The sequence below is a fragment of the Amphiura filiformis genome, chromosome 16 (genome assembly GCF_039555335.1).
Source record: "Amphiura filiformis chromosome 16, Afil_fr2py, whole genome shotgun sequence".
NCBI lineage: Eukaryota > Metazoa > Echinodermata > Ophiuroidea > Amphilepidida > Amphiuridae > Amphiura > Amphiura filiformis.
The window spans coordinates 59899356-59951903 of record NC_092643.1 but is presented as its reverse complement, the minus strand read 5'-3'; the positions used below and the strand labels follow the sequence as shown (position 1 = coordinate 59951903).

Sequence of the window (52548 nt, the reverse complement as noted above, 5' to 3'; positions counted from 1 at the left end):
TAAAGAAATTCTATCTTTGATCAAATGTTCTAGAATGGGAAGTGTCTGAAGTTATTGTTACCTATTTTAGATGTCTATGCATTAGCAGCACCGGAGGGGCAAAATGGAGAAGAGGAGTGAAATCTTGACGGGAAAATGCCTAAAATTTTTCATCCAAAATAGTGGGATTTTTGGATTTTTTTTTGTGACAGGAGGGGCCAAAGCCTGGTGACCCTAATTTGGTAATTTTATGATCTAACTCAAAGATAGACTTTATACCTAGTTAGACTGTGCTGCAAAATATTCAGCTCTAATTTGGTAAAAACCTGTTAACTTAAGATACATGGTTATTAGCTGGACAATTGGAGGGGAAAAAGGATAAAACTTTTCAACAATTTTAGCACAGGTAAAAAGTTACAGGTAAAAAAGTGGATTTCATTAGATCATTTTACCAAATTAGGGGCTGCTGGTGGGAATCCCCCTTGGTGTTACCACTGTATCTATATTATTTTTACATGTTCATTAATGCGTAATTATTAAGATACGAACATGCATTTATTGATTGCCAAGTGGACTTTGACGCCTTTCATGAAGTATATAGTGCCAAACTTATATCCTCATCAAAGTATATTTTGCTATAATTATTATGAATTTATTGTGGCAAGCTTTGTGAATTTTTGATATAATAAAAATCTATTTATAACAAAACAAGATATTCCTGAAAAAAATTGGTGTCAGTTCCAATTTACAATGTAATTATTATTTGAATGTAATGTTAAAGATGGAATTTGCATGAGAAGTTTTGCACTGCAGCACTGACAGGAACATTAAGTGGTAGTTCATTTATCATTAAAAAATTATACACTTACATACGTGTATTGGCGCAGCGTCAGCCTTCTATTCTAGCTAAAAACGTTTTTAAAAATATGCAAATGAGGTAGCTATTTTGCAAAAATGAATTTGCAAAAAAAAATATGCAAATGAGGTAGCTAATTTGCATATTTTGCGACAAAAATCACATGGGATCTTAAGACTGCCCCCTTACCACCATCCAATCAAGTTAAATCTCTATACGCCTCACCAGTTCCAAAAATTGGCAAAAAGTCTTTTTAAAAATAAACAAATATGCAAATGAGGTGGCTAATTGGAATATTTTGTGCCAAAAATCACGTGGGATCTTAAGACCTTTACCACCACCCTACCAAGTTACATCTATATACCCCCTACCAGTTCCGAAAAATGGCAAAAAGCGTTTTTAAAAATAGAAAAAAAGGAAATGAGGTGGCTGATTTGCATATTTTGTGACAAAAATAGCATCTGATCTTAAGACTGCTCTTAACCATCACCCCACCAAATTACATTTCTATATGCCTCACCAGTTCCGAAAAATGTCCAAAAGCATTTTGACAAATAAAAAAATAGGCAAATGTGGTGACTAATTTGCATATCTTGCGACAAAAATTGCATCGGATCTTACGACTGCCGTTTACCACAACCTCATCAAGTTACATCCCTATACGCAACGCTCTGCAGGGTCTATTGTTCTATTGTTTCCGATTAGAGCGCTGACATATTGGAAAATGTTGCCAATCAATATTCATGAGAGTGTACATTGAACGTCCAGTTTTCGAAATTGGGTGACTTGTGTTTGGTAGGTGTGAAATACATCTGACTGGGCGTTTTAATTACGTAACGAATAAAGGCATTGACATCATCGAATGGCTGCCCAGTGCTGTTATGTGTTTAGTTATTATATAGGCCTAATAATTATTATTAAATGTATTAATCATTCCTTTCTTTTCACTTCTCTGTACTGATTCTTTCCTAGGCCTACACTTTATCACTCCCTCCCTCTCATTGTCCCCTCTCACCCTCCCTCTCTCATTCCCATCATTTTCCTTATATTTCTATTTATCTACTTGTCTTTATTATATCTTTTCATTTCTCCCTTCCTCCAGCCCTCTCTCAATCTCCATATCCCCTCCTCCCTCTTGCTCCCTCCTCCCCTCCCAAGACTTCTCACAGGGGTGAATCTGTCCCCTTCCCAACCCCCTCCCCTCATTGGGTACGCCACTATTTCTATACCAATCTCCTTCTTAAAATTAAATGGAAATTTCTTAAAAACAACCTTTATAGGCCTATACTTATACTAACATGTATACTTATCGATTACCATTATAGTGTAATATAGATATATGGACTGGACATGGTAGCCTTCATACATTCTAATGTGTAATCGATTAGGAAGAGCATTCAATTGATTTAAATGAAACGCCCAACGTCAGGTGGGTGGTAAAGATGATTGCATCGACAGCTAAAGCCTCCTTTATAGAGTTCAGACCCACACAAGCACACATTTGGGATACATCAGTACAATGGTACCACTTTACACATGACTGCCCTTACACATGACTAGTGTGGTCACTTATTGATACTCGCCTGTCATGTAGAGCGTTAATATGATGCCGGATCAGTGACCAATTTAATGGCGGAACCCTTTATTCAAACAATGGTACCACTTTTATGAATAGCCTGTCGCAACTTCTAATCGGCATCAAACGAACAAAAGATTATATAATCTATTGCGACTCTATTTCTATTTAAAAGCTCTTTGCCTATACGCCTCATCAGTTCTTCGAAATGGCAAAAAAAACACCCAAAAACAATTTTTAAGTTAAATATGCAAATTAGCTACCTAATTTGCGCCAAAAATTGCATCAAGTCTTAGAGCAGCCACTTACCACCACCCTACCAAGTTACACCCCAATACACCTAACCAGCTCCGAGAAACTGCTGCTTACCACAACCTCATCAAGTTACATCCCTATACGCCTCACCAGTTCTTGAAATGGCAAAAAAACCCAATTTTTAAGTTAAATATGCAAATTAGCTACCTAATTTGCATATTTTGCGCCAAAATTGCATCAAGTCTTAGGGCAGCCACCTTACCACCACCCTACCAAGTTACACCCCAATACATCTCACCAGCTCTGAGAAACTAACCTGGAAGCCAAAGGCATTTAAAAACAAAGTTCACACAATACAAATGTATAAGGCAATTTATAAGTCATTTTAAATGATTTTAAATGTAACGTATAAAATTTGTCTATAACACAGGGAGATATAAAATGTAGGGATTTGGGTACTTTTTGTTCAATTTTCACAGAAATTGAAGGATTTTGACCCATGTTTTTGTTTGTCTGTTTCGCTGAAACAAAGAATTACCGTACATTAATTAAATCACCTAATTTATAATTAATCAAGGACAAAGAAAGATAAAAGCAAAAGTATGCTTCATTTAGTTAAACAATAGTAACATCCCTGTTGTGTACAAAAATAACTCTATATACGACAATGCAAATCAGGATCAATTCATGGACTATTAGTATTAAAATGCACAGGGAAATGTTGGGTATGTAAATTAAATGGAACAGCCAAAATGCCAATGGGTATGTAATTTAACTAGAACAGATATCGATATTATTATATTAATATTGACGTCACAGGTTCGATTTGTCACGTGATCGTCAAACCTGTACTAGAAGGTGTCAGTTCTGCAGGAACTGACACAAAAACATTGAAGCATGTATTGAGAGTCATTATTTTTGTCTTCTTGTTACTTACTGAGCAGTCGTGTATCTGTTAAGCAAAAGGGATATTTTCCCACATTTTCAGGTGTAGTGGCCTCTATATTTTTAACTTAAAGCCATATTATAACATTTGCTGAGCGTCCTCAATATTTATCAAAATCCTGCTTTTTACATGGTTGTTATGTACTTTAATAAACTAACATACCCTGCAAAAATTTGAATAAACTGTCTTAATAAGAATCCAGTTTTTTTTAGTCTAAATTTCCGCAACTTTATTTAATTTCAGCCTGTTTTTGGTACTGTTTGCCTAATTTCAGGTGCATTTTCATTTTTTTTTTCCAGTTTTTTTAGGAAAGTGCATTCTCATGCCAAATAGAAATGTTATAATATGGCTTTAACATGGTTTTAACTTGTAATAGATAAGCTATTTACACAAAACGCTTTACAGAATATGTTTAGATTTGAAAGTTCCAGTTCCAAAACAAATACACACCACACCCGCACCCATATCCAATAAAGACCGTTCATTTTGACTGTTCGCAGCTCCAAAAGACCCCCTACCTAGCTGTTCGCAGCTCCAAAAGGCCAGCCTTTTTATCAGTACGCCGTCAGCTCCCGAAGACCCACCACCTCTAAATTCTGGGGGAGCATACCCACCATATTATGTTGTACCCCTCCCTTCCCCCTTGGGGTACTGCAGGTCCCTCATTTGGGGGAAATCAAGATCAACTTCGCTTGAAGCTAATTAGGTACCATGCTTATACTGAACATGGAGAAGATAGATAGGTGCAGAACAATAATTGAATGGAAATGGTAGGACCCGGGGGGGATTATTTTTCCACGGGGGTGTGCAGCCCGAGCTCTTGAACCCATACCCATTTCCAAGGGTAATTTTACAGAAAATAGGGACCCATATCTAAAGATTTTCAGAAAATTTGGACCCATATCTAAGGATTTTACGAAAATTGGGACCCATATCTAAAGATTTTCAGAAAATAAGGACCAAAAAGGCATTAAAAAACCCTATTTTTTCGCTCGCTACGCTCCCAAATTTGTAAAAGCAACATGTTTTTCACATATAGCATGGAAAATTTAAAAAGGAGACCCATGTCTAAGGATTTTTTTCTTCAAAACATAGATAGACCATGTCTGATGATTTTTTGTGGAAAACCTACCCATTTGGGCGGCACATCCTTGTATGCCTTTACTATGTGAGTACCCCCCACCCCCCCACCCCGGTAGGACCCGGTTTGGTGGAAGACTTATGGGTGTCAATCAAACATGACATTTGATCTAACCAAAGATCATATGTATAGGACGATTTTGGTCTAATTGTCACAAAAACAAAAGATGCTAGCATTTTCCAAACTTTAGAAGAAAAATGTAAACAGTCGCAAACTCAGTTCAATTCAAAAAGTCTGGCGTAAGCCTATTTATATTAGTGACACTGACTGAACTATATATATTATCACATGCACCTTTAGAAGGGAAATAGCATAAAAGGCTTAAAAGTTCCAAAAGCAATAATGGTGTTAACATGAAATTTTTTTAAATTTTTTCCACCCTGATTTTACTCGAACATCAAAGTTATTTCCTGAGGTAGGCCTATAAAGCAGCCTGTACTGCCCAAACTTTTTCAAGTTGACAAAATTGGGAAATTTATTGGAAAAGAGGCAATTTTTTTCTCTTCTTCTTCCTCTTCTATAAATGACCTTTTTATTTTAGACTTCCTTTGTGCGATCAATGTATGGAAAAGCTTTTAAAAATTCGAAAGTAAAAACTTTTACAAACTTTTATCCAACCCAGCACAATGACCCAGCACTTGCCAAATGTCATATGACCCAAATAGAGTCATGTGATTACATTAGCCAGTGTTTTTAACTTACGCTGTTTTAAAATAAATAAATAATTTTTGATGTAATATTATATATTGTACGTACAAATTTGGAAATAGTATTCCTACAAATATAAAATAAAAGAGAGATTTACAACCACATTGATTGGATTTTAAAACAATTTAATATTTTTGATAAATGAACATGAGTATCTAAATACTAGCAACACTACTACTCTAGACATTGTCACATGACATAATTTTTTCATCGCCGAATCGCCGCATCACAATTTTTTATGATCGTAAGTAATCTGTAAATGGTCAATTTATTCGTGTCTTTACTGCTCCTTTTTTCCCATGAGGTGTTTTTACAATTTTTGTGAATTTAATAAAGCATATCAAAGCCATGCAAAAGCTATAAAAGCAAGTTTAAGTCCTGTTTGACTCACGGTTATTAGGTCCTCTCCTGCGGAACTCAGTCTTCACTTGAAGTTCACATGTTTATTGGTCGATATTATGACTAAAATCGTTTTCTTTAAACTGCCGTGGTCGTGCCTGTGCGTATCGCGTACACGAGTGTAAATGCAAAAGCAATAAACAATCACGCTGATTTGCTGATCAACGCACTTGACAACAAGCCGGCTGACCCATTGGTCTTCGGCGCGGCGCGTAGTAGGCGACCTACGTGATCGCAATTCACCATCGCGTACCCGGACCACGGAAGTTTAAAGAAAACGATTTTATCATTCGAAGACGTGAGTTCTTTTGATACATCTTCCGAGGAGCAGTTCAGACAGTAGCTCGGGATTATTGGGGCAGAGGTTAGTACGAGGAACCCATCATCAATAACGAAAATGTCATACGGATAAATGTAAAATGACACGTCTGTTTTGCCCGGTTTTTTTAAGTTTGCCTTGCGAACTAGGGCAGAGGTTATCTTTTGAATTCTTTCATGGCCATTGAAGCATAGTCATGCCCAGGGCTGTCAACTTTTTGGAATTGCTTGGCGTGAGACAGGGGCGTACCGGGATTTGCCGACTCCAATGTTCATTTTGTACCATGATTATTTGAGCCACGGCGCTCGGGAATGTGAAAAGCGGGGGTAGGAGCAACAAATTATTCATGAAGATGCGTGAGATTTTACTCATTTTCCAGCTTTTTGCGTGAGATTTACTACCTAGGCGTGAGATTATACTACCTTGGCTTGAGACCGTAAGAAAGTGACCCAATGCGTGAGACTCACGGCCAATGCGTGAGAGTTGACAGCCACTCGATCGGGGTGAATTGAATGGCACAAAAGAATGTCAAACTTAAGGTCATAAAACACCAATTTGGTGTCTTTCCGCTCCTCGGAATATGATGTTTAGGGTCTAGGACTAGGTTTAAGGTAGTACAGGGAACCCATACCGTAGCGTAGGCGTAGTAGCTCTGCACAACGCTCTGCTCTGCCTTAAATAGGGCAGCGCCAATACAAAAATGTCATACCGATAAATGACATGTCTGTTCATTGCCCAGTGTTTTTTGCTCGAGAAACACTAGCCACGAATTTGCTCACGGATGCCCTCGCATTCGCTAAAGCATTGCGTGTTAGAGAATATGCTCGAACAAGGTGTTTTAAGTTTGTGTTGCGAACTAGGTTTAAGGTTTTGACTTCGGCTTCGCTTCGACTTGTTCATCATCATCAATCATGATTATCATGTCTTCTTCGTCTTTATTAGTGCCTCCCAGTGGCGGCCGGTGGTATTTTGTTTACTTGGTGCAAATCGGCGCAAAGCGCCGCCCGGAGCACTTGTGCGACGCAGGGGGGTGTCTCAGAAATTGAGAAATTTTGAAAAATGAAGTTAAAATGGTGCGATTTGGTGCATACTTTTTAGGTTAGATTAAAAAAAAAACCTCATCTGGAATATGACAAACACTGAACATAAATAGGTTAAAAACAAGAGCCTTGATTCTTCAAATAAAACTTACCATTATTTTGAAACAAATAGTCGACAGAAATCATCTTATCATCTTAAAATTGAATAAATTTGTAAATTGGCTTGCAGAATACTAGTAGGCCTATATCTGTGAGCTACACACTAGTCATGCTAGCTGGTATATTACTAGTTTCAATAGCATTTTTGGTGTATGATGCATGCATTAGCACACCAAAAATATATAGGGTGCAATAAGTTCTTGCTTAGTGCTTAGTAGGTCTGCATGAGGTTACATTATTATACATGTTTAGTTTGAAAGATATTTTGACATAATTGTGGCACTGACTCACCCTGAATGATCACACACCATGACACTTCCATTAAACTTAATCCAAAAACCTTGAAACCACAATAACTTTCTTACAATAAACCACAGATATTCAGATGTCTGTGAATAAACTAGCTGATGTCTAGACTCCACAGAAACCTCAACTTTTTGACTATTGAGTAAGGAAATTCTTCTTGACTCTGTGGGCCACATAAGATGTTGAACTGTGTTGAAGATTATGAAAAAGTGGAGCGAACCTATTTTCTGCACCACGATGTAGTGTAGAGATCGCATAGAAGCTAATGGAAAAGCTTTTATAGTCATTGCATAGTGGGTTTATATGGGAGAGATAGCAACTAGTGGAGCGAAACTGGAATCTGTACCATTTTGAGGTTGCCAGTTTACTTCTAATTATGCACTGGACAAAAACTTTAAAATCCCCATGATACATGGTTAAGACTCACAGAATAAGCAAGAATAACCATTTTTAGTGGAATTTGTAGGGTTTTATTGTTTTTTAAGTAACATGATAATTACATATATTTGATCACACTACTTTTTGGAATTCTAGGGTGGTGCGCTGCACCACCATAACCATATCAAGATCCGCCCCTGGTGCCTCCATCATATGTATGAGTATTATCGCACTGCGTACAGCCAAGCTGTACTTATTTTTTACTCTGGAAATTAGAGTACAGATAAGTATATTTTTGAAATACAGTCAACAGTACCGGGATGACCATGAATCATGAACTTCATAATACTTAAGAACCGTAGCTTCGAATTTCAATTTGCACGATAGTTACACATGCACTGAGTGCTTAAAGTTAATTTTTTATTTCTTACATGGTCTGGGCTCTGTACGCCGAAGACAGAAGTGATAAACAATCATGCAGACTGATCAACAGCCTTGACAACAAGATGGGTGACCCATTGGTTGCCGGTGTGTCTACGCGATCACCACCGCGTACCCAGACCACAGAAAAAATAAAGAAAATTAAATGTAGTCTGTGCTATCATTTTACGGTCGATCAGTGTTTTGGCAACGGATGTTATTTATTCTGTTACCGTTGAAATGTGGATGAAAGTTATTTGATGAGTCAACTAAAATTTATATAAGACTAATAAGACCAAATTAAAAAGACTTGTTTGTGTCTGATGTCAGGGCAAAGGCGTGGCGTGATTAGTTGCTGACATCTGCAATGATAAGACTTTGGAACTCAGTCTTCAATGATAGATCATAGACTATCCTTTATCTGTAAGTGGCCATGGTTTGATGACTGTCATTTGAAGGCTACATTTTGTACAGGCCACAATGGGAGTGACCGGGTATTTGATGCCCCATTGTTTGGAGATTTTCATCAGAGCAACCTTGGACTAGATGGATACAGCACCAAATATGTTGCTCAAAAATTTTAATGACATCAGCGAAGTGTTAGTGTCTTTAAAAATGAACAAACTTTGTTCATGAAGATACAAAAAGTCATGAAAACCTTGGCTTACATTTACAAGCCTTTGTCACCCGAATTCAGCTGGTAATGCACACTTAATGCACCCAGTTCTGAGACTGAAGGCAGACATTTTACCCAGGGCGGGTCAGAGGTTAAATAACAACCATCATCAAGTGTTATGGGCACGCTCCTGAGTTTTGATGAGAATAGTCAATTCCATTCTCATTTTTATGTGACACGATCTGGTCTATGTGGGCCAAAGGCGCAAATTTGAAACTGAGATAAAGGTAAAAATATGGAGTAAAAAACAATAAAATACATAAGAAAAAAGACATCAAACTGCGGCAAATTTGAAACTGAGATAAAGGTAAAAATATGGAGTAAAAAACAATAAAATACATAAGAAAAGAGACATCAAAAAACTCCATAACTTTTGAATCAAGTATGCTAGACCTTTGGTGTTTTCAGTAAAAGATAGCCTATTGTAAGTATAATGTAATAATTACAGTAACTCAATTTCAAAATGCCTCCTTTGGCCCCTAAGGACCAGATTGTGTCACATATGTGATGTGATCAAGCAAAATCAGTTGGAAGTCAGAAATACTGATTTTCAGATACAGCCAAACAAAGGAAATAATTTCTTTTGCTGTTTGTTTTCGAAACACTTCAACTGTTATCTTTGGAAATAAATGTTCAAATTCTATGGGGTTTTCTGCAAAATGTAGCTTTACAAATGCCTTACACAATCATGTAGAAATATGCCCGACTTCAGACTGATTTCACACCACATAGCCGTAGCCGATGACAAATTGCAAACATTTGATTGCAGTTATTTTAAGTACAAAATAGGTAGCCCAATGATATAAGCACAATTTGATCAAATTATACATTTCTTATAGGCCTATATTTTTTATTATGAAAATGGCACATACTGGTCATTTCCATGAAGACATTAAACCTTGGGCATACGCTGAATCCTAAAAGTAAGTGAATCTGGAAAAAGGCACTTTGTTCTTAAATTTTACATACCTTGAAATATTGTATGCAATGTATGTTGGCCTTACCCATACCCAATATCTTGCCATTTTCTTAAACTAAACCTCTACTTATAAAATTAACAAGAACCTGGAGCTATAAATATCTTTCGCCGGTAGATCAGGTTAACAGAGAAAACTAACGTTTCGTGGAAATGAAATAATACAAATTTATTTTTTATAGAAATGTTACAAATTAACATTGCTTTAAGTCGTGCGGAAAGAGTTCCTGGGGCTCATAATTCTACTTTTCCTTCAAGCACACTCTATTAAAATTACTCATCACTTTGTAATCTTTTCCAGATTATAAAAATGAAGATCCAACTATTACTGTTTGCATGCATCATTGCTGTGCCATCAACCAGATCTGCTACTGATCCTGATCTCATTTCGTGGTTACCAGGTCTTGTGAAACAACCAAGCTTCAATCAGTATGCAGGCTACCTAAATGCTTCAGTCAACAATAAGCTGCACTACTGGTAAGTAGCCGGGGGACACCGACATATAAAGTACGGATAGTCGAATATTTGCAGTGGTCAAGGATGGTCAAGGCCATTTTCAGGCGCTTCAACAATTCCGAAGACACTCAGTTGGGATCATGCTCCATTTCTTTAGCTCCACTTTGAATATAACTTCCAAAATTGTAGCTCGTTAGCAAAAATGTGGATAAATTTGGAATTTTCTTAGCTCTGCAACCTATGGCTACTCTACAATAAAAGAATAACAAAGCTTGCCAATTCCTGGAAAAGATGGAAACTCACAGGCTGATGTTTCTCCCCTCTTGAACAGCTTCAAGAGCAGATGCTTTGTGTTTACTTTCTGAATCTGACTTTTTTTCTTTTTAGCCTAATACATTTCTTAGAACAATTTATACCATTGGTTTCATTTGACTTATTTCATCATTATGTTACAACCCATGTAGGTTTGTGGAATCACAGGATAGCCCTAAGACAGATCCCTTGTTGATATGGTTTAATGGAGGACCAGCCTGTAGCTCCCTCTTTGGTCTACTCTCAGAAAATGGACCATTCCTAGTCAACGATGATGGTGTGAACCTGAGCTATAATCCATATAGTTGGAATATGGTAAGTGGAAGTAGCGTAGCTAGGACTATATCAGAATGGGGGTGGGAGGAAAATTTGGCAAAAATTGTCAAAATTGGGCTAAAAAGCACAAACAAAATTACCATTTTGTTGAACTTTGGCAGGTGCATATTACCAAACACCATTTGGATGTAGGACAATGTTGGGATGTAAAAGACGCCATGTTAGAGTCGAATCAGTGGGTTTACACAGTTGTGTCACCAGCACATGCACATGTCCCCATTAATTCTATGTGTGTATATACATGTACGCCCAGTGGGATTAGGTTAGAGTGTGCACTTTGAATCGACCACTGCAAAATTCAACATGATATTACCCTCAGCTTGAGAAGAGAGAGATTATATACTATCTGTTAGAACCATTTAAATTTATATTTCTTCCTTGCAGCTATAAACTTGTGAGTTAAAAATATTTGTTGAATGAAATAAGAATATCATTGTTTAAAATATATTATTATTCTAATTTACGTTTCATGTATTCTCTTACCCAATAGAAAGCTAGTGTGTTGTACATAGAGTCTCCCCCAGGTACAGGGTTTTCTTATACAGTAGATGGTAAGCTCCCATCAAGTGATGATCAGGTAAGAATTTATGTGGGTGTGTGCATTTGTTTTCACCGACAAACGTCGACCCACATTAGACTAATAAAGTGCTGACCCACAGCAACCGTGGATGTCCACGGTGGTAAGACTGTGCCAGACGCCGTAATAATGCATGGTATTAGGTCCCCCATCGTACATGATGTAACACCAGGTCCATGGTTTGGCCGTTAAATATCATATCTTACCACAAAAGTCCACGCTTTCAACAGTGAAATGTCAGTGTGTAGACTTCCACGGTTTACGCAATGTTAACTACATAGGAGGGTAATTAGAGAGGGCGGCCTATCTGCTGTGTCCTGGCAGAACATCAGTCAATATGAGACATTAAATATTAAATGCGAGGATCCAGAGGATGCATGCCTGAGAAAATATATAATAATTAAAGAAACGGAGCTCAGACAAACTGGCATTATAATAAAGGAGAGAAAAAATCAGAACCGTTCGGATTCGAACCAGCGTGCACTAACGATTACATGTCATATAGCTCGCCACCACATGCCACAACAGCTCATGGCGGATCTACCGGCGAATTGAACATGTAATGATTTTATTCTCTCGAAAATGTCTCACGGGCCGTTTCTTTAATTACATAGGAGGGTCATAGAATCCATGTTTGTCGGTGTGTAGGGGTGTGTGTGTAAACTTTTAAAATGAGAATGTGGAATATGAGGTAGTTACAGTGTTTGAAATAAAAATAAGCCACAATTTTCAAAGGTACAAGTGGCCCTTGAAGAATTTGGATAAAATTTGAATGTTACACTGGTCTTCTTTAATTTGTGATATTTTGTGAGAATTCGTTTTAATTTGGACCTTCTTGGACATTGTTACCATGGTTTTACCCTGTAAAGTGAACTTTTTGGAGGGATTTTTTTTATATGTGCCTGTGGTATTGGTTAGTCTAAATGAAGCGCCAAGAGATTGCAGGCAGGGTACAGTACCAGGATACTTAATTACATGATATAATCATCTGAGTAACCAATCAAAATTGAGCTTCTAGATCTCTCAGCAATTTTAAGCCTGATATAGCCCTCTTTGTAACCAATCAGAATAGTCAATAGTGCCAGTGGTGTTAATACGGCAGTTTTATTCAACAATTGTTTCATTATACAGGTGACCGAAGATCATTACGCCGCCATCATGGACTTCTTCAGCAAGCATCCCACATTGTTGTTGCCCCCATTGTTTCTTGTTGGCCAGAGTTACGCTGGTGTTTACCTCCCGTTACTGGCAGTCAAATTGCAAGATGTTCAAGGACTCAACTTCCAGGTGAGGAAAACACAAGGGGTGGTTTTTAATAAGGCCTAAAAAACTGTTTGATTGGCGTAACCCGACCGACCCTAAATATAGGCCCAACCCTATACTTTTTTTCTTATTTTTTTGCAAAAAAACGGGAAAAAATTTAAAAATCAAAATTAAAAAGAAAGAAAAAGTTCCAAAGCCCGATATATAGGTTAAAATGTGTGTAAATTTTTTTTTAATTGCTGACCGACCTACCCTAATTTTTTTAATGTTATGCCAATCAATTTTTTAAGTCTAATTACAATGTGCATCTTAGTCAATGTTACGTTACAATAACACAGCTGATAAAACACTCCATATACACAAAACAAGACTGTGTCATAATAATAATTTATTCAAAATATAATAAAACAAAGATATAAATGAAAATATAATAAAACAAGAGATATGAGTAAACAGAAACATAATAACATAGAAATTTTATGTTTAAAGGTGAACCTCATTGAAAATAAAGTTATATATCAATGGAAAGCTTATGATGTCAGGATACTAAAAATTATTTTTTCCAATTTTTTTGATGGCCAATAAAGCTGATAAATGAAAAAAATGAATGAATTTTTGGTCTTTTTTAAGGCGCCCAAAAAGCACCCAAATCATAGTCTATGACCTTGGGAATGCTCGTGACGTAAGCTCAGGGTTCACTGAGTCACGTGAACCTACTCGAAACATGTAAACAAGACTTGCTTCCTGTACTTTGCAAGCTTTCCGGCAAGTCTGATTTTCACAATAAAGCTTGAAATTAGAGGAATCTTCAAGTTGCTGGGTTCCTTCTATATATATTAGAAATAATAGAATTATTGTCAGCAAATAAATTTTCGGTAAATTTTTGACAAAATCAGTCGAAACTCGCTGGGTATAATTGGGTAATTGAGTTTGAATTTTGCGCTGGGATCAATTCCATGTGCAAATGCTTGCTGCTACCGCTCATGTCATGGACTGAATAAACATGATCGAAAAACAAATTAAATACTTGTTTGTGACATTCCCTATTCTTGATTCATTTGAAAATATCTGATATTTAATAATATTGTCTTGCAGTAGGCCTAATCAATTCATAAAAAATGCCGATTTCATCAAATCCAGCCCATAAAGGTTTTCATTTTTAGCGCATTGCGGTAAATACATTCTTTCCACGAAATCACGATTGAAAGAAACATACTTTATTATAAAATAAGTACAATTTAGGCTTAGTAGATGGAATTCTGAAATCTGAATAAAATTAAAATATTGTCACTTGTGTCACGATTTTTTAATGATAGTACAATCAGTGAACGGTACTGAAAAAGTGCACCATTCATGTTTTATGGATTACCGCAAATTATACCGAACACGATGCGTAAATTGCTGCTGAAGAAATGGCATGTACCCGACCAAGGTGGAGTACGCAAACACAGCGAGTCGCTTCGTATAGCACTTGCGGTGTGTGTTGCAGCACTGAGATTTGATCAAGTCTGCTTTTGTATGCATTTTCGCAATAAAGCTTGAAATTAGAGGAATATTCAAGTTGCAAATAATAGAATTATTGTCAACACATAAATTTTCCGTAAATTTTGGACAAAATCAGTCAAAACTGGCTGGGTATAATTGGGTTATTGAGTTCGAATTTAAGCGCTGTGATCAATTATTCCATGCGCAAATGCTTGCTGCGACCGGTGGCGGTCATGGCATAATAATATAAACATCAAATTAATTACTTGCTTATCAAGTGACATTCCCTGTTCTTGATTCATTTTAAAATATCTGATTTCTAAAAATATTGTCTTGCAGTAATCAAAAAAGATTTCATTAAATCCAGCTCATAAAAAGGTTTTCATATCTAGCGCCGTGATCATTCCCCGGTCGGATATCATTCATTGCGGAAAATATTCTTTTCATGAATTCACAACTGAAAGAAACAAATACTCTATAAATACAATTTAGGCTTACATTTTTGTATTAGACCGAATATTTGATGGAATTCTGAAATCTAAATTATAATATTGTCATTTCTGTCACAGTTCTTGATGATAGCACAATCGGTGTAGCCCTAAAAAAAAAGAAAAACATCCATGTAATTGTTGTATGGATGATGGTAGTAGCGAAATACTGAAGAAATTGCAGGGAGCTGATGTTTGCGAGGCGGGTATGCCCAAACAGCGATAGCGCTTCGCGTCGTATTTGATCAATCGTTCCTTGATATGAACATTTACAGGAATAAATTTTGCTGATGAAGTAGCAATAAGTTGGAAATATCAGAATGTGAATATCAAATCGGTCATTTTGTCTGCAAGTACAGTACAGTCGCGGATACACTCGGCGACTGAGACTCAGTCAGTCACTGAGTTCATCCCATACGTATGTATCTACGAGTTCGCCTATCATACATGACCGGTTGTAAAGCTAAGAAATAATAAGGCCTGTACATGTACCTTATTCTATTCCTTCATTTTCTCATTGTGATAAGTTCATCTCAACTTGGTGTGACGATCTGAACTGGTAGCACTAGCAGTTATTTTTTTTTATCTGTTTTCATTCTGGTTCTTCGGCGTATCTTCGCTCTTTGTGCTTTACTGTAATATTCCCTATGCATATCGTGGATGGCTTGGCCTATCCCAAATCACCCCGCCAGCACTTTTTCCATTTTTATCCACACACTTTATTCAGGAACTTCATTCTTGATTTGATCATGATGTTTCCTTCATGTTATTCTTATTTTATTGAAGATATTTTTCATGTAAAGTAAGTTGGCAATGACTGAATTCGTACATTGGCCCGATGCATGCCACAGTAATGCATGGACATTGTGTTTACAATCAAACCCGGAAGTAACTGTGTGTCCCTGGGCTGACGTCATCAACGAAAGCACCCAATTTGAACGATTTCATTTTGTAATTTAGGGGGGTGCCAATATCCAATCTTTGCATGGAGATTATGTCTAGCCTGGTACGTTAGGCAAATAAAAAATATTCTTTTCTGCTTCCTGACATCATAAGCTTTCCATTGATATATAACTTTATCAGGGGTGTGAGAGTTCAGATTAAAATCTGAATTCAGATTTTTTGATCTTGATATTTATCTCTTTTTCTACACTTTCTCTGTACAAAAGTATAGGAGCTTGCCAAATTTCAGACTTTTTCAGATTTTTTCAGATTTTTTTTATCTGTGGTCACTCACACCCCTGCTTTATTTTCAATGAGGTTCACCTTTCACAATCACATCACATGGGATACGTTGCTTGTTGCAGATGCTTTGTGAATTGAAGTTTTTTGATGTTTGGTACGGTAAGGGTTAAGGTACACAGGAAATAGAAAATGGCAAAACAAAATTGGATGCCTTTGCAATTTGAAGGTTATGATTATAATTGTAAAAATATGTCATTATTCCTCAGATTTAGCATACCAGGTATAAATATCTGTATTTGATTACCTTACAGGGTTTAGCTGTTGGTAGCCCATGCAGCAATCTGAAGGATTTGGACAACTCATTGATATACTATGCTTATCATCATGGCATCTTTAGCCAACAGTAAGTATGTAGTGGGTCGGTGGGTGAGTGAGTGTGCATCAGAGTTGCTATAGCATTAACATTGCTACTACTCCTAATTCCAGAAAAATATAGCACTCATTGTGAAATTTTATCCTGTTTTGCCAAATAATACTATAGCCTTTTCTTTTAGTTGCTACTAATAAAAAAAGTTAAACTTGGATATTTGGCCTATTTTAGGAAATAAGGGCTATAAACATGCATTTTTAAGATGCATTTTGTGTATGCTGTGACAATCAAGCCTAAAGACTTACAAAGTCTGATATATTTGTCTATTAATTTTTAGCATACACATTGTGTCTATTCAATTTTATCACCAATTATTAAAAGCTGACATAAAAATAATAATATCTTTGCCTATGCTCAAGATTCTGAATGCTTAGACTTGTGTTATATATAAGTCTTTTGTATTGTGACTGCAATAGTAAGAAATCATGCAAAAGTGCATATTTTTTGCCCTTGTTTCCAAAACTGGACAAAATATTCAAATTTGTCTTTCCAGTTATAGTTCCAACTAAAAGAATTGGGCTATTATTTTAAATTTTTAATAATTTGCCATAAAATTTGTATTACATCGCGAATTTAAAAAAAATCCAAATTATTTGATATGAGAAGGACATTCCTCTTATTCAGAATGCAATTTGGTGTGTCTGATGTGCTCTCAGGTCCCACAAAATACTGTGCAAAGGTGGGTTACAGAGCCCTAAAGCATTCCATATTTGGAAACATAATTTTACCTTCAAGCAACATTATCACATTAATTGGAATAAGGACTCTGTAAATTCTCCAAAAGACCCTTGCATTTCATCTGTAAGTAAGTTAAGGGGTAGGGTCCACTGGATCCCCAACTTTTTTTAGAGTCAACAAAATCCCTGAGACCCAGTGAAATCTGGCGTGCATTAAAAGCCTTTGTGAAGTACCTTTTAACTCAACAATCATTTTGTATCTATATACGCATACTTTTGTAGAGTTGAAACAAGATGACTGTATTTGAATCTTTTTCAATATTTCAGGTTGTGGACAGATCTTAACAAGCATTGCTGTAATGCAGAGGGGACGTGTAACTTCCATGATAACAATAAAACGTCTTGTGTAAACTCTGTAAGTTTTCTCTATCTGTGTTATCTAGTTGTTAAAAGGAAGTAATGGAAATGAACAAAAGAATTTGCAGCAAAAGATTGACAATACTATTTGTTCTTCTAAGATTTATAACATTTTATTAGTTTTCAAAATTCAGACAAGATACATGTACATGGATATATGCAATTATATTTTACAGTACTTCTCTTAGAAAAAAAACCCACCATTATGTTCACGCTAAATTCAAATCAATAGAATTTACTGCAACTTTAAAATGTTAGGGTTTTCCTTAAAAATACTGTTGTATTGTTCATTTTGAACACAATTGGGGAAATGATGTATCAAAATGCACATACATGGTCATAAACCACCTTTCTTTCTATATTAAAATATTGTGAACATGATTATTAGATCTGAAACTAGAGGCATATATTTGTAACAGCTGTGTTATGTTTGTAGAGTCTGTTGTGCAAGAACTTAGTCAAAGTAAATGCTCTTATTTGCAGAATATCTGACTCTGAAGGTGACCCCAAATGATTTTGCTCAACAAATAACTCATGTTGGTTTTATTGCATCAGATATATCCACTTCTTGCAATTGATTGCCTGGAAAAGATTCCAAACCCAGCTTCCAAAGCTTCTACAAATTTGGTTATTCCAGTTGAAATCCATATCCCCCTATGAAAGACATGACTCTCCAACACAGGGGGTGTAGATTTCAATTGGAGTCACCCATTCAGGTAGCCCCATTTGAAATCCACACTCCCTGTGTGGGAGATTAAGGTTATGTCTACAGTCTTCTATATGGGGTATTTTAATATGGATTTCAACTGAGAAACCTCATTGAAACACACAAGGTTTGTCATCAGCAAACATATAAAACTCTCATTGTTTCATCAGGATGTAGTTCTGACATCTTTATGACAAAAACAACCTATACACTTCACATTGTAGACAAAATTAACCTTTCAAGCCTTATTAGAAAGAATGGGGGGGGGGTGTCAAATTTAGTGTGTTGCTATGTCAAAATATAGAATTTGTCTAGTTTCATCAATACATTTACTATTTATTTCACTCTGTAGGTAGGTCAAGCCTTTTACATGATCAATGAAATTGGTATCAACCCATTCAACATCTATCAAGACTGCGCAGGCGGAATCCCACCACCTGGGAAATTTCACAAGAAAAGCCCGGATGGACGCTACTACTACCCTGGTGTTTTCAGGCACATGTATTCCAAGAATCCCAAACTTGAATCATGGTGGAAGGTAAGCTTTTCTTGTACATTTTTCACAAAAAGTCCCAAGATATTTGTGTGACTTTCTGATTTTCATGAACCATTTCAAAGTGTAAAACCCTGGTGACACTTCATCTCTCTACTTTACCCCATCAAAATGCAGATTTTGGTATCAGGTGAAAGCTCATATTTTCTTATCAGGCTTGGAATATGTGACCCATTCTGACAAAACCAAGAACAAGTCGCATTTTTGACATTTCATGATTTCAATAAAACTGTAAGCACGGGACAATAAGCTTCAAAATGATACCAAAATTATATACATAGCATCAATACTTTTCAAGATATGGGTACTTTTGTCAATGATACCTTGATATCTTTGCTGAACTGCTATTCTGACTAATCGGCTAATTAGTTTCCTGCTTTACACAGAATTCAATTGGGATTTTCATAGCTCAACTGTCAATTATTGATTGAATAAACCTCTTTTTTAAAAAGTGCTATCAAATATTTGAAAGTCCACTCAGTCCCAAGGTCAAATACCATGAAATTAAGAATTCCAAAATTTGATTTTTTTTTATGGGAATGTCATTTATAAAGGCCTATAACTCAAAAACATGCCTGGCGACTTGTTCCTGGTTTTGTTGGAGCTGGTCACATATGTTTTGTTTAGGTGGTATGAACCAGTGGTGTAGTGTGGGTCATCCTAATGGGGGGGGGGGCATGATTGGGGGAGCACCATATTTGATGGGGGGGGGGGAGCCCAAGCCATTTTTAGGCAATTTTCCTATAGGATTTTCTAAATATTCAAATCAATTGGGGCATGTGCCCCTATGATGCTACGCCACTGGTATGAACAAAAACTTGGTAGTTTGGTGGTTACCCCTCTTTCAAAAATGTCATGCCTCGGGGGCATTTAATAGAATAAATACGGTATGTTGTCATTAAGGTATCGTACTATTTTGAATTAACCATCAACATTTACATTTTTGATTTGCAGGTATTGGATCAGACACCAGTGAACAAGCTAATAGTGGGAATCCCGTGTGTCAACACATCAGCTATCACAAGCTACTTAAATAATCCCTATGTCAAGCAGGCATTACATGTCAAAGATGGTCTCAAAGATTGGAAACCATACAAGTAAGTACAATACTACTGTGGGTAAAGGTTCCTCAAACTCCTCTGCCCTCCCCAACTGATGGGTTATTATAACCTTTAGTTATGGACAAAGGTATGTGCATGTGGTTGCCATGTGCCGAGCATGCACAGATTCTGATTCTGATACTGCCCAACACTCCTTTCGTTGCTCAGCAACTGGTGAAGTAATCCGGACAGGAATGTGAGTGCGCATAAAAAATTTGTTATTCTCTTAGGTGCTTATGTAACTTAGTCTTGAAAGATGTTGGTTTCTCTGTAGAGATGATGTCGTATGGCAAATTGTTCCAATCAACCACTGTGCGTGGGAAGAACGAATATTTATAACAATCTTTCCTGGTCTGAATTCTCTGGAATGTATGGTCGTTGGTATAACGGGACGGACGTGTAGTTGGGCGCAGTATTTCGTTAGCTGGGATGGACAGGTGACCATGTAAAGCCTTGTGAAGCACCAGGAGTCTTCGCTCTTTCCTTCGTAGTGACAGAGGCTCCCATTTCAGTTTGTTGATCATGTCTGAAGGATGGCTGTTGTAGTTGTAATCATTGTAGACGAACCTGGCACCCCGACGCTGGACTTTGTCAAGCTGATTGATGTGGTCTTGTGTGTATGGATCCCAAACGGTTGAACTGTATTCCAAGGGGCAGTTGTTCAGAGCGTGGAGCAAGGTCTCATGATTTCCGCATAACTTACATCCAGTTTGGACCCTTTTTCCCCACGTTCTGAGGTTGCTGAATGTTGGTAGGAAATCAATGGCAGAGCGAACAGCAAAGCTGAGGACACCTCTGGGGAGATCATAATTATATTATTGATCTCCATGTCAGGTCTAGGTTTTCAAGTTCAATGATCTTTAGGAAGTTACCCTGTTGAACAAGAGGTTTTATGTACTCACGCCAGAAGTTGAGACGATTATCAGTGACCAGGTTTTTGACAGTTTGTTTGATGGAAGTCCATTTATCTGGAGATGGAGCCTGCTTTGTCGCTAGCTCGTAATTTTCGCTCCAACGGACCGAGCCAAACTTATTTTTCTTACGTTTCCACTTAGACTCTCTGTTCAGCTTGGACTTGAGGGCATGCACAACACGGTCATCGGCTTTCACCATACAACGTGCATATGCAAGAGTATGGGATTCGAGATAGAGCTCAGAAATACGAGGAAATCCTAAGCCATCTGGGCTATGGATAATCGCAGGAGTAGGGCCCCGTGGTGGTAGACCCAAGAAAGCTTTAACGGTGTTGGTGTGCACATGGTCAAGTTTATCAAGCTGGGTGTCAGTAATTTCATGAACCGTTAACATATACCTGATCGAAGGGATGGCATATTGAGTGTAGACCCGCAATTTAAATTCATCCCTGACCATGCATGATGAGATGTTAGTGATCATGCTATCTAACTTTGATCTTATTATTTCATTAATGTATTTATATAATATTGAATGGCTTTGAGTGTGATACAAGAATATATTGCACGAGATAGAAAAAATATTGCACGAGTCAAAGACGAGTGCAATATTTTTCTATCGAAAGTGCAATATATTCTTGTATCACACGAAAATAAGCCATTCAATATTATTATTATTATTTATATCAGGCTTTTGCTTTGCGGTAATATGAAAATTTAAGCTTATCTAGACACCGGGTTTAACCAATGTGTAGGCCTATCGCAATGTAAGCTTACCTTTTGACCTTCTTGTTTTCTGCTCTTACACTCAAAAGACAATTTCGGAATAATTATATAAAGGTTTATTTGTAGATGTGGATTATATTTCCTAAGGTTATCATCATCCAGAATTGCCGCGAATTAAGTTTGTGATTTTACTTGTTTACATTACGAAATCTCCTGTGAGCCGTTACGGTGTCTGTAGTGTAGTGTGCTGTTGTATCATGACGCGTTGTGCTGACACCATGATAACACGCGTACGCGATACGCGTACAATATTTAAAAAATATTGTATTGCATCCGGTATTTTGCAAATATTGTACAATATACAGTTTTATTGTATCGATAAAAAGCCTGATATAAATAATAATTATTAAATATGTTTAGTTTTACACATTTCAGAGAATAAAATCTTGTACTAAAGTGAGGAGTTGAAGTAGGTGAACTACTTTGAATATTGCTCCATTTCAAAGGCAAAATGTAGATTTTTCACAATACCTTTCAAACAACTAATGCGCAGTTATAACCTATAATTAGTAGTCCGCTCTATGGGAGTTACACAAAGTCCACTTGATTGATAAAAAATGTGCTCCTGCCCTCGCCTGCTATAGACAAATCCGATTTCACACATTCCTACACCTCAATGGCAGCCATTGAAGTGGGCCGCCCCACCTGAACTGTGAAATGATGCAGCCTTTGCGGGAATTTTAAACTGTGTTCCATCACCATAGTGACAAAAGGATGCTGAAAGTTTACAATGCAATACAATATAAGGTTGATTTTGAAGCAGCGCTTTTCCACCCAATTGGGCAGCAATGGCGGAATGAATTCTGACCATCACTTGGCTCGTCGGATTAGTGTATAAAGGTCATACTTACATTGTTGCACTCATGCAAGAAATGTTGGATATTCAGATAAGCAAGGGGCTTGGGTTTCTATGCAAGTTCTTGTCACATAGTACAGCACACATTCCCGATGATTGCCACTTGGGAACAAGGACATACATATAAATGTTTTGCTATATATAGCAGCTGTTAATAAGGATAAGAACTTCATAGGGTGAAGGGGTAGCCCCCCCCCCCCTTGGCTGTGCTACTGGTGGTAGAGTCTTTAAAATTCAGATTCATGCTGCAATTACAAACCATAATGGGCTCCGGCAATTAACTCTTTTTCTCATATGTTATGATCTTCTAAAGAACATAACAATCATGTCATTTTTTTTTCTCTGCAGCCCAGAAGTAGATCAAAACTTTACCAGACAATACCCAGATATGTCACCTACATTTCTACAAATTCTTAGGACATATGTAAGTAAACCAGGGAAGTTTATAGTCTTGATAATATAATAGTGTAATTAAGGACATTATCAAATACAGTTACTCTTTTCATTCCATTAAATGCCTATGCTCCAATAAGCGCCCACTCAGTGATTTTTAAACTTGTAGAATGTGAAACTATTATAATATACAGTCGATATTGTGTTGCAGTCAAGTTAGCTCAATCGATAAGGCGTTCGACTATGGTGCGAGAGGTTGCGGGTTCGAACCCTGGCGGTACCTAGTACGCTCACGTGGAAAAATTTAGTTGAAATTCCCCTGGACAAGGAACTCACTGCTAATTTGTCTCGTTGTAACCCATACGAAACTCGGGGAGCTGATCCTGGTTGCGATGGTTATTTGTGGAATGTCTAGGGTGTGCGCTCTTGAAGCAGCAAGTCCCTGAATTGTTGTTTAATGGTTTGTGGAATGATGTGGGGCCGTAGTGGTCAGCGACAACCTGTAAAGTGTGCTGAGGCTTGTGGATCAACGTCCAGGCGTTGTGCCTGTGCGTAGCGCACTATAAATCACTGCGCTTTTTTTTTGTTTTTTGTTTGTTTTGTTTTTGTTTACATCATGAGTAAGATTCCCATTAACAGCAGCATTGGCAACCAAGCAACGTCACACTAAAATATATTAAAATATGAAATAAAATGATAACAGCCAGATGGTGATGGCCCAACAGTTTTTGGACATTTCATATGTATAAACCCATAGCTGCTCCTTGTCTGTCCTAGTGCTGTCTAGATATTCACAATCTAAGTGCTGACATTTAGATTGTGAATATCTAGACAGCACTAAGACAGCCATTATGGAGGATGTGAACTGATTCTGGTATCTGCATAGACAGCCATGCTGTCATCTTAATGAAATGACATGTTAAACGAGCCGTTATGTATGTAAAAATGTAAAAATAAGTGCCCACCTTCAAAGATTTGTGTAAAGCAACAGGGCACTTAATGGAATTAATATGGTAGTTTTATGCTTTATAGCTAAGCCACAGAGCTGTCAAACCATGGGCAACTCTGAATACATCGATAAAACAACCTCCTGTGACAACCAAACAATGAAGGTAAACTGATGATGGTGAAAATCAACTCAAACTTAAACAAAATTGACAAGATATTTTCCAAGTGGACATTAAAAAACGTAGTCAATATCTAGTGCACTATGCACAGACACAATGCCTAGACATTAATCCACAAGCCTCAGCACACTTTACAGGTTGTCGCTGACCACTATGGCCCATATCATGAAAGGTCCGTAACCCGATCGACAGCATCATCCCCGATTTTTTTCATTGTTGATGAGGTTTTGGTATCACATAATAGATACTATTTTTCTCATTACTATCCTGAAATTTGACGCCCAAGTCGACGTATTTCGAGAAATCATGAAACACAGCGGTTTTTACAGGCTACCAGTTTGTAAATACAAAAAATTACTTTGGATTTCTGGGGAGGGAATTAATTGCGAATCAACAGTCTCCTCAACAGCTACTTTGGTTTCGCGTTATACACATTCTGTGAAAAAAGAACCACACTAACTGCTGAGGAGACGGTGCGGCGTATTTAATTATCAAATTCCACGATGGACATCGTGGGCGAAATAGCTCAATTAGTTAGCGCATTATGCTGTTACCCGAGGTACCCGGTTCAAAACCCGTATCGGAAGTTTTTTTCCTCTCCATTTTTAACCCAAACTTTTTTATATTCATTTGAAATGTACATATTGCAAGGGGAAATATATTTTGTTTCCTTTTTTTCTGAAACGGTACGGAAAAAAACCAAATATTTTCCGTCCAATACGGGCCGGGCATTGTACAGCATGTCAGCATTCGTCATACGAACAGGAATTGTTGTTGTTGCTTGCCTGCCCAGAATGCAATTCACGATACCAAGGTATTGGATTGCAAATTTGGCTATTTATTCACATTTACGCTGAAAATGCTCTCGCTTTTTTCACAAAGCAGCATAAAGGGGGCGATATTTGATATTATTATGTAATTTTAAAGACAATCCATATCCAAAACCAATAGGGTTACCCCCCTTTAAGTAAACCATTTAAACATTTAAACATTTATTAACACACAGTTTCACTATTCCTATCTTCCAGAAATACCGTATTCTAGTGTACAGCGGAGACTGCGATGCTGTGTGCAATTTCTTAGGCAATGAATGGATGGTCAATAATTTTGGTTTAGAAGAAGAAGTCCAGTGGAGGCCATGGCTGTATAATCCTGGTACCAGTGACCAGATAGCTGGATTTGTTAAGGAATTTAGTCATATTGCATTTGTGACAGTAAAAGTGAGTATGCTTAAGACTAAGTAATTTTACTCAAAACAAATCATTGTAGGATCTTGCTAACAGGGTAAATTTCCTTACAAAATTTTATTTCTATATCTGATGCAAAAAACCTTTTTTATAGTCTGCTCCTTGGGCTATTCCAGTTGAAATCCTTATACCCCCAATGGAAGACATGACATTAATCTCCCACATAGGGGATGTAGATTTCAAATGTAGTCACCCATTCCATTTGAAATTCACACTCCTTGTGTGGGAGATTATAGGTTATGTCTTCTATAGGGGGTGTATGGATTGTAACTGGAATAGCGGATTTAATCCACAGCCCTATCTTTGCAGTTGTGAAACCGTTTTTATGCCATGCTGAGCAGATAAAAACACCAGATTTATATGAGATATTGTATGGCCCTTAGACAAACTTATTGAAAATTGTGAGACTTGCTAAATGTGTCGGTATATTGATTGACTCTGTAAAATACTCTACTGCATTTGCCGGAAATTCTTGCAAATACGGTCACCTCTCTACTGAAATAATTGTAGACTAGAAACCACAGTTGTGTTTGACCAAACACGAATATCTATGCCCGTGACCACACCTAACCCCCTTCCCCTATTCTTAAAACGAAAACTGATACCCCTTGGTATAAGCTTTAAATGATATAAGTATCATTATCATAGCACCTAAAATAAAAAACCGCCCAATTGGGCGCCAAATACAAAAGTTAGTGACCATCATGTGAAAGCCCTTGTTATAAACTTTAATTGATATAAGTATTATCCTCATAGCACCTTAAATAAAAAAGCGCCCAATTGGGCGCCAAATCCAAAAGTTGGTGACCATTATGTGGAAGCCCTTTTTATAAGCTTTAATTGATATAAGTATCATCCTCATAGCATTTAAAATAAAAAAGCGCCCAATTGGGCGCCAAATCTAAAAAAACTGGTGACCACCCCCTTGGTCACCCCTTACAAACCGTGACAACCCTTAACCCTCCTAACACCCATTAACCAACCACACGCCATGTCCCACATTGACAGCCTTTTGAGGTGGTCCAAGGCACCAATATCAAAATGCCTACATATTCCCTTTTAAGGGAATTTTTGACAAGTGATCAATTTCCTTGACGTACGATTCGGGCCGTTATCATTGCAAACACATGTAGCTAACAAAACGCTACCTATTGCGCTACACTGTGTTAATAGGTTGTACCTAGTTTGCTTTTTAAAGCCTTTGAACTTTGACCTCTGGGGTTGCGGCTACCACAGAATACATCTAGGGTCATGGGCCATCATTGTACCAAATATGAACCCTGAGGGTAGTTCTTGAGCTAGAGCTGTTTGAAATTTTACACATATTGCTCACTGTAGCCCATGACCTTTGACTTCTGGGGGCGATGTTACTGCAGAAAATATTTAAGGGTCATGGGCCATCATTGTACCAAGCATGAACCCTGAGGGCGCTATAGTTCTTGAGCTAAAGCGGTTTTAAATATTTACACATATTGCTCCCTGTAGCCTGTGACCTTTGACCTCTGGGGTCGTGGCTACCATAAGTTACTTTTAGGGGTCAGTGGCCATCATTATACTAAGTATGAACCCTGAGGGCGCTATAGTTCTTGAGCTAGAGATGCTTCAAATTTTACACATATTTCCCCCTGTATCCCATGACCTTTGACCTCTGGGGTCGAGGCTACCCCAGGAAATTTCTAGGGGTCATGGGCCATCATTATACCAAGTATGGGCCCCGAGGCTACTTTAGTTCTTGAGTTTGAGGAGTGCAAAGGACTGGTCTTGAGAAGGAGGAGGAGGAGGAGAACCTGAAGACTAAACACAACAAATACAATATCTATGCCACCGTTCCACGGGCATAGATAAAAAACTATTTGCCAAGTTGTCTATAAATTCACTACTTGTGTGAACAATAATGCACATTCAGTGGGTTGAATGCACAGGTCATGTTTATGCAATAAATTAAAGTCTATGAAGATATGAATAGCCAAGTTGGTGCCTTTATTTGATAATCTGTTTATGAATATTCTTAAGGGCGTACTACACCCATATATTGGTTTGATTGGTCTAAAAAATATTTTGTCATTTATAGCTAGGCGATATATGCACGGATCATGTGAAATAAAAAAAAAAGAAAAAAAAAAAAAAAAGGTGCTTTTAAACCATTGTATAGTAAGTCATTTTAGCCCTATATATTTTTTGTTTACTGTAACCTAGTTACTCAGATGCATGTTTCATAACAAATCATAATTTATTCTTTTCAACATGTTCAAGTAGGGTACATGGGTAGAATACATTAAATCCTTTGTTATACTCTCTATAGAAAATCTAGCGGTAGGCCCTACATGCAAAATATATAACACTGAATAAATTAAATAAACACTTACACAATAGATGCATATAGTCATTAGTCAAGTCAATACTATGTGTTGTTAGGAGAAGAAAAGGCTATTAGGTCACCGTATGTCAGGTTATAGGTCAATTGGTTCAGGTCAAATTTAAGCATCAATTTTGAATACACATGTGAGAGTCTGTGATATCAGAATGAGGAATAATTTTGATATTCTGTCTTAACTGGATATATATCGAGAAGTGCAAGGTGGATATACTAATATACCTTGGGATGTAAATGGTGAGTACAATTTAGTTCAGATGGATTTCACAAATAAATATAAAATAGTTACCAAAATCACAAAAGCTAAGCTTACGGAAAACTACCCAATATGGTGGTATAGGTGACAAGAAATACAATTTTTTCAACATTGCTGTAGTATGGTTGTGGTAACCTGTTACCTATGGCTTAATTAAGTTTCAGTGAAATAATGTCGCAAGTTAAAAATACAAAATATAGCTCAACATTGAAAATAGAAGCATTTTAACAGGTTCGTTTTTTTGATAGTTGTGGAGCACCAAGTTCATGAAGTCATAAAAGAAATCAGGGACCACGATTCCCATTTTACATATCAACATTATTTCCCTAATGTGTTAGCAACACATATCCAAAATTTTAACGAAATCTGTTGATAGTAAGCTTTCCAAAATGAAGTGAATTTAAATCATCAGTGATGTACCACCTTTTGGCTTCTACTTTTAAAAGCATGTAAGCTACGTTGATACCGATGCCACCAATAAAACGAGAAGATTTGCCCCTTCATTTTGCATACCACTTTGTCCAATTTTTTTTTGTAATTTCTTCACAAAATGCAAAAAAATGCAAAAAAAAATCAATGGGTGTAGTACCCCCTTAAGGAGTCACAATTTGACCACAAAGACATATAGAGGCTTTGCATTTGTCGTAGCTAGAAGCAGTCATGGCCGAATGTTAAACTCTGTTCAATAGAAGCGTACAATATATCTAACATACAAACCAATTTATTTCACATAGGTTGATCTGAACAGTTTATACTGACTTACTGCTGCAGATACTTGTTTGAATCCCTTGTTTGAAGTTAGTCAAAGCATGCATGGCATACAGGAAATCAACATTAACCTTGCTGATGATAACATTTGTAACAATTCAACTTTTTCTTATTCCACAGGGTGCAGGTCACTATGCTCCAGCTGACAGACCTGGGGCTATGCAGCAACTTATATACAATTTCATTAACAAGAGACCATTTTAGGAATCCAAGACACCTTATTAGGAAATGAAGATACTATATCAGGAAGCATTTATCACAAGGTACAAATGGTAAATGTCATGGGGTCATACTGCAATTTGTCAAATCTTTGACCCTGGAGGACAAAATTATGTACGTATGGGCTATTTTGCCACACCCCTGGCAAACTTGAATTTAAAATGCTTATGTGCATTGTGCATGTAATGAGTTTAGCATATAATGCAACATGGTGCGTATTGAACTGTTGGCCTTTTGTCAATATGGTGGATTTACCATAGCATGAGTTTTTGAGTCTTTTCTCTGATGTAAACTCTATCCATATACATTGGTATATGAGCTCCATTTCTTGACATTATAAAGAAACGATCACGGGTAATGTATAATAGTCCTATAAAATCATCAGTCGGTACCTCTTTGTAATTGGACCATGATTATCTGCTGCTACCCATCTGACATGTGTATCATTTGAATATAGAAAACATATACAGTCCAACCTCTCTTATCCGGACCTCATTTATATGGATCTCTCCGTTATCCGGCTGTGAAATTTTCAGAGGAAAACATGTTTTTGATGATTTAACACCTTAATTCCATGCTCTGAATGCTTAGAATGACATCTATATTGCACAATGCACTCTAAAGCCATCTTTTAGTGCTATTATCCCATATTATCACAATCTTTTGTTGTCACAATTTCAGTCCTTGGAACTTTCAATACAGAATTACATGTAATTCACTTATCCGGATTTTTCACTTATGCGGACAATGCTTGGTCCCATCATGGCCGGATAAAAGAGGTTGGACTGTATTAGACAACTTTGGAATGTAACAAAAGGTCTACAGTTCAAAAGCTGAATTTATGACCCCGTGTACACACAGAGAAATCAACTTAAATATTACTACATCGAATTCAGATTGCGACTAAGGATAAGTATATTATAATTTTGTTGACGGAGTGTTTACATAGTAGTCTTTTATGTCGTCACTTGCTCATGCTTCAAATAACTATTATGAATTTGAATTCTAATTCTGTGTTTGTTCACACTGCAGAAGTTGAGTTTGAAGTTGACAAAAGTTATTCTGGTCATCATTAAAGTCGACTTCTGAAGTCAAGTTCAAAACCCAGCGACCCTGTTTAGTAAACAATGTTTACACACAGAAGAAGTTGAGTTCAAATTTGTCTAAAATCGACTTCAGGTTCTGTGTAATTGGGGTCTTATACTAGGAATGAACACAGCTGCACAGCAGCGTGACAATCATCTGCGTACACTATGCGATGAATGCTCGCGTGTGAGTGACGTGGAAGTAAATCGGATCATGCCAACTCACCTGTGATTGGTTAGTATTTTAATTATTGTATCCAATAATAATATTGTATCCAGCACGGTGGTCTAGCGGAACGGGCACGGACTCATAATCGGAAGGTTGCGGGTTCGAGCCCCGGCGACGCCATCGTGTTGTGTCCTTGAGTAAGGCACTTTATCTCGATTACTCCTCTCCACCCAGGTGTTTAAATGGGTACCGGCATTCTTAAATGCTGGGAAGGTAACAGACTCGATGTAGAGGAGGTGTAGCGATCCCCCTATAGCAACATTACATGGAGGAGTCTGGCCCAATCGCCAATGAAAGAGAGATGGGCACTCCGATCACTGTTTACAGGATCGTCTCCTTTACCTTTACCTTTACTATCCAAAATATGGGATATACGATCATGGTCGGGTCGAATACAGCTGTTGAAAGCTGTGTTCATTCAATTGAAATTCTCAGTATACTCTGTAGTAGAAGTTTACAACAACCACTTTGTAATCAGTTAAAATTCTGATCTTAAGATCTAAAACTACTAATCTTTTGTTCCAAAATGTGTATTTTGAAGTATCAATGCATGACCACAAAGTCAAATATTCTTTTGAAGCAGCTAAATTGAAATCATGATGCATAGATGTGTTTTGGCATGACATATTGTTCATATTGATAAAAAATATTTGATTAATAGCAACCCTGTATGTGTGTGTGCTTTGCTGGAACTGAGAGAAAATGATAAGTTCAGATTCAAAATGTGATATACCCAAAAGCTACCTTGTGTAATTGTTATTTCAAGAGAAGATATCTTACCCTTCCCAGAATCCTTTACAACATGATGCATCATCTCACTACATCACATGACACTGCTATTACTTTGTATAGGTTCCCTTTGTTTTCGACAGTTGACAGTCAAGAAATAAACATATTTTGTAAGATCTGGATGTGCTCTGTACATTGAGGTCATTTTTGTCACTATCAACCTCTTCTATCAACCCCTTTTATCAACCCAGTTCAGAAAATGGAAATGGAAAAAATGCATTGTGGGAAGTTTAAGATATCTACTCTGTGTTATTTATGTGCAATTAGATACAATGTTAAGGGGGGAACTAGTTAGCGAGTAGTTTGTATTGGAAGCCTGGGATTATTATAAAGTTTTAATAAAATGAACACAAAATATAAAATATAAATTTAACAATATTAATAACAAAATTGAAAAAAAAAACAAAAGGCAGCAATGGAGTTGTATTTGAAATTCTCACACCCTGTGTGGGAAATTAATATCATGTCTTCCATAGGGGTGTATTGATTTCAACTGGAATAGCCCATTTTGTACCTGAACTCTAAAAATATGTACAGTACTATTTAAAGAATAAATTATAGGAATTTGTGTTTTTACTATCCTCTGTAGAGGTTAGGCAAGTCTAATATTTTGAGTACTGGATGCCAGCACAGTCAGTATCCCACTACTAATATTGTTTGTTCTCATTTTGAGTCGGTTAGATTAAATATTATTTTAATAATGACTATAAACTAATTTGATTTAGCAAAACATTAAGATCATGAAAATTCCCCTTATTCTAAAAATGAATGAAACTTGAAGGAAACTTAAGAGGCATTATCTGTTATTTTGGAGAATTTTTTTAAAATGTTTGCCACGGTAAAAAAATGGATTTCCTTTAAACTTTCATATTTGATGCACCTTGACCTGAAACAAACACACATGAAATAAATTTGGGGAAAATATCTCCGCAAGCCATGGTAACAGCCAAATTTTCATTTTATGCCTATTTTCACAATTTTTGCGTCTTTCAGCAGTCAATTTGTCAAGTTTTGAAGCCAGTGTTACTAATATACACAATATATATATACTGTTTTCTTTATAAGGTATGAATAGGTCAAACCTTAGATGCCGCATTGAAAGTATAAAAATAATCACCAGATGTCAGGGTGGGTTATACCATTTATTTGAAATAGGGTGTTTTTCATTTTTTCAAAGTATGAAAATATACCAACTTTGTATAGCTCATAAACCATATGGTAGTGCTCCGATTTCAACATCGACCACAGCATGTTGAGATGATACATTGATCTTATGAAAAATTTACATTTGAGCTTGGGGAAAAAACATCTGTTTATACAGTGTTGCCAGACATTTTCCTATTTTTTCAAATTCAGCACAAGTCTCACCTTAAGTTAAATGATGTGAAAATGAAACCTCACCCTTTCAAGGAACATTTTTAGAAAGAAAGTTAATTTCATATCAAATTTGATCAGTTATTAGGTCAGTGTTGTTCCAAACCACATGGGTGTTGCCAAAATCGGGGTTTAATTGTAAGATATGGACATTTTTCAGCTTTTTCAGCTATTTTTCAGTCTTAAAAATACCAAAATACAATGACATGCATTCCTAAAATAAAGATGTGAAAATGAAACATCGACCTCATCATGTTGAGATGATACATCGGTCTTATGAAAAATTTACATTTGAGCTTGGGGAAAAAACATCTGTTTATACAGTGTTGCCAGACATTTTCCTATTTTTTCAAATTCAACACAAGTCTCACCTTAAGTTAAATGATGTGAAAATGAAATTTCACCCTTTCAAGGAACATTATTTAGAAAGAAAGTTTATTTCATATCAAATTTGATCAGTTATTAGGTCAGTGTTGTTCCAAACCACATGGGTGTCGCCAAAATTGGGGTTTAATTGTAAGATGTGAATATTTTTCAGCTTTTCCCAGCTATTTTCCAGTCTTAAAAATACCAAAATACAATGGCATGAATGCAATAAAGATGTGAAAATGAAACATCGATCTCATCATGTTGAGATGATACATCGGTCTTATGAAAAATTTACATTTGAGCTTGGGGAAAAACATCTGTTTATAGAGTGTTGCCAGACAATTTCTATTTTTTTCGAAAATTCAGCACAAGTCTCACCTTAAGTTAAATGATGTTTAAATGAAACTTCACCCTTTCAAGGAACATTTTTTAGAAAGAAAATTAATTTCATATCAAATTTGATCAGTTATTAGGTCAGTGTTGTTCCAAACCACATGGGTGTTGCCAAAATCAGGGTTTAATTGTAATATGTGAATATTTTTCAACTTTTCAGCTATTTTTCAGCTTTTTCAGCTATTTTTCAGTCTTAAAACACCAAAATACAATGACATGCATTCCTAAAATAAAGATGTGAAAATGAAACATCGAATTTCATCATGTTGAGATGATACATCGGTCTTATGAAAAATTTACATTTGAGCTTGGGGAAAAACATCTGATTATACAGTGTTGCCAGATATTTTCCTATTTTTTGAAATTCAGCACAAGTCCCACCTTAAGTTGAAAATGAAAGTTTATTAGAAAGAAATTTACTTTCATATTAAATTTGATCAGTTGTATAAATGGTCAGTGTTGTTCCAATCCACATGGGTGTTGCCATAATTAGGGTTAAATAGCGAGATGTGGTTATTTTCAACTTTTTACAAGTTTTAAAAATACCAAAATACCATGGCATGCATTCCTTAAAAAATATGTGAAAGTGTAACATCAACTTCACCATGTAAAATGATACATATTTGGTCTTATGAAAAATTTACACTTAAGCTTGGGGAAAACATATCTTTATACAGTGTTGCCAGATATTTTCCTTTTTTTTTTTTTTTTTTAACACAAGTCTCACCTTAAGTTAAATGATGCGAAAATGAAACTTCACCTTCACAAGGAAAGTTTATTAGAATGAAATTTACTTTCACATTTAATTTGATCAGTTGTATAAATGGTCAGTGTTGTTCCAAACCACATGGGTGTTGCCATAATTAGGGTTTAATAGTGAGATATGGACATTTTCAAATTTTATAAGTCTTAAGGGTTCAAATAGCGACGTTTTCACATATTTTTGTGGACCTGAGAGCACATCAGACATATATTGAAATTTGCGATATAATACAAATTTCATGGCAAATGATTAAAAATTTATATTTTTGAAATTTAACAGATCTCAAAAGTAAATTGTATAAATCTAGTGATATGTACTTTAAAAAGTGTATGTTGGAATGAAAAGCCGTCCATCATATGAAAATTTGACCTTTCGTATTGAAGATATAGATTTTTTTCATCAAAACACCTAAAATGTAGGTCTCTTGGGAACAAATCTGGTATATCTTCAAATTATATGAAAGGTCAAATTTTTTAATTAACATTAATTAATTGATTAGTGGTCGGCTTTTCATCCCAGCTACATACACTTTAAGTACACATCATTAGATTTATTAAGTTAACTTTGAGGACTGTAATATGTCAAAAAATTTAAAAAAATTCAATATACAAAATTTACCCTAAAATTGTTATTGTATCGCGTATTAAAAAAAAAAAAAAAATCAAAATTATTTTATATCAGAAGGATATCCCTCGTATTTTGCAATTTGGTATGTCTGGTGTGCTCTCAGGTCCGACAAAAATATTGTTCAAAGGTGGGTGACGAACCCCTTAAAATACAACACAGAAAACATCAAACATGTATACTTTAAAATATACATAAAAGCCATAATGTTTTTACCAATACACATACTAGCTAGGCTAAAATAAATTAAAATAACATAAGATTGTTACATTTATACAAAAAGATGCATATAAGAGTAAGATAATGTTTAAATTACGCCTACCCCATATTATTAAAGCACACATCCCAACTATACTTACAAACAAGATATGGGAAGAAATGGGCAACAAACTAGTTCCAGCAAATGTCTCGAAAGATATGAGAATAGTCAAAGACAATGCACAGAACCTTTTCACAGCCAGACAAATTAATGTCCAGTTACTTTTCCCGAGAGGAGCTCGCAGGAGAGTCGAAAGTATGACATTTAAAGTCATGCTGAAGACGAAATGACCATTGAAATGTTGCAGTGATATTGTTGCTAATTCTCTGTCATTCAAGACTGAAGGAGATGTATATGAACACTTTTGCAGATACTTGCAGGGTTAAAGCAAAATAAAAAATCACCAAATGTTGATAAAAGTTGTCTGAGGAAATATGCGTTTCAAGTAGAAAAAGAGGACTACTGGGCACATTATACCTATGACATAACCCCGTACGGGGTTCTCCCTGGTTAAAGGTATATACGGGGATGTGCCACGGTTTTGGGGGTTCCTTAGCAATTTTGGTATGTCGATTGGTGGGTTTTCAGTGGAGACAATACGCTAAATTGGGCGCATTAAGGCAAAAGTTCCCATAAAAGCGCCAAATTTGGACAAATTTGTGTGCTTTTTGGATGTTTTTTTGTGAAAAATTGGAATACTATAGCTATAACTTTAACAAGGTGTCAAATCCTAAAGTGAGACATACGTTGAATTTTAAATATAATGTGATAATATCTAGCAATACTGTATAGAAGGAAATATTTTCCGAACTCAAATTTAAAATTTAAATTCACATACTAAGTGTTCTTAGGTTAATTTTTAACCTTAATATTATGCTCATTCCAATAATAATTTTAAGGATATGTACTATTTTTAAGACTTGTAAAAAGCTGGAAATATCTAAATTGTTATATTAAACGCCAGCTATGGCAACACCCACATGCCCTAGTAAAAAAATTTTCCGAAACACTAGCATATTTTGTGAGAAACTTGCAAAATTTTGTATAAACTTGACTTTGTTATAAAAAGTATGCAAGTATGTTGTCAAGTTTCTTGCAAGAGCAAATACAAGTACAGTCAAGTGCTTAAAGTTAATGAGTGTTTGCATAAACAGTTTTGCTCCACCCACAAAACAGTGTTGTTCCACCCACTTTATTTGCTATCCCTATATATACTACCACCATTGTAATTCTATGTTTACATTTGTTATGGGTGGAATATAACAGTTAACAGGTATATGCAAATAAAGCTCTTGACAGTGTGAGTCAAATCATGAATCCCAGTGACTGTCAATTAAATTTACTGCATCCATGCTGTTAAGGGAAGGGGTATGAACGTTTGGACAGTATTTATTGTGGACATTAGAGCACATCAGACATATCGAATTGCATTCTGAATACGAAGAATGTCATTCTGATATCAATAATTTTGATTTTTGAAATTATGCAATGTAATACATTTTATGGCAAATCATTAAAAATTGATATTTTTGGTATTTAACAGTACTTGAAGTAAACTTTATATATATAAATCTGATGATTTATACTTAAAGTGTATGTAGGTGGGATGAAAAGTCCGATGATCAATTGAAAATTTTGACCTTTCAGATTGAAGATATGGATTTTTTCCCAAAACACCAAAAAAAAGGTCTTTTTGGGAAAAAAATCCATATCTTCAATATAAAAGCTCAAAATTTTCAATTGATCGTCGGCTTTTCTTCCCAGCTACATACACTTTAAGAATATATCATTAGATTTATAAAATTTATTTCGAGGACTATCAAAAATGTGAAAAATATCAAATTTTAATAATTTGTCATAAAATTTGTATTATATCGTGAATTTTAAAAATGAAAATTATTTGATATCAGAAAGACATGCTTCAGATTCAGAATGCAATTCGACACGCCTGAGGTGCTCTCATGTCCCACAAAAAATACTGTCGAAACGCCATAAACGCCATTCTAGATCCCTTAACCACACAATTATTTTGTATAGTGCCCACTATATATTGCATCTATGCACCTACTATGATATTTCTGCAGATTTGCATCTTTTGTGCTATCATATCTGCCGAAAATGTGACAATTAAGTGTGATATTTTCTGAAGATCGGACCATGTAAACAGTAGTAAGATCTACTATTTCCATGATCGGATAAGTGTATAGTCTTTTATCCCGAAGATGGGATTGGTGATTTGCAATACCTGTTTTGCAGATAATTGCAGGTATAAAAAATGTACTGCATTGAGTTTTGGTGTTGCCTATGCTAGATTGTTCTCATGCAGTAAATAACATTTTTTGAAATTTATGAAATTCATATATGGATCACCGTTTAATATATGCCTGGGTTATCCTCGATGGCAAGATGCATGTGGGGACCTAACACAAAGTATAGGCCTATATATTATAGGTCTTCAAACAAGTGTCACAATTTTGAAATGAAATGATAATAAACAAATTATAATATAATTTTGTAAACATGAGTGTATATATTGGGTGGTGAAATTATCCACTTATTCTTAATTACTTTTTCTTTTAGAGGAAAATATAACAACTATTCGAAATTATGAATGCATTATACATAATAATTTGAATCAAGAAGACATGATATTTTTTGCTAGTATGTAATTATATAAAGCATATTCAAATGCACCTCTTTGGGTTGCAAGCATTAATTTGCTAGAAACTCTAGTCTTTACAAGATACCTGCGTTTCTTTGGGATGGGGCTGTGATGGGGTTTTTTCCCAATAATTTGTTTTCAAAAATTGAAAGGTGGGATAGTCCTAGAGGTGATTTTGCACCTGTTTGTCCCATTCTTTTCGCTGGCATTTTATTCTTTACTTTGTCTTGATTCTTAGTATGTGCAATATTTATATAATATATTTATCTTTGTAATTGTATATGAGCCAGTGATGAAGCATAATAAATAAAATAAATAAATAAATTCAGTCAAGTTTCTTGCCCGGGTTTCTTGTGACATATATAGGCCTACTTGTGCATTTGAATCTGTTTATAAACATGACAATTTTACTGCAGATGACACAGATGGTACTGCTATCTATACTGAAGATAGCACATGCAATCCTTTGACTGATCCATTGTTCCATTTCGAATATTGGACAGGGAATTAGTAGTATCCGCTCAGTGACTATAGACACTATTTGACATGTACTTGCATGAGAATACCAATGCTTGCCAGCAAATGCCAGCACACTGCAAGTAACATGCAAGAAACTTGCATGACATGCCAGTTTCTGGCAAGAGACACTTGACAATTTTCAGCAAATGCAAGCATAGGCCCACACTTGCACATTTAAATCTGTTTAGAAACATGAAATTTTACTGCAGATGACTTGCTTTTGATATGATATTGTTGTGATTTATTCTGTAAGAATGATCGTGCAGATGCGAGAGATGACCAGCAGTGACACCTGTATGGGTTGTGTTGTATTAATGACATCACCAAAATAATGATCATTCCGGTATTGCTATCTATTAAAGATAGCACATGCAAGCCTTTGACTGTAATTGTTCCATTTCGAATATTGGACAGGGAAGTAGGTATCCGCTCAGTGACTATATACACACTATTTCATTAGAAAAAATTACAAAAACAATAATGAACCTAACATAGCAATAATGGCACAGGCCTACAACCTTACTATGTATATGAAAATATATTATTATTAAGTTATGTAGACCTATGTGATCCCGTTTATACGTACGTCATAATAGATTGAAATAAATATGCATAATCTAGCTACACTGTATATAAAATGTATTTATGTGGGCCTATATAGGAAAATATACTAGTATTAAGAATGCCTACATAGTATGTAAAGAATATACAAAATAATAATAATATATATATAGTATATTCATGATATAAGTACCTGTATGAAGCTTAATATTAATATTGTTATTAATAATTTTATGTTTTACACAAAACCAATAAATATGTACAATGAGAAGAGACATTGTGATGGACCTGCATGTTACAGTAAACCAACTCATCAAGATATAGGGGGAACTTATTTCCATTAATGGTTCAAGTTTTTGAAAAGGGGGAAATCATAGTATAGGCCTACTTAACTTGATATACTACCGTACACAAGTCTTTCATTTACATTTTTTTCATAAAATCACATTTCGCATGATTCCCCGACAATCTCACAATTTAAAAATAAAAAAAAACATGTAAAGATCGGCAATGCAAATTTATACCTTAAAAAATAAACATTTTAAAATAGTCGTACCTATAAAAACTGAAATATCACATTTCATCATGAAAAAGTCACACATTTGCAAGCCGCACATTCTCCTATAAATCATCATTTAAAATTTTTTTTAAGTTTCACATTTGTTAAAAATTCTCACATGAAACTTAAATCTCACAATTCATCAAGTATGAGCGGTTTTTAGGCAAATGTGTGATCTGTGTTACAATGGTGAATTGTGATTCAGGTTTTATGTGCAGTTTCTATATGGAAATGTGCAACTTACTTTCTAGTATTATGTTGATAATGTTTGATATTAGAATGTGTGGCTTTTGAGAACAGGGTGATGAAAAAAGTTGATTTGTGAAAGTAAAGAAACTATTTTTTTTTGTAGAAACAAATGTGGGTGTTTTCGGAGAGAGAAAATATAAAACATCACTTAACCCACACCCCCACGCTCATATATCCCTATTATCATTAATTAAATATTTTGAGCTCAGAATGTAGAAATATACACTTTGAGCTCATCTTTTATCCAGTCCACATAAAACATGTTGTAGCAGTTGTGTTGAACCGGGGGCATTTGTCCCTCATCCCCCCCGTGTGGCGCCGCCACTGAGCTATCTATGCCAAGATATTTGTGTAAGGGCTTTCGCTGCTAAATGTGACTTACTGCGCAATCGCATCGAGTGGGATTTGAATATGACCTGATGGGTTCGTGCTTTGATGGGTTTCTGACTTTCCGAGAGTTGGAGGGTGCGGTTAGAGTCAAAAACGCATATAGACAAAATATATTTAAAAAAACACCCCACATACACCCCACCCCCGCTCATATATCCCTATTATCATTGACTAAATATTTGAGCTCAGAATGTAGAAATATACACTTTGAGCTCATCTTTTATCCAGTCCGCACAAAACATATGTTGAACTTGTAGCAATGTTGAACCATAGCCTACATATCCTTAACTTAGAGGGATGTCAGAGTTAAGGTGGTATTGGAGGCATTTTAGAAGTGCTCTATTTATGTTTTAAACATATTAAATGAGTAGGGCAGAGAACACTGATCCATATGCCTTTTGTTTGAAGCTAATCGGACATACGGTTTTCATAATACATACATTTTAAATGTCTTTGTATTGTATTGTTTTTATCAATAATCAATACAGTTAATGAGCTAATATGACTTGAAAGTGCTCATTTTTGCCAATATTTTGCTCAAATCCAATGCATACATGTTCATAACATTTTTATTTATGGTTTTTATATTTTTATATTGGTTTCAAACTTGGTCAAAGTGTTCCCAAAGACTTTCAGATAATTTATGCATAATTAATGAGCTAGCTGCCCTAATTTGCATAATTAATTAGCATGCAGCATAGTATCGGTTTGCAAAAAAATAAATACTATCTTCTGAAGATAGCAGCGGATGCATTTAAATGGTGATCAAAGAGCGTTTGTCAAATGTTTGCAGAGTAACAATCTGCTTGTGGCTTCTATTCTAGACATAATGCTTTCATTGCAATCCTTGTACTTGATTGAGCTGATGCAAGCAAGATGCCAGTACTATGCATGATACTTGACTGACACTTGTGTTTCAGTCAAGTGACACTGGAGTGTTACTAGCATAGTGCTTGCAAACCGAATCTGCTTTTTATACTAGCAAGTAAAAAATCATGTCTTTTTAATTCAATTTTACTCCCATGCAGTGCATTCATTCTTTTGAATTAGTTGTTGTTATATTTGCCTTTCAAAGAAAAATGTAATTAATATTATGTTGATAATGTTTGATATTAGAATGTGTGGCTTTTGAGAACAGGGTGATGAAAAAAGTTGATATGTGAAAGTAAAGACACTATTTTTTTTTGTAGAAACAAATGTGGGTGTTTTCGGAGAGAGAAAAATATAAAACATCACTTAACCCACACCCCCACGCCATATATCCCTATTATCATTAATTAAATATTTTGAGCTCAGAATGTAGAAATATACACTTTGAGCTCATCTTTTATCCAGTCCGCGCAAAACATGTTGTAGCAGTTGTGTTGAACCGGGGGGGGGGGGGGGGATTTGTCCCCTCATCCCCCCCCCCCGTGGCGCCGCCACTGAGCTATCTATGCCAAGATATTTGTGTAAGGGCTTTCGCTGCTAAATGTGACTTACTGCGCAATCGCATCGAGTGGGATTTGAATATGACCTGATGGGTTCGTGCTTTGATGGGTTTCTGACTTTCCGAGAGTTGGAGGTGCGGTTAGAGTCAAAAACGCATATAGACAAAAATATATTTAAAAAACACCCCACATACACCCCATACCCCCCGCTCATATATCCCTATTATCATTGACTAAATATTTGAGCTCAGAATGTAGAAATATACACTTTGAGCTCATCTTTTATCCATTCCGCACAAAACATATGTTGAACTTGTAGCAATGTTGAACCATAGCCTACATATCCTTAACTTAGAGGGATGTCAGAGTTAAGGTGGTATTGGAGGCATTTTAGAAGTGCTCTATTTATGTTTTAAACATATTAAATGAGTAGGGCAGAGAACACTGATCCATATGCCTTTTGTTTGAAGCTAATCGGACATACGGTTTTCATAATACATACATTTTAAATGTCTTTGTATTGTATTGTTTTTATCAATAATCAATACAGTTAATGAGCTAATATGACTTGAAAGTGCTCATTTTTGCCAATATTTTGCTCAAATCCAATGCATACATGTTCATAACATTTTTATTTATGGTTTTTATATTTTTATATTGGTTTCAAACTTGGTCAAAGTGTTCCCAAAGACTTTCAGATAATTTATGCATAATTAATGAGCTAGCTGCCCTAATTTGCATAATTAATTAGCATGCAGCATAGTATCGGTTTGCAAAAAAAATAAATACTATCTTCTGAAGATAGCAGCGGATGCATTTAAATGGTGATCAAAGAGCGTTTGTCAAATGTTTGCAGAGTAACAATCTGCTTGTGGCTTCTATTCTAGACATAATGCTTTCATTGCAATCCTTGTACTTGATTGAGCTGATGCAAGCAAGATGCCAGTACTATGCATGATACTTGACTGACACTTGCGTTTCAGTCAAGTGACACTGGAGTGTTACTAGCATAGTGCTTGCAAACCGAATCTGCTTTTTATACTAGCAAGTAAAAAATCATGTCTTTTTAATTCAATTTTACTCCCATGCAGTGCATTCATTCTTTTGAATTAGTTGTTGTTATATTTGCCTTTCAAAGAAAAATGTAATTAATATTATGTTGATAATGTTTGATATTAGAATGTGTGGCTTTTGAGAACAGGGTGATGAAAAAAGTTGATATGTGAAAGTAAAGACACTATTTTTTTTGTAGAAACAAATGTGGGTGTTTTCGGAGAGAGAAAATATAAAACATCACTTAACCCACACCCCCACGCTCATATATCCCTATTATCATTAATTAAATATTTTGAGCTCAGAATGTAGAAATATACACTTTGAGCTCATCTTTTATCCAGTCCGCACAAAACATGTTGTAGCAGTTGTGTTGAACCAGGGGGGCATTTGTCCCCTCATGTCCCCCCCGTCGTGGCACCGCCACTGAGCTATCTATGCCAAGATATTTGTGTCAATGCTTTCGCTGCTAAATGTGGCTTAGTGCGCAATCGCATCGAGTGGGATTTGGTTATGACCTGATGGCTTCGTGATTTGATGGGTTTCTGACTTTCCGAGGGTTGGAGGGTTAGCGTCAAAAAGGCATATAGACAAAATATTACAAAAAACGCCCAACCCACACACCCCCCCCCGCTCATATATTCCTATTATCATTGACTAAATATTTGAGCTCAGAATGTAGAAATATACACTTTGAGCTCATCTTTTATCCAGTCCGCACAAAACATATGTTGAACTTGTAGCAGTTATGTTGAACCATAGCCTACATATCCTAAACTTAAAGGGATGTCAGAGTTAAGGTGGTATTGGAGGCATTTTGGAAGTGCTCTATTTATGTTTTAAACATATTAAATGAGTAGGGCAGAGAACACTGATCTATATGCCTTTTGTTTGAAGCTAATCGGACATACGGTTTTCATAATACATACATTTTAAATGTCTTTGTATTGTATTGTTTTTATCAATAATCAATACAGTTAATGAGCTAATATGACTTGAAAGTGCTCATTAATATGTAAATTTTGCCAATATTTTGCTAAAATCCAATGCATAAATGTTCATAACATTTTTATTTAACAGAATATTGGTTTCAAACTTGGTCAAAGTGTTCCCAATGACTTCCAGATAATTTATGTATAATTAATGAGCTAGCCGCCCTAATTTGCATAATTAATTAGTATTTATTTTTTTGCAAACCGATACTATGCTGAATGCTATCTACTGAAGATAGCAGCGGATGCATTTAAATGGTGATCAAGAGCGTTTGTCAAATGCTTGTAGAGTAGCAATGCTTTCATTGCAATCCTTGTACTTGATCGAGCTGATGCAAGCAAGATGCCAGTACTATGCATGATACTTGACTGACACTTGCGTTTCAGTCAAGTGACACTGAGTGTTACTAGCATAGTGCTTGCAAACCGAATCTGCTTTTTATACTAGCAAGTAAAAAATCATGTCTTTTTAATTCAATTTTACTCCCATGCAGTGCATTCATTCTTTTGAATTAGTTGTTGTTATATTTGCCTTTCAAAGAAAAAAGTAATTAGTTTTATGTTGATAATGTATGATATTAGAATGTGTGGCTTTTGAGAACAGGGTGATGAAAAAAGTTGATATGTGAAAGTAAAGACACTATTTTTTTTGTAGAAACAAATGTGGGTGTTTTCGGAGAGAGAAAAATATAAAACATCACTTAACCCACATCTCCACGCTCATATATCCCTATTATCATTAATTAAATATTTTGAGCTCAGAATGTAGAAATATACACTTTGAGCTCATCTTTTATCCAGTCCGCACAAAACATGTTGTAGCAGTTGTGTTGAACCAGGGGGGGCATTTGTCCCCTCATCCCCCCGTGGCACCGCCACTGAGCTATCTATGCCAAGATATTTGTGTCAATGCTTTCGCTGCTAAATGTGGCTTAGTGCGCAATCGCATCGAGTGGGATTTGGTTATGACCTGATGGCTTCGTGCTTTGATGGGTTTCTGACTTTCCGAGGGTTGGAGGGTTAGCGTCAAAAAGGCATATAGACAAAATATTACAAAAAACGCCCAACCCACACACCCCTTCCCCCCGCTCATATATTCCTATTATCATTGACTAAATATTTGAGCTCAGAATGTAGAAATATACACTTTGAGCTCATCTTTTATCCAGTCCGCACAAAACATATGTTGAACTTGTAGCAGTTATGTTGAACCATAGCCTACATATCCTAAACTTAAAGGGATGTCAGAGTTAAGGTGGTATTGGAGGCATTTTGGAAGTGCTCTATTTATGTTTTAAACATATTAAATGAGTAGGGCAGAGAACACTGATCTATATGCCTTTTGTTTGAAGCTAATCGGACATATGGTTTTCATAATACATACATTTTAAATGTCTTTGTATTGTATTGTTTTTATCAATAATCAATACAGTTAATGAGCTAATATGACTTGAAAGTGCTCATTAATATGTAAATTTTGCCAATATTTTGCTAAAATCCAATGCATAAATGTTCATAACATTTTTATTTAACAGAATATTGGTTTCAAACTTGGTCAAAGTGTTCCCAATGACTTCCAGATAATTTATGTATAATTAATGAGCTAGCCGCCCTAATTTGCATAATTAATTAGTATTTATTTTTTTTCTAAACCGATACTATGCTGAATGCTATCTACTGAAGATAGCAGCGGATGCATTTAAATGGTGATCAAGAGCGTTTGTCAAATGCTTGTAGAGTAGCAATGCTTTCATTGCAATCCTTGTACTTGATCGAGCTGATGCAAGCAAGATGCCAGTACTATGCATGATACTTGACTGACACTTGCGTTTCAGTCAAGTGACACTGGAGTGTTACTAGCATAGTGCTTGCAAAACCTAATCTGCTTTTTATACTAGCAAGTAAAAAATCATGTCTTTTAATTCAATTTTACTCCCATGCAGTGCATTCATTCTTTTGAATTAGTTGTTGTTATATTTGCCTTTCAAAGAAAAAAAAAAAGTAATTAGTTTTATGTTGATAATGTTTGATATTAGAATGTGTGGCTTTTGAGAACAGGGTGATGAAAAAGTTGATATGTGAAAGTAAAGACACTATTTTTTTTTGTAGAAACAAATGTGGGTGTTTTCGGAGAGAGAAAATATAAAACATCACTTAACCCACACCCCCACGCTCATATATCCCTATTATCATTAATTAAATATTTTGAGCTCAGAATGTAGAAATATACACTTTGAGCTCATCTTTTATCCAGTCCGCACAAAACATGTTGTAGCAGTTGTGTTGAACCAGGGGGGCATTTGTCCCTCATGTCCCCCCGTGGCGCCGCCACTTGCGCTATCTATGCCAAGATATTTGTGTCAATGCTTTCGCTGCTAAATGTGGCTTAGTGCGCAATCGCATCGAGTGGGATTTGGTTATGACCTGATGGCTTCGTGCTTTGAAGGGTTTCTGACTTTCCGAGGGTTGGAGGGTTAGCGTCAAAAAGGCATATAGACAAAATATTACAAAAAACGCCCAACCCACACACCCCTTCCCCGCTCATATATTCCTATTATCATTGACTAAATATTTGAGCTCAGAATGTAGAAATATACACTTTGAGCTCATCTTTTATCCAGTCCGCACAAAACATATGTTGAACTTGTAGCAGTTATGTTGAACCATAGCCTACATATCCTAAACTTAAAGGGATGTCAGAGTTAAGGTGGTATTGGAGGCATTTTGGAAGTGCTCTATTTATGTTTTAAACATATTAAATGAGTAGGGCAGAGAACACTGATCTATATGCCTTTTGTTTGAAGCTAATCGGACATACGGTTTTCATAATACATACATTTTAAATGTCTTTGTATTGTATTGTTTTTATCAATAATCAATACAGTTAATGAGCTAATATGACTTGAAAGTGCTCATTAATATGTAAATTTTGCCAATATTTTGCTAAAATCCAATGCATAAATGTTCATAACATTTTTATTTAACAGAATATTGGTTTCAAACTTGGTCAAAGTGTTCCCAATGACTTCCAGATAATTTATGTATAATTAATGAGCTAGCCGCCCTAATTTGCATAATTAATTAGTATTTATTTTTTTTTTTTTTTTTACTATGCTGAATGCTATCTACTGAAGATAGCAGCGGATGCATTTAAATGGTGATCAAGAGCGTTTGTCAAATGCTTGTAGAGGAGCAATGCTTTCATTGCAATCCTTGTACTTGATCGAGCTGATGCAAGCAAGATGCCAGTATTATGCATGATACTTGACTGACACTTGCGTTTCAGTCAAGTGACACTGGAGTGTTACTAGCATAGTGCTTGCAAACCTAATCTGCTTTTTATACTAGCAAGTAAAAAATCATGTCTTTTTAATTCAATTTTACTCCCATGCAGTGCATTCATTCTTTTGAATTAGTTGTTGTTATATTTGCCTTTCAAAGAAAAAAGTAATTAGTTTTATGTTGATAATGTTTGATATTAGAATGTGTGGCTTTTGAGAACAGGGTGATGAAAAAAGTTGATATGTGAAAGTAAAGACACTATTTTTTTTGTAGAAACAAATGTGGGTGTTTTCGGAGAGAGAAAAATATAAAACATCACTTAACCCACACCCCCACGCTCATATATCCCTATTATCATTAATTAAATATTTTGAGCTCAGAATGTAGAAATATACACTTTGTCCGCACAAAACATGTTGTAGCAGTTGTGTTGAACCAGGGGGGGGGGGGGGGGGCATTTGTCCCCTCATGTCCCCCCGTGGCACCGCCACTGAGCTATCTATGCCAAGACATCTGACATCCCTTTAAGTTTAGGATATGTAGGCTATGGTTCAACATAACTGCTACAAGTTCAACATATGTTTTGTGCGGACTGGATAAAAGATGAGCTCAAAGTGTATATTTCTACATTCTGAGCTCAAATATTTAGTAAATGCTAATATTGGAGGCATTTTGGAAGTGCTCTATTTATGTTTTAAACATATTAAATGAGTAGGGCAGAGAACACTGATCCACATGCCTTTTGTTTGAAGCTAATCGGACATACGGTTTTCATAATACATACATTTTAAATGTCTTTGTATTGTATTGTTTTTATCAATAATCAATACAGTTAATGAGCTAATATGACTTGAAAGTGCTCATTACTATGCTGAATGCTATCTACTGAAGATAGCAGCGGATGCATTTAAATGGTGATCAAGAGTGTTTGTCAAATGCTTGTAGAGTAGCAATGCTTTCATTGTAATCCTTGTACTTGATCGAGCTGATGCAAGCAAGATGCCAGTACTATGCATGATACTTGACTGACACTTGCGTTTCAGTCAAGTGACACTGGAGTGTTACTAGCATAATGCTTGCAAACCGAATCTGCTTTTTATACTACTAGCAAGTAAACAAATCATGTCTTTTTAATTCAATTTTACTCCCATGCAGTGCATTCATTCTTTTGAATTAGTTGTTATATTTGCCTTTCAAAGAAAAAAGTAATTAGTATCATGTTGATAATGTTTGATATTAGAATGTGTGGGTTTTGAGAACAGGGTGATGAAAAAAGTTGATATGTGAAAGTAAAGACACTATTTTTTTTGTAGAAACAAATGTGGGTGTTTTCGGAGAGAGAAAAATATAAAACATCACTTAACCCACACCCCCACGCTCATATATCCCTATTATCATTAATTAAATATTTTGAGCTCAGAATGTAGAAATATACACTTTGAGCTCATCTTTTATCCAGTCCGCACAAAACATGTTGTAGCAGTTGTGTTGAACCAGGGGGGGCATTTGTCCCTCATGTCCCCCCCACTGAGCTATCTATGCCAAGATATTTGTGTCAATGCTTTCGCTGCTAAATGTGGCTTAGTGCGCAATCGCATCGAGTGGGATTTGGTTATGACCTGATGGCTTCGTGCTTTGATGGGTTTCTGACTTTCCGAGGGTTGGAGGGTTAGCGCCAAAAACGATAGACAAAATATTATAAAAACGCCCAACCCACACACCCCCCCTCCGCTCATATATTCCTATTATCATTGACTAAATATTTGAGCTCAGAATGTAGAAATATACACTTTGAGCTCATCTTTTATCCAGTCCGCACAAAACATATGTTGAACTTGTAGCAGTTATGTTGAATCATAGCCTACATATCCTAAACTTAAAGGGATGTCAGAGTTAAGGTGGTATTGGAGGCATTTTGGAAGTGCTCTATTTATGTTTTAAACATATTAAATGAGTAGGGCAGAGAACACTGATCCATATGACTTTTGTTTGAAGCTAATCGGACATACGGTTTTCATAATACATATATTTTAAATGTCTTTGTATTGTATTGTTTTTATCAATAATCAATACAGTTAATGGGCTAATATGACTTGAAAGTGCTCATTAATATGTAAATTTTGCCAATATTTGGCTAAAATCCAATGCATAAATGTTCATAACATTTTTATTTAACAGAATATTGGTTTCAAACTTGGTCAAAGTGTTCCCAATGACTTCCAGATAATTTATGCATAATTAATGAGCTAGCCGCCCTAATTTGCATAATTAATTAGTATTTAATTTTTTGCAAACCGATACTATGCTGAATGCTATCTACTGAAGATAGCAGCGGATGCATTTAAATGGTGATCAAGAGCGTTTGTCAAATGCTTGTAGAGTAGCAATGCTTTCATTGCAATCCTTGTACTTGATCGAGCTGATGCAAGCAAGATGCCAGTACTATGCATGATACTTGACTGACACTTGCATTTCAGTCAAGTGACACTGGAGTGTTACTAGCATAGTGCTTGCAAACCGAATCTGCTTTTTATACTAGCAAGTAAAAAATCATGTCTTTTTAATTCAATTTTACTCCCATGCAGTGCATTCATTCTTTTGAATTAGTTGTTGTTATATTTGCCTTTCAAAGAAAAATGTAATTAGTAGGCCTATTATGTTGATAATGTTTGATATTAGAATGTGTGGCTTTTGAGAACAGGGTGATGAAAAAAGTTGATATGTGAAAGTAAAGACACTATTGTTTTTTGTAGAAACAAATGTGTGTGTTTTCTGAGAGAGAAAAATATAAAACATCACTTAACCCACACCCCCACGCTCATATATCCCTATTATCATTAATTAAATATTTTGAGCTCAGAATGTAGAAATATACACTTTGAGCTCATCTTTTATCCAGTCCGCACAAAACATGTTGTAGCAGTTGTGTTGAACCGGGGGGCATTTGTCCTTCATGTCCACCCCAACCCCTGCGGCGCCCAACTGAGCAATCTATGCCAAGATATTTGTGTCAGGTCTTTCACCACTATTCACTGCTAAATGTGGCTTAGTGCGCAATCGCATCGAGTGGGATTTGGTTATGACCTGATGGCTTTGTGCTTTGATGGGTTTCTGACTTTCCGGGGGGTTGGAGGGTTAGCGTCAAAAACGCATATAGACAAAATATTTAAAAAACACCAACCCACACACCCCATACCCCCCGCTCATATATCCCTATTATCATTGACTAAATATTTGAGCTCAGAATGTAGAAATATACACTTTGAGCTCATCTTTTATCCAGTCCGCACAAAACCTATGTTGAACATGTAGCAGTTATGTTGAACCATAGCCTACATATCCTAAACTTAAAGGGATGTCAGAGTTAAGGTGGTATTGGAGGCATTTTGGAAGTGCTCTATTTATGTTTTAAACATATTAAATGAGTAGGGCAGAGAACACTGATCCATATGCCTTTTGTTTGAAGCTAATCGGACATACGGTTTTCATAATACATACATTTTAAATGTCTTTGTATTGTATTGTTTTTATCAATAATCAATACAGTTAATGAGCTAATATGACTTGAAAGTGCTCATTAATATGTAAATTTTGCCAATATTTTGCTAAAATCCAATGCATAAATGTTCATAACATTTTTATTTAACAGAATATTGGTTTCAAACTTGAAGATAGCAGCCGATGCATTTAAATGGTGATCAAAGAGCGTTTGTCAAATGTTTGTAGAGTAGCAATCTGCTTGTGGCTTCTATTCTATTAATACTTTCATTGCAATCCTTGTACTTGATCGAGCTGATGCAAGCAAGATGCCAGTACTATGCATGATACTTGACTGACACTTGCGCTTCAGTCAAGTGACACTGGAGTGTTACTAGCATAGTGCTTGCAGACCGAATCTACTTTTTATACTTGCAAGTAACAAATCATGTCTTTTTAATTCAATTTTACTCCCATGCAGTGTATTCATTCTTTTGAATTAGTTGTTGTTATATTTGCCTTTCAAAGAAAAAAGTAATTAGGCCTCGAAATTATACTTACTATTATATATTCGTCCAATGCACTCATGTCTATTTGTAACAAATAAACTCTTTCAAAGAAATATTGTATGGATACCATACAAAATAGCTTTTAATGGGTATTATAAATGCTTATTTATTATTATTATTATTATTATTATTATTATTATTAGAAAGTCTGTACCGGGTGCAGTAGCGGCACCAGGAAATTTGTTTTCGGAGAAGGGGGGGCAAATTGAATTTTTATTTTGTGTGTGGCGGGGGCAAAAATCGACCAATTTTATAAATTTGCCGCAAAAAGGAAGAAATTTACAAAAATTATGGGTTTTGCCTCTAAGGGGTGGGGACAGGGGAAATGACCACTTCCCCCCCATAGCGTTGCCACTGACCAGGAGGCAAATCATTATCTTGTATTAGGACTCCACAGTGGCGTAGCGTCATAGCCCCCAATCGATTGCAAAATTAAGAAAACCCCATAGGAAAATTGCCGAAAACCGGCTTGTGCCCCCCCCACCTCCAATCACAATCGGACCCGGTGCCCCCCACCATGGTCGGTGCCCCCGCATGTGATGACCCACGCTACACCACTAGCGCCCAAACCGATACTATGCTGCATGCTATCTAGTAATGGTGATCAAAGAGCGTTTGTCAAATGTTTGTAGAGTAGCAATTGCGGCTTCTATTCTAGACATAATACTTTCATTGCAATCCTTGTACTTGATCGAGCAAATGCAAGCAAGATGCCAGTACTATGCATGATACTTGACTGACACTTGCGTTTCAGTCAAGTGACACTGGAGTGTTACAAGCATAGTGCTTGCAGACCGAATCTGCTTTTTGGGTGGGTGCGGCGTGCCGCACCCACCCTGTATTCTCTGACTATTGACCTACTTTTTCACATGCCGCAGTGTTGAGAAAATATTCGTGCGGTTATATCCCAAACACCCACAAAGGTGATAGTTTACTGGCCCGAGTTTTGTAATTATTACTTGATTTTGATATGTAAGTAATGTCTGATAAAGTCGTCATAGGCAGTAATGTGTTTGTATTAAAAGAAATAACAAAAATAATTATTTAAGTAATAGAAATACTATTTGGAAATTGCAGCAAGATTTGCAGATGTTTTATTTGAACAGTACCAGTTCACCAGTTTTGCTAGTTTTCCTAATCTTTGGGCTAAATTAATAGCATCGTGAAGGTCATATATATCATTTTATACTGACAGCTTCGGCATGTACTTAAATACAGCTTGTATGTGCATTGTGTTCAGTGTGTACATAGGCTATTTACTTTTCAAATCTTGTGACAAATAGTGCTTGGTGATGCTTGTATAAGGTATTATAGACAAATTATTAGAATGCATGTGCACCAGTAGAAATGGCCCAGGTTGAATAAAATAAATAAACATATGAATGAATATTTTATTCCCTGGATTATTTTTGTTGGGACAAAATAATGATATAGTTTGACGCTTTGAAATACAGTTATGTTAATCATAATAAAGTTACAAAGTTAAAAATAATATCGAAATATTGTAAAATCAAACATTTCCCCTCATAAGTTGCAATACAACATATTGAGGAAATTGATATGACAGATTTTTAAACTTTGATATGGAAAGATACCCCAGCCCTGTTGTCTCACCAGAGAAGATGAGCAGAAGTCTTTCTATCTGATGATAAAAAAAACTCTAGGTATGATTACGAAAATGTTTTAAATAACTATTATCTACAAAAGTTTTATAACCATGTTTTATATAAAATGTTAACATAAAACGTCTTGTGTTATGATGATGAAGGGTTAATATAAAAACAGGGAAAATCTGTTCCAACTGACCAGCAGAGAACAAAGGATAAGCAATAGATCAGATTAAAATCAGGGAAAATATGACACA

General features: G+C 35.9%; 1 protein-coding gene across 1 annotated transcript; it reads left to right on the top strand.

The window, feature by feature from the left end:
• The first annotated feature begins 5654 nt into the window (after window positions 1-5654).
• Window positions 5655-29258, top strand: LOC140136276 (lysosomal protective protein-like). The gene is made up of 12 exons (XM_072158003.1): window positions 5655-5705; window positions 10436-10611; window positions 11055-11217; window positions 11729-11815; window positions 12947-13102; window positions 16548-16639; window positions 17671-17758; window positions 18819-19004; window positions 19974-20116; window positions 23021-23096; window positions 25221-25412; window positions 28958-29258. Exons 1-12 carry the CDS (start codon window positions 5700-5702, stop codon window positions 29039-29041), a joined length of 1449 nt encoding a protein of 482 aa, XP_072014104.1. The 5' UTR covers window positions 5655-5699; the 3' UTR covers window positions 29042-29258.
• The last annotated feature ends 23290 nt before the right edge of the window (window positions 29259-52548 follow it).

What these genes read in the sequence shown, in the direction of transcription:
- LOC140136276 (XM_072158003.1), top strand. An exon ending in CATGGCATCTTTAGCCAACA is followed by an intron (nt 16,640 to 17,670) that starts GTAAGTATGTAG and finishes TCAATATTTCAG; the next exon opens with GTTGTGGACAGATCTTAACA. An exon ending in AAACGTCTTGTGTAAACTCT is followed by an intron (nt 17,759 to 18,818) that starts GTAAGTTTTCTC and finishes TTCACTCTGTAG; the next exon opens with GTAGGTCAAGCCTTTTACAT.